The following is a 72,089-nucleotide window of genomic DNA, read 5'->3' on the forward strand; positions in this document are numbered from 1 at the left end:
ACGGCCGAAAAGACACGACGGTGCAGTACACACCAATCTGAGTAGGGCGACACGACGCTCATCGACATCTATCGACATCTATCGACGCCGAAAATCGGCTCTGTGTGTAAGGACCTTAAGTCCGAGGGGGAGGGGGGAGAAGGATGGAGAAGAAGGGGAGGTGTTAAAACATCCTTGGTGTGTAAAAAAGAGAGGACCTTTTAGCGTGATTAAAATGATGATGCTTTATTACTATTCTCTTTAAGTGTGCTGTTAAAGTCCAAAATGGACAAAAAAAGTGGAGTGAAAGAAAGAGAGGAGAAAGGCAGCGCTGATTCTGAACAGACTGTTTAACAACGGAAACTCCACTTAGAGAAAACCCCACAATCTTGTTGTGAAATCCCCTCACATCATGAGAGAAAAGGACAGAGGGAGAAAAAAGCTGCCGAAAACCTTAATATCAAATGTTGAACTCATAGAGAAACGTGACCTAGGTTTATGGTGGCCATCTCCGACACACATAGGCTCCATCTATCATCACGAGACAATGATCTCTTTTCCTGGACTGTCTACACGCTCAAAACCAAACCGCGGCACTAAAAACGGTCCTTGTCATAGTCTATCAGGAATACATGTGCTGTGTCCACAGAGTTGTTTCTCTCTTTCCCATTTCAGCCCCTTTTTCCCTTTCTTTATTGCTCACTGGATTTGGTCCTCTCATCGCCTTGTAGCATTTAGAAGGGTTCAGCTGCTGCCATCAGCCAAACGACTTTTGGATCAACAGATAAAATCAGATCTGTTTTTATAAGGAGCAAGTGAATGTACTCCCTCATCCATCTTCTCCTGCCTGCAGATATCTCCTGTTCCTCCTCCATCTTCTATGCTTCTTGCTCAAAATGCTGTCTCATAAAGTAAAAGGTGTCAAAATAAGTCCAATGGAAAGCATAGTGCCAGTCATTATAGACCAACATTGTCATCAAGATAACACAAAACCAACACGATAAATAGAAAGAAATCCAAAATACTTTAGTTTTCAATGTTTTCCAGTTTCGATGATGGTTGAAAACACACTTCACATCAGGAAGATATGTTCACTAATGTCCTTCTCTGCTGACATGCTGCTGGCTCTAATGACTGGCATAACATTGTGGTATAGATCTTACAGACTTCCCAAATGGCAGCTGGTCCTTTTCCAATGATTGTGTAGGTAAATCTGTTAGTTTTTTGTTTCATTAACACTGGGAGATTGGGCATTTGACCTTAGCAGATGTCTGCGTACTTTGGCTAATATTTCAAGGGTAGAATGTATTAGGACATTATATTATTAGCAAAACACTTTACTTTCTGCAGGTGAACATCACAGACTTTTCTTCAACAACTACACAACAACTTTGACCACTTCATGTTCTGCATGAAATGATGAGAATCGATACTGGAAACCAAATCATCCAGATTGCTACTCTCACTCATCAGCAGCAGTTGTGTTGCAGACAGGGGAAAACATTGTGACTTGTTGCTACGTTTTTAAGCAGAGTGCTTCATAAAGTCAAGGTTTCCACAACATTTTCAAATCAGGACTCGTATATAAAAGGTTTTATGTCGCTTAGCCAAGGCTGATGAAAACATATTAAAACTCAGCAGAAAATAAGCATGACCCATTTAAGATTGTAAACTGCAGTTAAAAATCCAAGCTATAAATCACAGGTCTGACTATGGCCCAGCTTTAAAGGAAAATGTATTACATCAACACAATAAAGCATTTATTTGCCTCGATATTTGTCTGTCTATCTGTGCACTGGTTTCTTCAGACAGGCTTGTGTGGAACATTATATTGACCCAAAAACATGTGGACAGCCACAGAAAACATGTCCTCAACAGTCCTCTTGATTTATGAAATAATTACAGTATCGTGTTTCCTCACTGTAGAGACATAAGCAGCACACTGGCATACATGAATAATGCTGACCCATGGGAAAAGAGGGGACAGATAGAGGGGGGCTACTGAAAGAGAAGGAGGGAGATGGGAGAGAAATAAAAAGACAGAAGATGGTAATAGAGGTAAGGATAGATACTCATTAGGATGTTAGTCACTAATACAAGGGATATTTTAAGGCTGCAACACTTACTTTTTCCCAGGCTAGTGAACATACTGTACATCCCTGTGCAGCCCAAGAGACTGCCTGTTGTAATTACCTGCCCCGCTCAGAGCCCATTATGAAAGGGAAACAAACTGTCACATACACCATTAACTGTTCCTACAACCCCCAGTATTACACGGGTGTTTCTATAAAACCTATAAATGCTGTTTACATAACCATAGAGTCAAAGGACACGGACACTGATACTCCCTGACAGTAAAGCCTGCTGCTAATCTGCTTGTCTAACCAAAGGACTTTTTCTTGGCTCCGAAGCGCTAGGAACCTCTGAAACTGGGCTTTCATAGCACCACACAGTCAGGACAGATTTAGCCAAAAACGTCTGATTCTGAACCCTAATGCTGTGGCTTTATGTAATGTTTAATTTGTAAAAGATGCAATGTGTGTGAATGCATGTGCACTCATTACACGAGCACTGCTTAGCTTCCTTATTCCGTCAAACACAAAGGTCTTTTGCACCTCATTTCGATCCATGCAGCGGAGAATTGATTTGTGAACAATATGCATATGGCACCGAGCAAGATAGACTGGCGTATTCCAACATCATTTAGATCCAGATGAAATTAGCCAGAATAGGATTGTATTGTAGATATCACCAGATGTAATATAGTGACACACTGCACAAATCATTTCATATTTATGAAATGTAGGATTAAAGTTACATTATTTATTATCATTTTTATTTCACGCTAACTTTGAAATGAATTGGGGTGCTTATTTTGGCTGTCGTAAAACAAGCTTGTTTTTAATGCTTTAAACCTAACAACTTAAAGGTCACCTATTGTGCAAAATCTACTTTTTCATGTCTTTTAAACATAACTGTGTGTCCCCTCTGTGTGAAGAGATTCTGAAAGTTTCAGGAAAAAAGATTTGTTCACTTTTTGTCCTGATCCTTTTATATAAAAACCTGTCTGAACATGAGCTGATCAGATTTTGGCCACTTTGTGATGTCATAACGATGTTTTGGCTTGTGTAACCATTAGCCAATCACCAACCAAGGTATCACCCCACCACTTTATCACCTGAATCTCCTCCTAGAGCACCTTTGTGTTCTTTTTAACCAAATATCTCTCAGAGGGGCGTGGGGAGTGGCTCCTTATTTTCATCTAAAGTAACAGACAGCACTTTTGAAACAGGGCCTTATGGGATGTTACAATGCACGATCTGTTTGGTATTTCGAGCCAAACACTTCAGAGACATGTTTTGTATATATCTGAGACCTATAATATATTGGTGAAAAACAGTATAGTAGGGGACCTTTAAAATCACATTGCTTAGAGCAGCGGTTCCCAACCTGTGGGCATTATGATTTGTGTGGAAACATTTCATTATTAAGATTTTATTTTATTTGAACCTCTTTTCCTTTGTCTTTCTTGATCCTCCTTAGCAACGGTCATTACAGTCCTTGACAGCGGTCTGTTCTACTGGATTAACAACGTGTCACATGTTCTGAATTGACCAATCAGAATCGAGTATTCAACTAAACTGTGTAATGCAAATGTCTGTTTGTTACTGATAGCCAGCTCTTTTTCTAATTAAAATAAAAAGTACTTTATTTAGCCCCCCGTATTGTTTATGGTTGAATGTGGGCCGCGAAAAAAATGTAGATTCTTAAGTGGGCCCCGAGTTGAAAAAGGTTGGGAACCGCTGGCTTAGAGAGTCTTTAGATAACTGAATGCTGAACAATTTTCTCATATACTTCTATAAATTTGACTTTTTTTTTCTCAAAGCCCACAAGGTCAATCCCTTCTGGCCATTAGAAAGAATGTCAGTTTAAAGCAATTCCACGTTGGCGTTACTTCTCAGACAAAGTGGTTGCCGCTTGGTTGCTAACTTTTACTGCCTGCTGGTCCGAGCATGTAGCTACTGTGGGTTGAAAAATGGGGTAGAAGACAATGGAGTTTCTTGGCTGAAAAACCAAAATAATATGTATTACTACTTAGGGCTGAGAGAAGCTGCAGAGGTCTGTAACATGTGGGTACACCATTACTCTCTTAAAACAGTCATTTGATCCAGACGGAGGTCAAAGGTCAATAGCCTATCAGGTGCAGGTGCTGCTGGAGCTGGGAGGGGCTAAGAGAATATAAAGAGGGGTTCTCAGACTGAAGGATGATATCTTTAAACTAGCCGCTCTGCTTTAACGTGCTAAAAAAACTTCTTCCAACACAGCTAGACAACATTCAAACAAACAAACATCTTGCACCTTGGTGTGTTGTCGTAATGTCAGCAGGTGTGGTCAGCTCCGTCCAGCTGCACAATCCTCTGAAGGGGTGTGAGCATGATCCTCACAGCCTCATTAACAAATCATAAAATCCTCACATGGGCATACATTTGGGTGTGAGACAATGTTCAGATGGTCAGTCCATGTGAAAGATGAAAGAGTGAAGTTACGCACTCATACACCGCAACACCCCAACTGTGTGAAAATGCGTTTTCTGGAGTAATTAAAGGGGTTTTGAGTGAAGGCCTGCCAGTGTCACAGCTGGTGTGCGGGCAAAATATAGTCAACATCTCTTCAAATTAAACTACATGAATGATGCATGCACAGATGGCCCAATAAAAACAGAAAAGTAATGGAGGGATGGATCGATAAATGATGAAAGGATGGATGGGCAGAAGAAAGGCCAAAAAGCCTCATGAACAATTCTTATTCTCTGCTCAATTGTATAATACTGTATTAGTACGGAATAGAGAAGAAATGTCATAATAATATTCCACTCTATAAACATCCGTCATAACCATAATCCTAGTAAATTCTTCGGCTTTAATACAATTCCTCTGTCTGTACATGTTGACCATTTATTTGCCTCCTTTCTCCCTCCATCTGTTAGAAGCAGTCAACATCTTCCGAGTTTATTTGAAGCCACAATGACACGTGGCAGTTTTGCGAGGGATGAAAAGTATCCCCCAGCCCTTAATATATGGGGAAACCCTATAGTTGTGAATACAGAAACTGTATAAAACGCATATATACGCACACCAACATGGCGTGTACGACTGGGCTATAATATGTTTGGACAGAGCAGGATGCCAGGCAGTGCCCGTTAAAGGCTCTAATGTGGCGGTGGTTTCATGGTGGTTGGCACAGATCAGCAGGAAGAGGGCAAAGAGAAGGGATATAAAAAAAAGAGGGAGTGATGGGAGAAAGAGAGGGGGCTGCAAGCTAAAGAAAGAGGGCTATAGTTACAGAGGCACACCACATGCATCAAACAGTGGTGGATATATGAATTTCTCTCTCTGTGTCCTCACTTCATCCCTCCTTCTCTCTTTCTGGCCCATTCACAGTATGGTCCTGGGGTGATCAGAGTGGACCCTGCCCTCTCTCACTCCACTCTTTTCATCCCGTCTTTTCCTCTTGCCATGGAGGGAGAGAAGGGGGGAATCAAAACAGTCATACTTCCCCTAAACTCATCTTTTATTAATCAGACCTCAGCGGCGTATCTGGGGGGGAAGAGTGACGCATGCTGCTTTGCGAGTTTAAAATGTAGCCTGTAGCGAACACGAAAGAGCACACGGACACACACACACACACACACACACACAACTGACCGCCGACAAATGCCTCGGGGTGTTTCATATTTCCTCCGCTGCATAACAGGCCATCGCGCAAAAACACCAGAGGGCTCAGTTTGTGCCTGAGTATGTGTCAAAGAGAGAGAAGGAGAAAAAGGAATTAGCGAGACAGATGACTCGGCTGCAACACACGACCTCCTCTGTCATTCATAAACCTCTCTTCTTTTTTCCCCTTACTATCTCACTTACACACTTGCGCACACGCACACACACCGGCTCACAGGCGGAGCAGAGCGGATATTCTGGGTGGTGTTATTCCAGGTGTGGAGTCGTTGAGGTCTCCATGCTGTGACCCTGTTATCCTGGGAAGAGGGAGAGTATTAGAGGCATGCCGGGAGAGGAAGAGACTCTATATCAAAAACACATTTCACCCCGAGGCTGTATCACTGCCGCTTATATGGCTACAAATAAAGACATGTGCACATATGTATACACGTGCAAACACATTTGTGCAAACATGTGCATGCAATGTGTATGTACGAAACATACTGAGGGACTTTATATATTTATGTACCTGGCAATAAACGTGATGATGGTTCTGATTCTGGTGAAAAACAATGGTGAAGACAAAGGATTCACAAAAGAGCTACTATTGAATTTAAATATATTAGAATATCAAGAATACTCGGTTTGCACAGCCCATGTTTAGCAGTTATTGTTAAAAAATATCGTTGCTCGTCATGAATGATACATTAACTGAAGCAATATGTAAGATACAGGATAGAGTCGTTTTTGTTTCATAATGCGTTTTATAAGACAGCGTTCTAATTGTTTTAGGGGTGTAAACAAGAAGAATAAAGCTGGCATTGGTGTTTTTAATCACTTGTCAATACTGAATTCCTCTTATTGTGTGTATATAAATAATATATAATCGGGCAGAATACATCCTTGTGTCTGTATGGCATGCGATTAAATATGATTACTCATGTGATCCTCTGAAAAGTCACTGTTACAGTAAAAGCTGCTGGATGATTAATATCATTGATAACAGACAGCAAAGCTAAGTGTAATTCACTCTTGCAATGTATAGGCGCTAATCAAACTTCACTGATGTCTGCATTATGGTGCACACAATGTGTATTGCAGTACTGTGTGCCAATTTAGAAGGGAAAAAAAGGCCTGTTCTGGATGTGAGCGTTTTTGAGAATGTGTAACTTTGATCAATGTTCATGATGCTTTATAAAAGATTTGATGTCATGTTAGAGTTTGTTCTAGATTTCCACAGTTAAGACATTGTAATTACGACCAATTAGATCCTCGGAAAGGCTTAAAAATACTAACCCGCACTGGGGAAAAAACATTGAAACATTATTTTTGGAACCAAGGTACTAAAATGTTGAATATACAAATGTATGTTCTGTGCTTGCTTTAACGCAGACATTTCTTAAATATAGCAATAAAACAGCATTCCATAAGTTTGGCTAAATGCTAGTTAGCTCTGGGCTTGGTACTGAACGCAGGCAAGAAGGCTTAGCGGACGCCTTAGCCGCCAACTCTCAATTTTAAAGACGCCGTTCTTTGATTAAAAAACGCCTAAACGGTTCCAGTCGAGGCAGAAAAGAGAAAGGAATAAAACTCCAACATCTAAGAGATGAAAATAACCGTTGTTCTCCAGTTTTAAGAGGCACGTGTGTTGGGGTCGGCCTGCGACGTCAGTTACGAGCTGCAGATGTTTGTATGGCTTTTTATGATTGTTGTTATTTTCAAATTGCAGCGTTTCCGTGATGAGCTTTGCACTCTTTAGTGTGTGTGTGTGTGTGTGTGTGTGTGTGTGTGTGTGTGTGTGTGTGTGTGTGTGTGTGTGTGTGTGTGTGTGTGTGTGTTCACATGTGTGTGACTGAGAGGGGAACATCCAATGAAAAAAGTCTGGAGTACTTAATTAACCATAGTTTTAATCTGAGTGCTTTTTAGCAGCTCATTATGCAGCCTAATCACAGGAAACTATGGAGGTGATTACACATTATGATAGACTACCCACATATACACACTTGCACATACACACACACAAAAGCCCTCCACACTAGAATGCCTTGGCCGTGAACAATGGGGGTATCAACATCTTTGATGACCAAATGCACACACATGCGCAAACACACACACATGGCCCAGATCGAAGCTTTGTGGTTTCACGGGTTATGAGAGAAAATAATTGTTTTCACCTCTTCTTCCCAGGAATAAAGTCATAAAAACAACACCTGCTTACTTGTTCTCATTCACCCTTACACCCCCTCCACTCTGCCTGTCTTCAAGGCACTGAGGTAATGAGATGAATTGTTTTGTTGCATAAAACAGCATAAAACTTTATTTTTCTCAAAAAGGGATTGAGCTGCTATTGAGTTAGCTGGCAGCAAGAGCAGTAGGTATTGACACAATGGACCTGTTTTGCACTGTGTTCAATGCCAGAAATACATAGTGTACTTCCGCAAATAACGACTCAGCTTTGCAATTAATAGACCTGAGATGGGCCGGGAAAATATGTATAACTTGGTCTCCTGCTGACAGGGTAAATATGAGTGGAGCCAGTCCTGCAGAGCCGTTTTGACCTGAAGTCAATTACATAAAGCTACATTCTACAGATTATCGTCAAGGACAACTTGTGTTATTACCTTCCCTTTTTTATACTACAGTCGTTCACACATTTTGAAAGTATGGCATTCTTGCATAGTGTTTTCTAGAGTTTTAGCACCCCACCACACTTTCGCAGCAAATGCTTAAGACATAAGTTTGCCTGAAATCTCCAAAATGTGCATACTTTGGGCAAATCACCAACAGAATCAGTTTTATGTTTTTATGGCAATAGTGATTCCTGGTACGGCTAAAGGAAAATGGGTTTTCGTAGACATTTTATTTACCAGAATATCAAACTAATCTATTTTTTAAATCATAACAACAAAGCAACCTCTAGATACCTCTTCTCTGTTCTAGTTTTCTCACTTTTTTACTAGCCAATCTCCAGAAGACCGTTTTTTTTAGTACCATAAAATGTGGAACTTTTAAACCAGCAGCAGACTGCTTGTATGATGAGCCAACAAATAACCATGTCAGTTGGATCTCACAATAAGCCTTTAGCTCATTATAACCCTCCATCTCCAATGAAAAACAGAATTCATAACAGCTATCGATGTCAATCAATACCAGAGTCAATCCTGAATTGAAGAGAGGAACACTAATGTTTGATTATCTATAGATATTTAGTGTTTCTCCTAAAACTACAAAACAGCACCAATATGCTACGTGTTTCTAAAGGGTAAATGCCCAGAAAATTGTTTATGTAAATACCTTAAAATGTGATGGATATTACACATAAGGCTGCAAACAGACACATTGCAAAACTCCTTTTCTTTGCTTCCACTCATCGTTCTACTTTAGACTTTCGCCTTCTCTCCCGTACACAAGTCCAAATCACAGAGATTTTTCTTTCCAATGAAAATCTGATCTTTTTATTATACCCTGACTTTTGGCATTGTAGATTGTATTTATGGACAGTGAAAGAATCGTCTTAAATGTATTTCAGTTTGATGTCGTCAAAATAATGATGTGATAGGGTGTGCAGTAACAGACTTGGCGCAGATCAACAATGCATTTTTGATCAGTGAATACGAGGATGAATCCAACGCCAGTGCAGCAGCTTCAGGCTGTTGCACAGACATTTAGTCATCTGTGTCTCTCTTTGTGTGTGTGTGTGTGTGTGTGTGTGTGTGTGTGTGTGTGTGTGTGTGAGAGAGACAGGCATTTGCAGACAGAGCAGGAGTTCAACTTGAATAACATCCGAGGCGCACATAGGCCTGAATAAACGGCGTCAAGACCAGAACTGGCTCGTAAAAAAAATTCAATAAATGTCATAGATCCATCAATTCCTATCAAGCACGTCAGTAAATACCACGTTTTCAATGCAAGGTTAACTTTATGAAAGAGCGCAGGGGTCGCTTCACTTGGATGACGAGGGACTCTGGGCCAGCATAAGCAGGATGTGCTCACAGGGGCCCTGGCGGCCGATTGCTTTGCAGTGTTGGCACAACTGCAGAAAGACATGGAGTTCAGGTTATGACTTCCCCAATGGAGCCATACAGGGGGATCCGGCAGTTCTTGCCTTGGATTTGGCCCCCCAGGGTGGGGCGCTTGGGTGACCTGGGGACCCCTGGATGTGGCAGATGGCTGAGTCTGCATGTTTCTCTTTTGAAATCACTCTGACCGTCAGATGTTTGACTACAGATCCAAAACACTTACTTTTAATTTCCTCATGACAGATCAAAATGACACGTTACTAAAAAATAAGAAAGAGTCTCTCTCTCTCTCTCTCTCTCTCCGAAGAAGAGGAAGCGAGAGAAGAGAGAAGACAAGGAGAGAGATGAGAGAGAGAGAGAGAGGCAGAGAGAGAGAGATAGATGAGAGATATCGAGGAGATCTACAGATCAGAGAGCGCTTTGCGAGGGAGATAGAGACTTCTCTCGAGATCGCTCTCTTCGATTCTATAGATCCTCTGCTCTCTCTATCAGTCTCTCTCTCTCTCTCTCTCTCTGTCTATCTCTCTCTCTCTCTCTCTCTCTCTCCCTCTCTCTCTCTCTCTCTCTCTCTCTCTCTCTCTCTCTCTCTCTCTCCTTCCGCCATAAAAGCCCTGGCAGTGATCCACGTGCCCATTAGCACGCGCTAAATAACTGTTAACAATGTATTACCCAGACTCCCATGCTAAAGCACTTCTCCCCAGCCCGCATCCCTTCAAAGCTCACAGGTAATTATGTCAAAGGATTTTAATAAACAGCCTATTCCGTTCGCAGTAGGTTATGCCTGTACCTTTACACGTGACGAAATGTATTTAAAACGACACTTTGATAAATGGGCTGGGTTTTAACGTACACCCAAAGCGCACCTGCACTTTAGCGTTTAATTACGGCTAGTTGACAAACAAATGCAAGAAATATCTCGCTAGCATAACTTTTGTTCAAGCCTATAATGTTTGTAAGTATTTATTTGAATCAATCAATATGACAAGACAAAGTCATGTGTTAAAAAACTACATTCGTTATGAATTAATACAATTACCTTTCTTAATCATGAATAGTAAGTAATACATCAAAGCAACAGCCCGAGCCAATAACAAAGGTGCAACAGCACACGCGCTCAGTTCGTTGACAGAGGAGGCCACTCGACCTGAGATGTACACTTCTTTGACAAAAAATACTAGACACAGATAATTAACTGCAGCTTAGCTTACAGCCTTCTTATAAAAAGTGTATCTTGCCAATTTCAGGTGCTGACAAATCGAGACAACAGAACTGCACAGATCTACACACACGAAGTTCTAACACACAATACACACCGCGTGAGGGATAGGCTACAAATGAAAAAAAGGAAATAGCTACAATATGGCCCAACCTAATTTTTTTGTCTAATGTGTAAAACGAAGCAACATTCATCCGAAATGATTGCTGCCCGACTGGCTCGGATACAACAGAAAGGGTCTGGGGTAGAGGGTTTCCCACCATTTATTTCTTTTAGAGGCAATTTATTTACACGGCGAATCGTCGCCATGGCCGCAAATAAGGAAAATAATGTTGTATCTTTTAAGAGGCCCGGATACAAAATCCAAATGCCTCGATATGTTTGCTAGTCATCTTGGCTATGGATAGGCCTACGTTATTTTGATTTTAGATCAGCTCATCTCCAAGATATCAAAAAATGCTTCATGTTTTTTTATCGCTCCATTCCTGGAAGGACTTACTTTAGCCCACTCTTTTTAAAATCAATGGGATTATAATAAAGGAGCCTATGAATAATCGTACACCAACGGCACGTTGCAAAACTATGTAAGGACCAGTGCACCTGCTAACGAAAAAAAAGAACAAAAAAGGAAAGACACGTTAGAAACAAACAATGTTATAACATATTACAAAGGTGTGTGTATATCTAAACATTGTTGCAACGAAAATGTGGTTGTTGGTGAGGACTGGTTAAAACTAACAGTATATATTAAAAAATGGAAGATTGAATGGTCGGCCTAATAAGACACAGAGTCCTTAACGAACCATTTATCCAAACGGGCCACGAAAGCTTTATGTTTATAACATTTACAATTATTGTTGGATCTCCTTAAATGTCAATAAAAAGCTACATTGTGAAATTGTAATTATTTTGTTGGGTTTAAGGCCTAGTATATTTGTTTTTTATTATACTTTCTAATATGGCAACATTTATCAAATAAGACTTTGGGCTATTTTTCCCCTTTAGAAAAAAAATTATCAAATTGTATTTTTATATGACAAATGTTTCTAATTATTCTGTGAACGATGATCAATACATTCATTGCCCGTTTTAAAACCGTAATATTGAATGAAAGGCCAGTGAAAAGTCTGGCTTACACGTCAACTTTTGACATTTTTCATTACATTGAAGGAAATAAGCTATCTTCATACATATTATTGAAGTAGGGTATAACTATTTTGTTTGTATGTGCTAATAGACTTAATGTAACTACGAAAATATGAACGTTGTAAAATAGATGATACGTTTGATTATTTTTGATCGTAGGCTACGTTAAAGAGCAAACATGTTCAATCTAAACGTTTAGGGGTATTTATGGCATAACCAAGATAAGTCATGCGGCTTTGTTCAATCGAAACTATAAGCATTTTCAAACGGAGGATAACCGATTTAATTCTCACGGAGTCATTAAGAAATATAGCATTCTTGAATGCTCACGGGAAGTGAAACGCAAGGCTTTTGATCTGATAACCTACACGGATATGAGCACGGAGCTTGCCCTTGACGTCCAATCATTTACTCCGAATGTATGCCAATAAACGATGGCGACGTGTTTATTTTACCAACGAGCCACGAGAGGCCTCGAGCTTTTCAGTGATTTTAGCGAAGGAAACATTGAAGAAATAGGGAAAACATAATTAAATACGGATGCCACTAATGGCATTTAACGTAATCAAATGAAATTATTCTGTCAAGACCTTGGCAAGTAGCTAAAATAGTAATGCTAAGAAATACATTAGTATGTTGAATACAGCACTGACTGCTATAGGTTAAAATGCGAAATGTTGCATAATAAACTGTGATTTGTGGGCAGTGTAGTGTGTAAATTAGAATATCTGTTTTTTAACAGGGTCATCAAGAAATCCATTTGAACCCGCATGCGCGTACAAAGGCACGCACGGCCTCAATGCCCTGTTTATTTATAGCCAGGTTCACCCCCTCCATATGTTATAGCCTCTTCACTCATCCGCACCAAAACGCATTCCCCGCGTGACCACACACTCGTGTACGCGACCATGAAAGTGTTGATGATTATTTCCAAACGTGCAGGAAGAGAATCCAACTAATCTCTCAAATCACTTCAGCTGGTTGTGTCTTCCATCCCGTCTGAACATATTAGGCATGACTTTGGCCTATAATTGAAATACGTTGAAATATTTTACATATATTTTCAAACCAATATGATTAACAGCAAGCAGCCTATAATGAAAAATAATTGTCGTTCATTCAACACGGCCTTTACGTGTTTGTGATAGGCTGTATTGTGGCTACAGTTTTATTCCACAGTATCACAGCTTCTCAGGCGATGATCATTTTTTCAGTTGAACATGTGAAACAAACTCTGGAATTAGTCTGCACATTAAAGTCATGGATGTAATTATAGCCTTCAAATATTTCACAATCCATTCAGCCCATAGCTTGTTATATTTTCGTTGGTGTGTTTTAATATAAAGCTTGTTGGTAATTTCTTAAAGGAGAGCTTTTGTTATGTGATGAGTGTGTGCTCAATGACTTGACATTTTGGATGGTAAACTGAACACTTAACACATATATCATAGACGTATTTAAAAAATAATAATGTTTTTCGTTTTTTGAAAATGCATCAAAGAAGAAAAAACACAATTTGGGTTGGTAGACTTTTTGTCTATATGGCCCATTGACCATCATTTAATAGTAGCTTAATCAAATGAGTTTAGCCTCTGGTGGTTTTAATGATAATCTGAGACATTTCAAATGCATCTAGAAATACATGATTATTTCTAGGATGGATGTGGGCCACAAGTGTCCACCGTGCAGGAGGTAGCCTACTAATGGCCAGATATGCAAAGCATGTCGGGCCGGTGTGTGAAAATGCGCGCAATGCCCCAGAGAGACGCTCCTCGCGCTCCCTGCCTGAAGACATGATTCATTCACCAGCTCTACTTTTACCACATAAGGCGGCACGAGCGGCCCCCACAGCGGGCGGGACCAGGGAAAAGTTCCGGGGGGCTGTGATGACTAGTGATTGGTTGCTCTGCGTTGTGATTGACAGGTCGCTTTCTCCGGCTCTCCTCTAAGCTCCGGTTGTTGACACTCTCCAAAAGTCCGCACGGCTCTCACGGATAACCGAGACATTATTACAGCTCGTGCCGGCCCCCTCTGTTTCCTCTGCTGTCCGGCTCGAGGACAGACAACACGGAAAGCACCGGACTGTCATCGTGGATTGCATTTTTAAGCGACTGTGTGTGTTGAACTTTTCTTGCTCCCTGCAAGCTCGTGACGCCTGATTCCTCCTTTCGTTCCTCTGTCTCGAGACGGAGAGAAATGGCAGAGAAGCGGCGCTCCCCGTGCGCGCTCAGCGTCAAGGCGCACGCCTTCTCCGTAGAGTCGCTGATCGGAGCAGAAAAGAGACGCAGGACGACCGGAGAGGATACCGTGTCCCCCGGCTACGAGGACGGAACCGATGTCTCCGATATAACCGGGAGCCCGGGGCAGCGAGCCGACAGAGCGTGCACCAGCGACCGGGGCAGCGAGGCGGAATGTGCATGTGACGGATCCCGTAAGTAAATACCAACAAAGAAACCCGGTAATCTGAAAAATTGAAGATCATGAGAGAAATAATTCATAACAAGTATTGCATAGATAGGACCTTGAATTGGCAACATTGCCATAAAGTGGACCAAGTAGCCTATACACGGTACACATCTAAAATAATGGCTATGTTGCATTTCTTCAATTGCAGATTATAATTGTGTTTAAGGCCCTTTACTGGTATGCAGCCTTTTTAAAGTCATGCGCATTTGATACCCCCTTTTTTATTTTTTTTAAGAAAACACTAAAACTTAAAGTAGGCCTACACTTGAGAATAAGCTTACTTTTTAATTAAAAGCAGCACAGCTGTTGTTTCTCAGGCTCACAACTGCTGTCTTCTGCCTATTGCAAAGCAACATTTCATTAGTAGCCTAACGAAAAATATGCAGATTATGAATCAAAACACTGATCGGCCTTGGTCAGAGCTCCACAGTGGACATGTGATATCATACCGTGGCCCCGGTCTAGTAAATATGAGTGGTGTGAGTGTGACTAATGTGAGACGCTTTATGAGTTGTGTTGCAATCATAAACACGCCAATTAGCAGCGTATAAAGGCAGGGAAAGGATGCTAAGAGCTCTGCACAAAGCATAAACCGACTGGCCCTGACACATTAGGATTTAAATCCTCTGCAAAATGTAAAATGCACTTGGCTGGAGATTTATGTTTGTGTTAGTTTGGCTTGGCACATGCATGATGTCCATAAATGTGCACCAACTGGCGAGGCCTGTGTGGAATAGTACAAATAACAACAGCAGTGAGACACATAAACACTACTCATCTAAACATGTCCTCAATATTCAAACAGATTTAAACTCAAGCCTACTCAATCATACAAAAACAATATACAGTTCTTACTGAGACTTACATTGGAGTTCAGTTGTGAATGTATAGTAAATGTGCCTAAAATAATAAACTATGTATTTAGCAGTATGGTGCATTTAGTTTGAAGACAGATATAGACTATAATAATCTTCCTTACGAGCTTTCGGTGAGTGAGTTATATGGACATAATCATTAGGCAGCTAATAAGCATGTTTATCTTCATAAAATAACGTGTAGTGTGTAGTAAAATGTGGGACGTTTCGTAGGCTGCTGAATTTTTTTTTCATCCTTACTACAAAAATGTAATGGGACAATTGAAATTATGTATATGTATCCTAATATAATAATGGACTTAATTTAAAAGTAATAATCGCGCTTTATTTTAAATGCATAGCGTGCTACAGTTTAAAGTCTTGATGAATATATCTAATGGAGTTCTTCATGCTGTTTTTGTGCTTCTATGTATTGTATTCAGAGTCCAGTCTTATGACTCGCAGAACAAAATATCCTTGTCAGAGAATAAAGCCTGGCCTGGATGGGAATGTTACCGTTAAAACGTGCTACTCTCTCCTTATTCCGGTGCAGCAGAGAGCGAGGACGCGCTGCTGGAGAGCCCGCAGCCTGCAGCTCTGTGCACGGGGCCGGTGACCGGCAGCGGAGAGGAGACCCGCGTGGACCTGCAGGGAGCAGACCTGTGGAAACGCTTCCACGAGATAGGCACGGAAATGATCATTACCAAGGCTGGACGGTAAGAGAGATCATGAGATAATGTTCTGGATAAAGTACATGGCTGGCTAGTAGCATATAGGCCTATATATTGGGAAAATAAGTCATAATAGCCTAATAATAATAAACTTGCCGAAAAATATAAAAAATGTAAAAGATACAATAATGACATAAGAGTCCTAATAATTGGAAAGCAGCTATTTATACAAGGAAGGATATTCTTAAAAGAGCTGTTCCGGCAGGATTGATAATCCAATAACCACTCAAAGATCTAACAGCCCTAACACAAATAAAAAATAAACAGCTTTTTCTGTTCCAGGCCTATATTATTTTTCAACAATTTTTTTTGTGTGTGCATTATTAGACTTTAATTATGTGGCAATAATGGCCGTGTGTTGTAAATCCATGTATCCTGTCGCTGATCTGAAATCTCCAATGCAGATGATTTATTTGGTTTTCCTGTCAGGCGGATGTTCCCCGCTATGCGTGTGAAGATTACGGGTTTGGACCCTCACCAGCAGTATTACATTGCCATGGATATAATCCCCGTGGACAACAAGCGATATAGGTAAGACACACAAATCAAGCGCGCACACACATAAACACTCGCTAATGCAAGCCAATGATAAAACGTTAATGAAATAGAGTAATCCTTTTATAAATATTACTATGACATTTAATTTATTTCAAAATAAAATAAAGACGAGTGATAGGGATATCGAAGTGATAATATGAAGTAACATAACATAATAGGGGTAGCCTACAGATGTGGCCACACATGTCCAATAGAACCTTAACAGTAATTTTTGTTAGCAGGCCTAGTTTTAATTTAGACTCCATATACACTGTTCCAGGCTAAGAAAACACCCACATCTTTCAATTGTGCAACCCTAGTCCTGTCTCCACAAATGGCACTTGGCACCGCACTGTTGTCACGGCGGTTTTGTCGTCCCTTTTGGAAAAAGCCTTTTGGATGCTTCACCTCTCCACCCTGGAAGGTCAAACCAACAAATGCCGTTATAATGCAGAAGAGAACAGCGTGTTATTGCAACGGCTTTGCATGCTATACACTGTGGGTCTATCATTTCAAACGTCCAAAGTCCGTTTATATGTGAACACGGTTCGGTGGAGTGATGAATGACACGGGACATGTTATTCGGCTAGTCTGCAGGCTACACTGGATTACAGAAATGTGGTGTTCATATGCACGCACAGAGCTGCAGGCAACAACGAGGAGAGGAGAGGAGTGTGCAGCTTTTTATTCCAAACGCTTAACAGCAGGTGATGAACACCTTCAGCCAGATGAGGAAATAATTAGTTCGGTTTGTAGCTGAAGGCTATGAGTCTCACAGCCTACGAGATTTACACCGATCCAAGGCCCTTTTAATTGCAGATACCCAAAATAGTACCGCAGGCCTGCTTTAAATTCACAGTGGAGATTTGACTTGGCAGGCGATTTTTATATAAATGCTGCACACAAGAAACATGTGTTTGATCCGTTGTGTTTTATATAAGAATGTTTATGCCTTTTTCAGGATATCGCACACGTATGAAATATGCAGGCGAGTCGAATGATAAATAACTTTCAAGGAGTTGTGTCCACCTTCATACTGAAAACTCAGATCTCCATATCACTGTCCTTTTTGCTGATTGTTTTTCGTTGCGCATGTGAAACGGGCTGCATTGAAGGATGATAGAAATGAGGACAGCGTGTTCGACAGCGTGTTCATTTACCGGCCTAGTGTGTTTGTTTTGTGAAGATACGTGTACCACAGCTCTAAGTGGATGGTAGCGGGGAATGCGGACTCTCCTGTGCCGCCCAGAGTGTACATCCACCCTGACTCCCCGGCCTCAGGAGAGACGTGGATGCGTCAGGTGGTCAGCTTCGACAAACTCAAGCTGACCAACAACGAGCTGGACGACCAGGGACATGTAAGTGCAACTGTATGTGAAACCTTTTTATACTACATTTCTTTGACAATAATGTGTATTCAAGTGGCCTCTTAATTCTATTTGATCTCATATTTTGATATTTAATTGCAATATTTGTTGTTGTTGTGATACCATTTTCAGGTATCTTTCAAACCCTTAAATATTTCATAAAATTGACAACATTTAAAATCATGCTACTGAAATTGTATTCTGCATTTTGTAATAATAAAACAAATATTCTTTTAAATAATATCCTAATTCTGACCTTTAAAAAAAATACAATTTCCCTTTTAAGGTTGAGTGTCTCTTATATGGCACATTGTGGATGTTTCTTTGTGTGTGCAGGTGCATATGTACAGTATTTTATTCCACTGTACTGAGTTTTGAATTTTTCAAGCATAACTTTTGAATGTCTTTTTCGTTTCATGTCTTAAGTATATTGTACATGTACTGTTGGAGGAGCCTGGGACTTAATATTTTCATTGCCAACAACTATATGCTGTAGCTGTTGTGTGCATGTGACAAAAAAACGTTTGAGTCAATATTAAATGTGTCAATGCATCTGTGGTGTGTTAGTCAAAAAACTTGTTTTATAGCAGTAATTTGAAATTCCTGTTAATTTAATCCTGTAACATTATTTCCCCCTTGCCATTCAGATCATTCTGCACTCAATGCACAAGTACCAGCCGCGGGTCCATGTCATCCGTAAGGAGTGTGGAGAGGAGCTATCCCCAGTGAGAGCCATCCCTGCTGGGGAAGGCACCCGCACCATCGCCTTCCCCGAGACTGTCTTCACCACCGTCACGGCCTATCAGAATCAACAGGTAGCACAGCTGACCTCCACACAAGACACATTCCTCTAAAAAACAAACCTGCAAAAGCCAACATGACCAAGAAGCCTATGTTTCCAGCTTACAAGTGCTACACTGACAGCTATATATATGTTTGTAGTTGTGTAGCCCACATTGCATGATGGCTGAAGGTAGAACATGGTGATAAAAGTCCTTTTAGATATGGGTCACAGAGCTGGGCCTTAAACACCACCCACAGCCTGGGCAGCCCCACATACATTACACACACACACACACACACACACACACACACACACACACACACACACACACACACACACACACACACACACACACACACACACACACACACACACACACACACACACACACACACACACACACACACACACACACACACACACACACACACACACACACACACACACACACACACACACACACACACACACACACAATATTTCATTACTCTGGTTGTCATGGATTTTGTTATAATTTCAGTCTTACTTTGCTTTTCAGATTACAAGGCTGAAAATCGACAGAAACCCATTTGCTAAAGGCTTCAGAGACTCTGGCAGAAATCGGTCAGTTAAATTCCACCACAGAGATTTTCACATTATCTAGTGCATTAAGGGTAGTGTGGGATGCATGACTGCATTATATTCTGGACTGGTTGTGGTTTTTGTCACTGCCATTTCATTCTGATTTTATGGGGAGCAAAGCTTTGTATTTACTTAATTTTTTTCCTTATGGACAATGTGCAACAACTTCCATTTAATCTGTCCTAAATGGCAGAAAAAACAGACAATAATTAACAGACGTGGCACAGGATAACAGTAATGCATTTCTTTTTTTAAATGTGCTGACTTTAAAAGCAAATTAATCCTCACAACTGCATAGTTACGGGCACATACTTCGAGAGGGAAAAATCTAACCTCGGCTGCAAATATAAATGGAGCGTCAGATTCCAGTCGGCCTCGAGAACATAAACATCAACAGCAAAATAATAAAATCAAGAGTGTCCTGAAGAAAATCTGTATAAACACATTTCTAAACATATATAAACACGGCATTAAAACAACACAGCAGTAAAACTCCAACAGTCTCCAAACAGCCACTCCCTGGAGGCCTCACAGAAATCATTAGAGAGGAGGGGAGAGAAAGGGGGAGAGCTGCAGAGTGAGGAGGAGAAGGACCGGTGAGACAGAAACTTTGAGAGGGAAGAAGGTAGAGAACAGCAAACTGGATAACCCTGACAGCTGACCCTATAAAAGTTAAACTCAGGAAGGCCGAAAGAAAACCCTCCCTTTAAATATTACAGGAAGAGTTAAGCAGTTTGCTAAATAAACTTCTGCTCTGATAGGCTGCTTCGGAGCACACACAACCGCTCAGGGCAGCTTGTCTAAATTATCACCGTGGCTACAACCCCGCGGGGGGGGAGGACTTTTATCCTCACGCTAACGAGGGGTAACAGAGCACTCGCATTACCCCGCCACAGCAACCGTCTGCCCCACCTAGAAGAGGAGGGAGTCGCAGATTTGGGGGGGAAGGGGAGTCCCACCTCATAAATCCTTGCTGCGGCTTCCTGCTCCTTCGTCCTGATTCGCCCGTAAAAGCCGTGTGAAAGCAATTACCTCCGAGCACCCGGCTGGCAGCAGCCAATCGCAACGTGGCGTTTATGCCCCTTATTACCTTAGGTCTCCATGGAGATGGCAAGAGAGGCCCCACAGGCGACTAAGATGGCCGCCAGGTGGTTGGCGTAATGTGAGGCAGACTAGTATTTTCTGATGATTTATCAGTGGTGCTGATGTGTGTGTGTTAACGTGTGCTTGTATGTGTGTTCTAAAGGATGGGGCTGGAGGCGCTGGTTGAGTCGTATGCATTCTGGCGTCCGTCTCTGCGAACGCTCACATTTGAGGACATCCCTGGCATTACCAAGCAAGGTACAGTTAACTAAAGGAGGTTTCTGGATACTTGGAATAAGTAATCCAGCCTCAAAGGCACAGTGTTTGTGTCCCACCCAAACCTTCAAAACGTTCTGCTAAAGTGTTCCACAATTGCTTCTGGCAGAAACACACATTTCTCGCCTTGCAAACATGTAATGTAGACAGAATTATTGGTCATTTTCTGGAATGTCACAATCCAATATTTGTGATAGTGATTAAAGTACCTCAACTCCATGTACCAATCTAAGGTCTGTGCAATATTTTAAAGCGGTATGCTTTTTTTTCTAGAACTCAAAGGAGTTATTCAAAGTAAGGTACTTCAAATCAGGGATTTAACCATTCCGGTTCATTGGATTGGTACATCCATTGTTGAATTCGAACCAAACAACACTATCTTTTAAGTTAATTTAGATTGAATTCATAAATGTTTCTGTCCCTATTTCTCTAGTTATCCCAGGAGTTCATGGTGGAATCGGACCATCTTCTCACCTGCTCTCCACGTCCCCCTGCTCCTCACCCTTCCAGGTTTGCCCTCTCAGCCCGCCTGACTACGCCTGCAACCGCCCCATCCACCCTCTCCACCGTTACAGCAACCCCTCGGAGGCCTTCCATGCTCCCAGAGGGCCATCTGCGTATGAAGGCGAAGGATTTTATTCTCTGCCTCACCATGCTTCTCAACTTGGCTATCTATCCAACCCCACACCGCAGGGCTACGCTGGGCTTCGCCTCCACTCGCCGCCCTACGGCCTGTACGGTTACACATTCCCTCCATCACCACGCCTCGCAGCCAGCCCTGACAAAATGGCTTCCGCTGCCAATCATCAGAGTCCCTTCCTTGGCTCGTCTCCCAGTGGGACTCTAACGGACAGTATGGGTGTGCTCAGTGGAGGACAACAGGGCTTCTTGTTTGACTCCCGGACTTTAGGATTGGCAGGTAGCCAGCCGGGAGGAGGGGCCTCACAGGTCACTGCCCACATGAGCTGAATTTGACTCAGGACATCTGGGGTTGTCATGAAAATACAACATGACTCCCTGGAAGTGGTGGAAGTTGCTTTTGGTTCGGGAACGTTCTACGAATAAATCATCTGTGTGCTGAAAAAGCATCAGGCTGAATTGTGGACAAAAGATGAGTGGCAGACCGAGCCATTGCCTGTTTGAGTTTACAGAGCTCGTTAAAACTCCTTAAACTGAAGGGAATATATTATTACAGAGTTCGTATCTTTCAAGTAAGTTCTCTTGGACATGCGTGTGCAGCTGCGGTAGTCAAGGAAAAAACTTAATGCGGCTTTGGATAAGGAGTCCAAACGATGTAGGCCAGTGACTGAACTGGAGCTGCATATGGATTGGGCATAAACTGGGCTGGCCCTGGCACTCAAAGCAAGCACTTCACACCTGGCAGGATGCCCTGAAGCAGAAACTATTATGCTCACACAATAATACATTGCCTCACTGAACTTGCCTACCTTTGATGGAGTTACTGAACACTACTTTTAACTTGTTTTTATGGGTTGCATTGACTCAATTAAGTTCCAACAGTTCTTAAGTCATAGCATGCCTGGTGGTGTTCTCATCAAGTATTTGGAGTGACAATCATGTAGTCCATGTAACACTACGGGCGGGGCCTTTTCACCACTCAGACTTTAACAATTGTATTACACGTAACACCAGGAGACATTAACGTAATGACATCATGGCCTTGAGAACTGTTGGAGATATCCCAATGACAGTTATGGACTGACAAGGTTGAAGCATGGGAGGATAATGGATGACGTACTGATCTACATATTCTAAGTTTTCAGACTGAATTTCAGCTTTCCTTGTGTGACACGGTCGTAACTGCATATGATGACTCTGTACATAGCGAGAGAAAGGAGAAGAGATGTGTATATAAAGGGCTGTGTGACCCTTCGCACTTAAAAAAAACCAATGCACCTGCTTCTGCTCTTTAGACTGGGTCAGGTACGCAACAGCCAACCCTGAACTTGACTGAAGAACTTTTCTTTGAAAAAACACGATATATCAGAACGCCCTTTGGCCGAGGACATTAACATGTTCTGTGACCTTTTTGAGCCGAATAAAATATATCTATTCATGTCACAATGTTTATATGTAATCAATATCTTACTAATTTAACTGATTGCATATTGTTTATTAAGATACTTCTAAACATAAGTGTGTGCGAGCGTTTTCTTTCCACATTTAAACAAAAATTGAAGCCATTACAGAGCTTACAATATAATTTCCCTGGTGAAAAGAATGGAGGAATGTATGCTTATTTGTTCTCACTCATGGAGGGGCTTGTGGTATTGTGAATGTGTGTGATGAAGCTGTCCGAGACTGGGGTTGTTCCAGAGGAAATAAAAATACCAAAGGACAGAGGGGGAAAGAATAAGACACCCACACACCCACACCCACACCCACACCAGCAAGCAACCCATCGCCTTCACTATGGCCATGCAAACTAATACCTCCAGGATTTGGATTCCAGAGGAAATAAAAATACCAAAGGACAGAGGGGGAAAGAATAAGACACACACGCACACGCACACGCGCACACACACACACACACACACACACACACACACACACACACACACACACACACACACACACACACACACACACACACACACACACACACACACACACACACACACACACACACACACACACACACACACACACACACACACACACACACACACACACACACACACACACACACACACACACACACACACACACACACACACACACACACACACACACACACACACACACACACACACACACACACCAGCAAGCAACCCATCGCCTTCACTACGGCCATGCAAACTAATACCTCCAGCTCAGCTGAATTGACTGGTCACACGAGGCAGGGCGTGTGGTGAATGTGGATGTTAGTGTGATGGTGTGGACATATGTGAGTGGGTACATTTGTGTCTGAGGAACAGGTGGTTGAGCTGACAGCGAGGGCTTGACCTCCGGGAATTGCCCCCCCCCCCCCATTCCTCCAAAGTAGTACTACTCTGCTAAAAGCTTACGCCAAGATTTTTCTGAAAGCTGTTTGCTGTGACTAAAGTTTTGTCATTTGAACCTATTGTTTAAGACCTGAACAAGCAGACCAACCTACGAATCCAAGACAAAATGGAGAGAGTGTGTTAGCCTACAAATACCAATATCTGAATACAAACGTCTTCTTGTGCGGTAAAACATAACGCTCTTCTGAAAGGACCCCCACCAGGAATGATTCTGTGGACTTATATCCAATATTTTTGATTTATTTTTGTTGTTTTCCACTGATTTACTCAACCGACTTTTTCACCTTTTCTAAGTATTCATCCTAAAAGTTGCTGACTCTCCTGATGTCACCAGTTTCCTCCTCACCTCCTCTGTCCCCCCCTCAGTTGTCTCCTGTCACTCTGAAGGTGAGAGGAGCTGACGAGAGGAGCACATGTGAGGGGGGAGAGAGGACGGCAGGGGGGAGGAGAGCTTATTTTAGAATCCGGGAATGATTGGCTTGTTGTTTCTGAGTGACAGGGGATGGGCCCCCTGCCTAGTGCATTCGTACCACACACACACGGAAAACACTTACAGAAATATGCATATTTATACAACGTTTTTAGCCAATTTTCTTTCATACTGTACATTTCTTAAAAGAAAATGTGGCATTACAAGTTGCTTTGATATAAGGTGGAAATATAAAATGAGTCTTAATATCTCAGGCACACACACTCGTATATTCATACAGACACACTTCTGCATGGTGTCAGTGGTCCAGTGATTCTCGGCTGAGGTGGGGACATTAACACTTGTGTTCGACCAGGTGCCGACGTGACAGATCTGTCACGCTATCTGCCTAGAGGAGGAGGACAGAGGGGAGGACAGAGGAGGGAGGAGGAGGGGGGGACCAGAAGCAGTGTTTGTGTGTTTAAGATTTGAAGTTAAAGCAAGCCTGTCCACGTCTTTTGTTATTCCAACCTGCCAGCCTCGACTGCTTCTTTCCCACTGACAGCAATAGTAGTTTAGACAATCGCAATATAGCAGCTCTGAGTTTGAAATAATTTACTGTTTATCAGAGAACAGGTTCAAGACTTATTCTGAGCCCGCTAGGAAGCCAGGCCCCTTGCCTCCTTTGCAACTGGTGGCCGCAATGTCCACTCAGGCAAAGCAAGCCTACTCCCATTAAAATGTCAAAGCACTTGTATCACACAAATGTATCTTCTCTGTTATGGCCACAAGACACATTTTATAAATCCCAGCTATGGATATATAAAAATAACTGGATACTGCATTTGAGGCGGGCCTGTTGGTTCAAGTTGCTCAGTGGCATATGCAGACAGAAATGCTATAAGATGGTCCGTGTTTTCTGCATTGCCTACGTATCCATGGGCCTATAGAGCAACCGATTAGCATTTCCTTAAACCCTGCCTCCCCGCTGCTCAATCTCTGCCTCATTCACGTCAACAAAGATAGGAAAATAGCTCTACAAATAAATGTACAACATTTTTTGTACTGGAAATATGATTTACCCCGCCAAAAAAAAGAAGAGACTAAATCCTTTGGAATAAATATTCTGGGGCCCAATGGTTATTTCACAACTAGCCCACAATGAAAATCAGCTTCTCATGCCACTCTTCCCTTCTCAGACAACAAAAGGTGAATAAACATTGTTGAGTTATTTTTATATTTTTTAGCCTTTAGCTCCCACAAATACTAAAAGCTAAACCTAATAAGATTTTACCAGGAATTTGTGATGGTTAAGTTTGACTCAATTCAATACCATTTTAAAAACAAGCATATAAACGCTACTGAATTCTATTACTATTGGATAGACAGACAAGCAACAACATTTCCTGCTACACTATCACCCTTCCATCTCTTTGATAGTTCTTTAAAGCAAAGCATACTTGAAAATAATGAGTAAATACACCTTACCTATAGCTTCCACTAGATGTGGAATCTATAGGTCTATTGTGTGTCATCACAACACATTTCAGAGTAATTCAAATCACGATGTTTAAAGTATCATCTGTACTTGTAATATATATTATTACCCAAGCAGACAACTTTGATTTACTGTTAACATTAGCTGTACATAAATACACAGTTTGCAGTAAGCATCTCATCATGACACTGAATATCCCCAAAGCTCCGAGGCATCAAATCAAAGCTGAGAGACGTGATCAGTCTTCATTTCAGAGTGTGTTTGCATGTGTGGGTATGAATTCATGCCAGCTCAGGCTTACTAATATATACATACACTATAAAAGTGAGGCATGAGTGACGGAGAGTGAGAAAAAAACAAATGTATAAAGTGTATGTTGCGGCTTAACAAGCCAAACATTTAATTCAATGAGGTAAAACTCCAAAGTACAATGTTTCTACAAAGCTATGAGTGCCTGAACTCACTCACTCACTCTCACACAAGTCTTCCATTTTCCACGTGTTGCTTGGTGTTGAAAACTCCAAGCAACTACAAGTGCGTCTGACCTTTCCCGTCACATTGTTTACTGTGTTTACACTGTTGGTAAGTCTCAACTAACCAACACCAGCTCAAGTGCAGTGCAGCCCTCTTTAAAATGACCTTAACCCTTAGATGCATAAGTGGGTCTTTTTTGACCCGGTGAGGTGGTTTTCTTGAAGTATCTTTGTAATTACATTTTTGTTATCATTTCATATTCCAGCTATTCCTCAAAAAACATGTTTTGGATATCATGCCATTCTAATTTAAAATGTACATTTTAAGAAATTGTAGTTTTTGTATTACTATCCCAAGCTTCCATAAGTGGGTCAAAAATGACCCGCATGCATTTTCTATGGGAAAACGTTTTTTTTCAAAATGTAATTTTTTTTTCTAAAATGATAAATAGTGAAAAATTAAATATAAAATATTTCTAGTGTGAACCAAAATATAATACTAAATATTATACAAGTGATTTCTCTTAACCAAAATGAAAAAATGGCATAAAAACACATATTATTCTAATACGGGTCCTTTTTGACCCATTTATGGAAGAGAGTAGGGTCCAGTCACTCGTGCATCTAAGGGTTAAGATAGGAGTCTTTGAGTCAAATGGGATATAGATAGTTTTCAGCAAAACTATTTTGCAGCAAAATGCATTAAATAAGAGTGGATTACATTAAACATTTACCATATCTTTCCTCTCCACCCGCTGCCTTTCTGCCCTCAGGGAATTGGCTAACCTGGAGCACTCAGCACAGAAGTTAGCATTTGCATAGAGGCCGGTTCTGTGGTTTTAGCGTCCTGTGTGATTGAAACAGACATTAACATACGGGCCGCCGGGGTGACCACGTGGTTGAGCGTGCTCAGAGGGGAGTTGTGGGCTGCCGTACGTGACCAAGCATACAAACCGGGGCGTCCACAGGTGAGGTCATGTTGGGCAGCGACAACAAAGTTGCACAGAATTTGGAGGTTTGGCGTAGAAACGGGTTAGGCCAAAAAAAGAGGTCTGTTTGTTTCTGATGAGCAGCATATTAGAATTACAAATGGCGGTGAACGAACAGCTTCAAGTTTCTTAAAGAGAAAATAACTCTCAAACAGGAATGTTGTAATGACCTTAAAATATGTGTCAACACTATGAGTCAGTATGATTTCAGTGAAAGATGTCCGTTGAGAATTGAGGATCGTCGCAGTGTTTCTCAATTTAAGGAGCACATGATTTATGGAGGGGGGAGAGGAGAGGAGTGTGTGTTGAAGCAAAGAGGCTCTCCTGCCCCTGCTGCTCTTCCAGGAAGTGCACCTGTGCTCTTTGGGGGGGTTGAGGGATTTAGCTGGTGACAGGAGGAGGGTGGGCGTGCTGATGATGTTGCAGGCTCAGCTCAGCTACTCCTGCGTGACCTGTTAATGGCCGTGCGGGTATTTGATGACAGTTGCAAGAATCTGAGGCTCAGGGTGTCCTTTACAAGCGTTAATCTTTGTCATCAAATATCCCCCCGCGAAGCTGATTTATGGTCAGCTCCGCGGGGCACGATTCTCAGTACCCCCCCATTAGACACCAAATGAACTCTGATCTATGATGTTGGTGTAAATAAATAATTATGACAATATGTTCCTGTAATCTCTCTGTTATTAAAAGGTCCTATGCACGTCCTCCAACAAATCTCTTGTAAATGCTACAAAAAGGCACAGAAACTCACACACTCATCTAAATACACTTAGTAGTTGGTGTATTACACTGCATTCTTATGTGAGACAAGCAGAACGTCAGATAGACTGAGTGTCGAGCCAAAATGAAAGGACAGGCTCTGCAATGTCTTGTAAATGTCTACCAGTTTTTAACCATGTGATCTGTGGCTTCGTCCCTTATGAGTTCTCCGGCCAGCACATGCAGGACAGCTATTCACAGCTGCCTTAAGCATACTGTTCTAAGGCTGAGGAACTCAGATTTACACTTGACCTGACTTAAGCACCTGCTAAACAGTGCCACCCAGGAAAAGATGGGAAACGCCCAAACTAAAATGAAAAGACAGTATGTTAACCGTTTACAGTTCTAATTAGGGAATAGCCACAAAATGAAGTCAAGACATCTGTAAATGAGACCAAAGTCATAGTGACATTGGTAATAATGAAAACAATATTAAGTCCAGCCCTGTAATACAAGCTTGTTCTCAAGCATGCTACGTAGTTCAGATCATTTGACTTAAAAAGGGAGTTTTTTGTAAAAACGATGTTATGTCTTTATATAGTGTATAAGTCTGTTTCTAGCGACCTTTAACAAACTATTGCCCCAACAAGCTCTCTGCTCAGACCCTTGAATCACATACATAATGCTGATCTGCTCATCACAATTTACACCCAGCTTGGAAGTAAATTTGACCGAGTGGCCAAACTTTGTTAAAGGTCCCATGTCATGGCCATTTCTACTGATCATAATTCCATTGTTGAGGTATACTAGAATAGATTTATATTGTGCAATTTCCCAAAATCACATTGGTTTCTCATACAGCATTTCTGTATAGTATGTGTATTCACTCTCTGTCCTAAACGGCTTGTTGGAGCTCCTGCCCCCCCCTCCCTATGAGCCCAGTGGCCGTCTGCGAGACAGCGAGACACAGCGAAACCATCCCGAACACACACCCGCAGCCTGGCTGGGAGTTTGTGTGTGTGCCCACACACCGACTCACAGCCTCGCCGCGTCCCGCCGTCTCAGGGAGGAGAAATCAGCGGAGCTGCAGCTGAGAAAAGATTGAGTGTGTGTGTGGGTGAGGAAGTCCGGGAATTGGTCAATTTGGACCAATCCACGGACTTAACGTAACGGCTCCGCGGACGTAACGTAACGGCTCCACGGACTGGTCCATTTTGACCAATCCACGGAGGGGTTGTCGTTACGTCACTTGGTTCCAGGAAGAAAAAAATTGAAAAAGAAATTCTCCAACGAGGCGTTCTGGGGCAGCATAGACAGGTATTTTCTGTGTTAGAGTTTTACTCGCTACAGGGTGTACTTTGAGGGTTTGGGACTTTGCAGACCGTTTACATGCATAAAAACCTTCATAACACACAAGGGGACGGGTAACAACCGGAAAAGCATGACATGGGAGCTTTAATACAACATCCTGGTCTGTCACATGATGCCATTTGGCCCAAAAAGTATTTTATTTTCAAAATTACAAGAACTGCTTACTACAAAGATCCTTGTAGCTTTATACCTAGGAACTTTTTTGCTTCATTCGACACTTAGTGACTTTCATAGTACTGAACAAGGTCCTACATCCAACGCTTTATCCAGTTCTCTTTATACATCAATGGCCATATGTAGCAGAAAAAGGTAGGTGTGTGTAGGTGGTGTCATGTTTATCTTTTGCCCCACCCTTATAGACCTGCACAATAGTTTATTTGCCAAAACAACATTCTTTCTCTAACTATAGCCATTTAAACGTATAAATAGCCACGTAAAACAAATGACGAAATATGAATTTCAATGGACCCTCTGAATATGTGAAGAAGTGTCAAGTGTTTTTTTATTTATTGGATTGTACCTTTATAGCCTAGTGGAACTATATGCACACTTGTGTATTGTGTGTAATGGTGGGATTGAATCCTCTTGCACACATAAGGGTTAGCACTTGCTGCTAGTTAGCAACATTACATTATCAAAACAAATGTTGACAGTATATTATTAAAGAAAAATGTGGTTGAAATATTGTCTCCTTTTTAGGAGGTCAATAAAATACTTTACTACTGGTCAGCATTGTGTTGGTGAGTGATCCACAGCAGACGCTGCTGGAGGTGACTGACAGGGTCATGCCTGCGTGTGTGAGGGTGTGTTTGTATGTGTATATCTTCTGTATGTGTATGCTTCCATGTAACAAAAATAGTGCCCCTTCCTGGGCCTCTGCTCTGACATTCTGCTGCTAATAGGGAAGGTGCGTGTGAGTGTCCATATGCATGTAGCCCTGAGGTAGCCTTTGCCTGACCGTGGCCCTGTGCAAGTCTTAGCATGCTCATTTATAGCCAAGCAGCCCATCAATCTTAATAGAGGAGAGGAGTGCAAAGAGCCGATGAAATGCCAGACATGATCACTATTCACTCAATGGGAGCGAGGAGAGAGATAGAGGGGAGCAAGAGGAAAGATGAGAGGAGGGGAGATGTAGGAGGAAGGGTGAGGGAGCGCAGAGGGAGTGAAAGTGAGTAGGGAGGGAAGAAGGATGGGGTGAGAAAGAGAGAGGTCTCAAGTTGTTTATCCCTGTAGGTGATAATAATGATCTGATCCTGTCTCTCCTTTGACCGTGTCTTCGTGTAAGAGGGATGTCTTAAGCACATGAAAACTGCTGAGAAGGCAGAGGTGAGAGCCACAGGACAACGTGGTGTGTATTTAGGTCTCACACACACACTCTGATACTTTGGCTTCTTATTTTGTATGTTTTCTCATAATGAATGTCCTAGAAGTTTGGAACAATTTGTGTTTGATAAGCACATACTGTATAACCGATGGTGTTGGTCACATGCTGCTCTGTAAACGGGATGTGGCCATACTGAGATGTGGCCTGGAATGGTGTGTGTGGGTGTGTGTGTGTGTGTGTCAGTGGGGTTAGAAGGTCTGCTGAGAGGTGGGGAATGGCGAGGGGATATTTGGCAGCGTGCTGCGATACAGTGCTGACACAGGACACTGCGTCTTCATGCAACTCGAGGTGCAAGAGGGATTCTGGGAGCCAATATTTACAGGGTGACACCGGCCATGTTTACCCATCAACATCATAATGTGATTAGGTGAAAAAATACAATATTTTCACCAAATACAAGGCGGATCATATTAAATATGCATCCGGGTCAAAATAAGGAACACCTTTTTTTGACAGCAGTGGTTTGTGGCATTCTCGCCCATATTGATCATACGCATGACATCTCTATACTTTTCCTGTTTTTACTATAAAAATGAAATCCGATGTTGGTAACCTTACTAGCAATTTCCCCAGTAACCAGATTATGCGGCGTTTAACTAGCAAAAGTCGAGTGCGATTGATCCTTGCATTTTTGACAATGATCTATGGATAATTTATATAGGACCCATCGTGTTTCATTTCATTCATATTCTGTGGTTGTTGATTTTGTAAATGCAGTCAATTATTGTTTTGGATTTGATTTGTATTATGAATAAAAGGGGGATTATCAGAGGAAATTCTTCTAAAACTTTGGCTCAAAATCTCCAGGGGGTTTAAAATAAATTAATTCATGTATCTTTTGCAGAAGCAATGATGACTGCGTAAAGATCTCTTTGAACCAAAGCTCTAAGAATAATGTGTTCTAACCTCAAACCAAAGCTAATGAGGCTACAGGAGTCCTACTTTGAAAAATAATTTATCTTACAAAACTACAGTCTTCAGTACATATTTCTCTTTTCACCAACTTTGTTTATTTGTCCGTTCAAACTGACAAATCAATTTCATTATTTCACCCTTTATTTAGTATTATAAAATGTCTTATATGTGTTATAAAAGTAACAAAAAAGAAGATCTGATATATCTTATTATTGCATGAGATGTGTCCACTACTCAGATAGATAAATCAAGCACACATCAAAGCAGTTCAAATATTTAAAACCCTATTCATGTTCTGTATATTTTGCCTGCCGGTGTGGGAGCCAGGACCACAGAGGGCAGTGCGGTGAGGTGAACCTGGGAAAGCCTGCAACAGCTGTGAGAAACCATCAGATCTGCCATTCCTCACACTTCAACAGCCAACAAGAAAGCGATTTACGACGGCCGGAGAGGGAGAGAACGAGACGGAGGGAAAGAAGGACGGGGGGAAAATGGACGGACAGGGGGAGAAGGAGACATAAACAGAGAGAAAGAATGAAATAAACAGAGAGAGGAGTAAAGACAGAGGAGCTGAAAGGAGATGTGATAAAGCAATCAAAATGAAAGAGAGAAAAAAGATAAATAAACAGAGAAAAGGGAGAAAGAATGGGACAGACAGGAGACACGAGAGAAAACAAGATGGCTGACTGGGATAGAGTAAAGGCGAGAGGTGGTGATGTTTGGAGATAGAGAGCAAGATGACATATCCTACCATTTAAATATGTAAAGTGCTTAAGATGCATGTGTATGACTCGGTTTTCTAATTTTCCACAAAACACACAAAGGGATAGACTGCTTGATCAACACTGTGGCATTCATTGAGAGACACAAAAACTCAAGACTCTGAAACACACATCAGCTGCGAGGTCATTGAACAGGAACAGCTGAGTGAATTGCGGGTTCAAAACGAGGGGCAGGTAGCCTAATGAGATATTATGATATAAGATAATACTTCCACGTGCTTTGTCTTAAAGTGGACCTATCATGCTATATTTAAATGATATATTGTAGTAGTGCCATACCTATATAAGGTATATTTATACGTTTCTGTTTTCAAAATACCAAACAGATCATGCATTTTAGCCATGCCTCATTTCGCTCTATTTGCTGTTCTCCAGCACTGTTTTTGCAGGGGGCTGATTCTGTGAGCTGCAGCTGACCACGCCCCCCTGCAGGAGAGGGCAGCTGTGCTCTGATCAAGTCAGAAGAGGGGGAGAAAAAGAGATCTCCGTCCTACGTGTTTTATTCTTATATGATTATATAGAGTCATTATTCATTTGTTTTAAAGCTCAATAAATAACAAAGAAGACCTTTGACCGGCACTTTTCTAATTTTGTCCGGAAGATTTAAACTTTAACGGACATGTTAACCGGCGGAAAAAAATCTAACTGAAACTCTGCCGCACGGTCCCCTCATTCCTTGGAAGAGGCGGAGAGGTGGGTGTTTGTCATCTGCTGGTGGACTAACCGGAGAGAATTACAGTGCTTGCCTCGACGGGGAGGGATTGCATTGAATTAAAGCAGTGGGAGCAAACGCTTGCCTCGGGGAGGGAGAAAAAAAGCCACAGCGGAGAATAAACAGAAGGGTAACCATGGTAACTATGGGCGGGAAGTCTTCTACGCTGCTTTTGTGGCAGACTACAGCGCCACTTACAGGCCTGGCATATGTACTACAGCGTCTCCAGCGCTTTCGAGCGGCAATGGCCGGCCGTGGCCCAACCCCACATTCCCCTGATAGGTGGAGAGTTGGCCCAATAGCCGTAGCGCCACTTTCCTGACGTCAGTAAAGTGTTCAAATCTGGATCAGTTTTTATCAGATCCGTTGCAGCCCCTTTTTTAGAGATTTGGGTATTGAGGAAAATAGAGAGGGTTGTGTTTTCTGACACTTGGTGAGTTCCCTGGAACACCGGGGACACATATTCATGTATAAAAGACGTACAAAAGTGCATTTTGCATGATAGGTCCCCTTTAAGATATCACTTTGGCAAACTACTGTCCTTACGTATTGTTGTAGTCAATCCCGTAAGTTAGCATTTCTCTGATCCCTTTGGAAACAGTGGACAAACCAACTTCCAGAAGTAAAAAGATAATGGTATAAACGCTTAAAACAAACTACGCCATGGTTGCAAGATATCAACGTCACCAAAACTGAGTAGATGAGTTTACGTGTTTACCGGAATGACAATTATTGTCCACTTCCACCATATCTAGTCTCATTTAGCCAGTTTTTGGCATCTGCCTTTTTTTAGAGACGTTAAGCTGCATTCATATGACAAGCGGTAAAACGGCTCTGTGCTGACTTTGTCATTGCGTTCCAATGGAGAGAGCGGTGTCGCCGTTTATCGCTCGGAATTGTTGCAGAGCACTGCGCTCAAAGTTTAAATTGCATCAACTTTGACCTACCGCTGACCTTTCGACGCAAAACTAATCAGATGACAGCTGTATGTAGCGCTGCAAGCTAGCAGGGCAGGTAACCGTAGAAACTGACTTTTTTCACAACATGGCTCTGCGTCTAACCTCGCAGTAAGCAAATGGATAATCCTGTATCATGTGAATGCAGTTTTTCGAAAAATACTGAATAATGCTCCAAGCCTTCACCCTTGCAGGTGTGGTTGACCCCGTGTCCTCCAGGTGAGGAACAGACTCCCTACACACTGATCCAACCTGCTGCTCCAACAAATGAAAGATATTTCCTTCTACACCTCCGCACATACACACTTCCTGCTGTCACGTTCTCGATTTCTGTCTGCTTGTCTTGACTGCGGTGGGTTGGTGGTGTGGAAAGCTTAGTTTATTTGGACTTTTAATACAAGCTGACCCCTGTCCCCTGGTGTGTGTGGGTGTGTGTGTGTGTAGGTCCAGAGAGCACTCTCCCATGAAAACTACGCCAACGACCCAGAGACGGTGTCGACAGAGGACCACACCACACGGGGAGATCACACACATTAACCCATGACACATACACACAAATACACTCTAACACATATACACACATATATCTCACAGAAAAGTATAGCACATAGGAGAATATATGTGTGTGTGTTTATGTGTGTTTTGGCCTTGAGGAAATCTTCAGCATGTGTTAGATGAATCCCCGGGGCTCTAACTCAACTCTGATTGGCTGGCCATCTTGCTTTGTTTGTTTCCACAGCGACAGAGCTGTCACTGCCTCCTACCACCCAGGTGGAGCTGTCAATCACTCTGGCTGCGAGCCAACCACACATAGGCCTTGTTGCGACCAATCACAACTCAGACCCTTTTGGCGATTTCAACCAAGTTACTAATCGTCTGATAATCATAGTTAGGAATTCAAATGAAATCATCATTAGAATTTAAATTACTTTCAAAACAAATAAATACAACATGTACTGCTTCATGTTGGAAACACCAATGGTTTCAAGGATGAATTATTCTAGAACTAAAAATAAAAAAAGCTGTCAATTTGGCCTCTGCTGGAAAAAAACTGGGCAAGTCAAGTTCTTTAAACACAACCTTTCATTTGGTTCAATCTGTGTTTCGTCATACCGTAATCACTGTAATTATACGTCATGCCACTTTTATTTATTACATTAATAGTACAGAGGTTAAAATCATAATCCATCTTTAAAAGCTGACTTCATGTTTTGCCTAAAAATAAAGAATCTCAAATCAAAGGGCGGTTCATTGTGAGAAGTATGGGGACTTTTTCATACAGTAAATATAAAAAAATTGAAAGTATAGTGTAAGGGGTGGAAATCACATTGAAGATAATGTGTTCAATAAGTATTTCTAAGTAAATAATTGTATTCCAAAAGGCATAATTAAATAAACATCTATCCTTTGATAATCAGTTTACACCGTCAGCACTGTGCATTTCTCATCTCAAAGCATCTGCTATGATACAGTAAAGAACATCAAGGATAGGACACCAATAACCAATAATAAACAAGTGTATGAAGGATAAACTTATGTATTATAGTGTGAAAAAGAGGTGTAGTCATTAACACCAATTATGACCTTATTGCAGATGTGATAGTGCCAGGTTGTTCTCATGTATATTGTGCATGATTGCTATTTGGCATGGTTCACTAAAGCACTTGAATGGAGCACAGCTATTGTTAATATTATTAAATAGACCTGTGCTGTGTTTACTTTAAAAAAGGTTAATGCCCAAGTTTTATCTTCAGCCTGTCCTCCTCCAAAAAACGACCAAATAGGTTGATTGTTCAGCAGCTTATTACGACCTATAGTCACGTTTTAAAGTTTAGCACCTCTAGTGGTCGTGTATATGGGCTAATGCTCCCGTTGATTGCAAATGCTCCGGAGGGTCGTATATTCACAAATAACCCTCTCCGGAAAATCCTAAATTGGAGAATAGTTTGGCCATTCAAATGCTTTTTGATTTGATTTCTAGCAAGAAGTGTATATTGTACTTTTAGAATCCACGTCCATTGGATGTGTAGGATCTATAGTTTGATAGATATTACGAAGATTATTTGAGGTCTCGCCAGGAGAACGTGTATATACTACGTCTTTCCCCCTATTCATTTCTATTGACGGCAGTGTAAAGTTGGCGTCAACCCTCACGGGGTGAAAACAGTATTTCCGGTCTCAGAATTTTCATAATAAAACCGGAAGTATTCCCCTCACTGTCAAATGATTTTACAGTGAAATCTGCAGTACTCATCCACTGAAAAACATCAGTTTATCCTTGTTAATTACACGACATTGATTGGTTTAAATTGTGTGCAATGCTTTTGTGTTTTTAACCTTCGATTCGGAAAAACAAATAGTTTTTTCTGAGTTTAGGATGGCCGAAGACACTACACTACCCATAATCCTCAGCAATCGTTTGGGACTACAACATCCGCTTTGCTTGACAAACCCTGTGATTAGTCGTCAAGCTCTGTGATTGGATGTTGGAGTGGCAGTGCGCCAAGGTTACGCCGAGCGTCAAACAGCTCTTTGAAATGGAATGAAACCACGGCAGACTATCCAAAACTGGATTCGAACGGGTCCACCCCCGGTCTTATGTCTGTGACCCCTCCTGTTGTTAATTGATAAGCCTGAAACATGCACTTGTCAAGGTTCAGAGGCACATTTTGCAAATATGGCAGTAGCCATCGATCATCTTAAGATAAGATGTACTTTATTGATCCCAACTTGGGAAATGTTTTTGTTACAGCAGCATGATTGTCAAGTGCCAAAATAAACTATGCAATATATTGGACGTTAAGTACTTTGTCAGACTTAATATTTATCTGTTGATACCCCCAACGTTTTTTTCTTATTCAAAAGAAGACCTTAACTTAAAGTATTCTTTAATGTTTGAATAAAGCCTTATTAGTTTGTCTGTTTTGCACATCCTCCTGTTCATATCTTTGGACGTCCTGCACTAAACTGTTTTATTGTAGAGATCACTACAGTATCTTCTTGATATTTTCTATTCTATATTTCTATCATGGACCTTCTACTTTTCCCCTATTTTGTATGTAGGCTACTCTTAATATATATATTTTTTAATCAAATATAACATATTCAACAAAAAATAGCAATAACGTGCTTTAACCACTATGCGATGCGGGTTAAAAAACTGTCAAGTTTACAGTGTTAACACAATGATACTTTCCAGTTTATGACGGATTTATTTTGTTATCCACACATATATTGTTTTGATATTTGTAACACCAAACATGACCCAGTGGTCTAGTTAATAAAACATAATAATATCAAACATAATATTACTATTGTAGTGACCACTATTTAACTAGGGTACATAATTCACGCATGGAACTACAGGTTGGGGGTATTGTTTCGCACGGGCACATATCTTGACGGTACCTCCGGGGTACCTACTGTTGTGTGTCCCTTTCACTTGGTCTTGTGTTCTCGTGCTGCGACACGACAGATGTGCATTCTGCTCCTCAATAAAGTACCGATTTGCACCTTCAATGCACCGCCTCCGACTCCCTTCTCTCGGCACTACACTATTAACTTTATTGTGAAATTAAAACAGAACGGTAAAGAAAAATACAGTTTCAGTCTCTCGATTTGAAGCTTATGCATTGTACCATGAACCTGTATAGACCTGTAACAGTCAACTGGTGAGGAGTTGGAACGGTAGTTTCTGAAGATGTTACAAATAACACACAGCATACAATGCCATAATAACTTTGTATTATTAGTGTAGGACACTTATGTATGTATAACATCTGAAGATGTGTAGTCTTATTCATGTTTTCACATAATTTTACAGGATATTGCTATATTATTTCACATATTGTAGTTCTACACATTAATATCTGATTTGTAAAACATCATAGACAGAAAGGTATGTCTGACATTAAATGGTAAGCCAGGGTTTCCCACACATAGACTTTACTTGGGCGGGCCGCCCAGGTATATTAACTACATTTGTATCCGTCCGTGAGCACGACGCCATCCGCGATCGATTAACTAGTGGACAACGTCCCCTCCTTTACCTGTTTGCTCTGCTATCGAAGGGTCAGCTTCATGCGACAATTCATGAGCGTGCTCCACTAGCACTTAATGTCGTGTAATTAACAAGGATAAACTGATGTTTTTTAGTGGATGAGTACTGCAGATATCACTGTAAAATCATTTGACAGTGAGGGGAATACGGTTTTATTATGAACACTTCGAGACCGGAAATACTGTTTTCACCCCGTGAGGGTTGACGCTAACTTTACATGGACGCTGCCGTCAATAGAAATGAATAGGGGGAAAGACGTAGTATATACACGTTCTCCTGGCGAGACCTCAAATAATCTTCGTAATATCTATCAAACTATAGATCCTACACATCCACTGGACGTAGATTATAAAAGTACAATATACACTTCTCGCTAGAAATCTAATCAAAAAGCATTTTGATGGCCAAACTATTCTCCAATTTAGGATTTTCCAGAGAGGGTTATTTGTGAATATACGACCCACCGGAGCGTTTGCAGTCAACGGGAGCACTAGAGGTCGAAAACTTTAAGACGTGATTATAGGTCGTAATAAGCGCTTGAACAATCGACCTATTTGGTCGTATGAGTTGGAGGACTTGTTGTTTATCTTGCTGTATGTTACTCTAAAACTGCAGTACGGCCATTGTGTTGGGTAATTACGTTTTCATCTTAGAAGTTACAGTTACATTTTCATTTAATTAGTTGTCCATCCATCTTTTAAGGCTAGTCTCCTAGACAAAACACAGGTTTTTGACAAAGGCAAATGACACAAATATTGAGAAGGGTGATAAAATCTAAGAATAGAGCCTTTTCTATTTTGGTGTTGAGACCATAGACTGTAGGTTGAGACACATCTGAAGGCGATGAAAAGCAAACGTAACACAATATGTTAGACAGGGTCTTACTGAGCAATGTCACAGAACCACGACTGTCACATGTTCATAAAAATAGACAAACATAAACAAGTGATTCAGAGAAGGAAGCAGAGAGAGAGAGAGAGAGAGAGAGAGGAGAGAGAGAGAGAGAGAGAGAGAGAGAGAGAGAGAGAGAGAGAGAGAGAGAGAGAGAGAGAGAAAGAGAAAGAGAGAGAGGCACATGTCACCATGACAAAAAGCCTTTCCAAGTCTTAAGAGGGGATTATTTATTCATTTTTAATTACTGATATATCCTCATGCATGTGTGTTTGTGTCACCTAGATAACTTTATGCAACTTTAAAATACATTCTTTAAAATTATGGAAAGTATTTTTTTGTAGCCAAACCATTTACTTTTACATTTTGTTAAGTGGGACAGTATCTGGAAAATCAGATACAAAGCAGAAATGGTAATGCCATTCCCTCTGTGTGTGTCATATTATATATGAATAACTGTGACTGGGAAATGTGTAGATATGTGTGAGGAGAAAGAGGTTTTATGAATAAATAAGCGGATAAATGAATAATAATAATAATAATAATAATAATGTTTATAAGTAGCTGAAAAGTGTTTTTCCATGCTGGTACATAAGAGGCAGATCTAGGTCAACACGTGGAACCATCAGACACACTTCAGGCTTCACAGTCTTCCTCAGAGACAATTTGACATGTGGACAGAAAAGACTGGAGGTCGAACAACCAAACCTCAGAAACTGGCCACCTGCTGAGCCACAGTCATCCCAGAATGCCACAGCAATCCCAAACTGTCTCCTCCTTAAAGCCAGATTTAGTTGTTGGTCAGTGAATGAGATAATGTGATTGTCTGTCTGTGAGCTTGCTTGTGTGTGTATGTAAACAGATGTTTTGTGTTAATCCTTGTCCTTGCCTAGCTGTCACACACACTGCTTTACACACACAGAGCTGTTTGTCCCCTGTGGGCTACAGTATCTCAATCAGTGTGTTTGTGCCTTGCGTCGCTGAATACAGTAAAGCCTTTACACTGTAACCGCTGATCAATAATAGTGATCAGGAGCCGTTCATCAATACTGTTCCATCTGCTACCGTTTGGCCTGAGCTAATGAGCACACACACTTCAGCTGGGGACACACACCATGAGGGAATAGCTGCTAAAATGTGGCTCTGTGGATACAATTATTCTTTAAGATGTAAGCAGAATTAACATAAATGATCATCAGAACACACTCACATAGGCTTAAACACAAATAAACAATCCCATCCCTTCCTATAACCCCCCAACCCCCCCCCCCCCCCACACACACACACAGCTCTACAGTATGAAGCCATCATTAATGCGTTGAGCCGGATGTTGCTGTGACCTTTCTCTTTTTAGGCCTGACCCCAGCAGATGACCCTGGAGAGGGATTAGTCTCTGATTCGCCCAATTAACCCGCAGCACACTGCGAGGCACACACACACACTACAACACGCTGTCCCTGCTTTATTTATACTTTCTTTATATATGTTTCATTTGGTTGGGGTACGGGAGCCTCCTTTAGTTTTTACATTTCATTTCATTAAGCTGCTGCTTACAACTTACAATGAAGCGTGAGGATACAAATTCAAAACAGCAAGAATGAGCCAAACCATTTTGCGTTTTCAAATGTCTTATAAAAAGGAACATGTCTAAGAAAGAGAGGACATGTCTCTAAGGTACAAGGTTTTTCTCCAACACTTATTAAATTAATAAAAATTCCTAAAACCACCTAAGCTAAAATCCTCTTCTTCACGCCCTTTCCCAAAGTTTCCAGACACCCGTCCACCTTGACCCATCCACTAATACTTCTCTGGCCCCAGCTAACCCCTGTGTAATCCCTATGAAGCCTAAACAAGTGTATTTAGACTGGGGGGGGGTTTGCGAAAAGGAAGCAGATCGGATTTCCACAGGAGTTTAAAAACTAGGAAAAACATCCACGTTGAAATCTGCGGAAATACGGCTGTTAACATAATACACATGCAGACTGCATTGAAGTTAAAAAGGGTGGTTACCAATCAGTATCCACTGCATACCAATGGGCAGAGAAATATCCAATATTCTCCATAATTTATATTTAAATATAAAAAAACTCAATGATAAACTGCTATAACTAAGCCAATGCAGTTTGTAAAAGCACTTGTTTCCTGTAGGCCTAACAAAGTGTCCTAAAGTGCTTCTTTTAAAGCATAGATTAAATAGGAGGATCAAACGCAAGAGCAGTATTTGTGGCGTTGTTATGCAACAGCTTTGGAATGGGTGGACAGAGACTGAAACCACGAACCTTTCCAACAACGGAAATAAGGCTGTGTTTGCCAATTGTAGTAAATGTATAAATCTGACACTCAAGCCTACTAAACGCAATAATCGGTCAGGTGTGGAAATGTGAAAATGTAGGCAGGGTTTCTTAAAAAATATTAAAAGTGCATGAGAGTTTATTTCTTCCCTGTTTTTAATGGCTGTACAGAACGGCTATGAGCTCTTTCGCCCTATGATGTGGTCGGACAAAATCTCGTACAAATAAGTTTGTTAAGGGCAGTCTTTTCACTTAAAGTGGACCTATCATGCTATATTTGAATAATATAGTGTAGGACCATACCTATATAAGGCATATTTATACTTTTTTTTTTTTCAAAATACCAAACAGATCATGCATTTTAGCCATGCCTCATTTCGCTCAATTTGCACTTTTTTTAGCCCTGTTTTTGCAAGGGTTGATTCTGTGAGAACAGCACCACCTACAGGCCTGGCATATGTACTACAGCGTCTCCAGCGCTTTCGAACGGCAATGGCCGTGGCTGTCTCCTCCTGATTGGTGGAGTTGGCCCAATAGCCGGAGCGCCACTTTCCTGACGTCAGTAAAGTGTTCAAATCTGGATCAGTTTTTATCAGATCCGTTGCAGCCCCTTTTTTAGAGATTTGGGTATGGAGGAAAATAGAGAGGGTTGTGTTTTCTGACACTTGGTGAATTCCCTGGAACACCGGGGACACATATTCATGTATAAAAGACGTACAAAACTGCATTTTGCATGATAGGTCCCCTTTAAGAATGTTTTTCATGCAGCTCATGTTTATTGAAAATTAAGTTTGTATGGTCCACATACGCCTTATTTTGAAACTACCATTTTATGATTAAGACGTCAGGTAAACATATATTTGTTTGTGTTTTAGGAGAATTCTTTGGACATAGACAATCACATTCCAAATGCACATCTCAACTTGGTTTTTGCAACGCGCGTCTTCTAGCTTGTTTAAACCCAGTTCTGTGCGTTGGACACAAAGAGAGACACGTCTACTGAACCTCTTCAAGAATTGAAATAGATGGATATGTGCAAATATTGCAACGCCAACCTTTTCAAGAAAATGGTTTAAGGAAGGAAAGAAGGAGGCTGGTTTGGCGCAGTAAACCACTATGGCCACCGGGGAAAACACAGAAAAATCAAATTTTAACGACAGCATGTAAACACCAATATTACTGGAATACAGATTTTTATTAGCAGACATTGTCTTTTTCCAATACAGGCTAAAATACTATATTGTGAGCCTGTAATTGTAGTTATTGGTATAACACAACATAGAAGAAATCTATTAGTCTACGTAATGATGCATTATAAAAAGCTTGATTTATTCCTTACTTCCACTTCGGACGAACATACACATACATATGTAAAGTTGCAAACAGCTGTGCTCATAATTACATTCACACACACAGATAAAGTATAGTATGTTAAGTATCCTAGGTTGGGTTGGGGCGACGCAATTTGACACCAAACTACTAAACAGATGCACAAAACCGGACACTGTATTTAGAAAGCTACCAAGCAACACCTCTCCAAGCTACAATTTTTAATTGGTTGTAGTAAATAGCACCAATACTCTTTTATTGAGTTGGATTAAGTTACTACGTTTATCTATAGATTTATGGCACATGCTGACTCCCATCCTGTTTACACCTCCTTTGCTCCAGCATGTGTATGATTTAGAGTTGGTGTATGCACAAAATACATTTCATTTTTTGAACGAGTGATAGGTAGTTTTTTCCCAGTTATGTACAGTGTTGGGCAAGTTACTTCCAAAATGTAATACAGTACATATTACTTATTACTGTCTTTTTTAAGTAATAAGTTACATTACAATATTACTGTCTCTGAAATGTAATGAGTTACACTACTTTTATATTACTTTTGAGTTACTTTACCAAATTAACCGCAAAAGAATGGCTAGGTATTTTAAATGCTAAAATGTAGTTTAGTGCAGCTCATTATACATCCAGTGAAGGGCAATGTGGTATAGCGTAACAACTGTATAGGCCATTAAGGCTACTAACAACTTTTATTACATGACTTAGTTGAATACTCGATCCTGATTGTAAATTCTTAACATGTGACACGTTGTTAATCCAGTACAGACCACTGTCAAGGACTATAATGAAGGTTGCTAAGGAGGATCAAGAAAGAGAAAGGAAAAGAGGTTAAAAGACGGAGCGCTGGACGTCAGATAAATAACCAGAAGAGAGGAAGTAAACAATAACAGGAACACGGAATGGGCTCTGTAGTTTGTTTAGTACAGTATATGGCCGTGTAATAAGCGGGATAATGTGCAGCGAGGCGGTCATTATGGGGAAAAGAACACCCGACAGGCTGATCAGGGAACCCGACGCGAAGCGGAGGGATCTTGATGAGCCTGAAGGGTAAACACCAGGCTTACTAATCTACCCCGCACAATTTCTCTCTGGTGTCGGAATGTCTTGCGATGTTAGTGAATTCTTAAAAAACAAAACACCATTTAATTCCGGGTCAAAATGTGTTGTAACTGCGTTACTGAGAATTGTAACGGGTAGTATATTACCCACATTTCATTAGTAATGCGTTACATTACTTCGTTACAGCAAAAATAATACATTACTGTAACTACTTTTGAAATGCGTTACACCCAAGACTGGTTAGGTATAATGTAAAATGTAGTGCAGTCTAAAATAGGTTTAACCATCAACAAAAACACACACACACAACATTTAGCAAACCAACACAGTTTTATCTCTTCACAGGGACGTATGGGTTCCTCCCTACAGCTGCGACTTTTCCCATTTTGATAACTCGATGGTTGTGAATGCATGTCTTTGTCTCCATCACTGTATAGAAAGCACATGTTTGTGTAAACCATCTACTGTACCAAGGCCAGTGTCTGCATTGCAGGTGTGAAGGAAATGAAATAAACCTCCTCTGACGCTTAGGCTTGCGTGTGTGACCTTGTGTGCCTGTAGTAGTGTGTGTGAGAAATAATATACACTATTTGTGAGTGTCTGATATTGGACATCGCACGTTATCAAGTTACATCTGATATATGTTCCACAGTGCTGTCGTTTTTTTTGCGTGTATGCTCTCTTTATTTATAATTTCTGCGACATCTGCTGCAGCGTTTCATACTTTAATGACATCACTTGTCAATCACAAGTCATGATAAAGTTTGAGATTCTTTTTTTGAGGGGGGTCACTCATGTGAGTACAGTAGAAAGGGTCCGAGGCGGGGGGAGGGCCGAGAGGCAGAGGGCTTGCTGGTTATGACAGGCATCCAGAGAGCAGGACAGATGGTTAGACACTGGTCAGAGTTACATAGCAAAAGGCTGTAAAAGGGCTATGGGAAAACCATGTGTGTGTCACATACACATTCTCACACAGATGCACACATATGTACACCCTTACACCCGCGCAGTCATGTGCACATTTGCCAGGGGTGATGAGAGGAAAGTGTTTGAAGCAAAAGGAGAAACAGACATTCGGAAAAAGAAAAAAGGTAGAGTTTGGCATCGTGCACATTCTCCTGCATGCATTCACCTTATGTCGCAGCAGCTATGTTACACTTCGGTCAGTTCCCTTTTCTAATTCACAGGTAAATTCCAGGCAGCTACACAATAGATTCCTTAGGGGAAATCATGTATACTCGTCCTCAACCCAAATGTTTCAAAAATTGCTTTAAAAACATGAACCCTTTCCTCTAGTGTGTTATGTGCATGTAAATGGTCCGCAAATGCTAAAATCCCAAAGTCCCCTCCATTGGGAGTTTCTCTCTCTCCCACTCCTGCCCCCCCCGCCTGAAACTCCTCCATTGGACTTCTTTGTTTACTTCAGCGACAGCACTATGTAACACTAACGCTTCTATTGGCTAGCGTTCAAACACATTGTACGTGATAAGCTAAGGGGCTGGACATCTCTATGCGGTTAACCAATCACAACAGAGCCGGCCAGCTAACCAATCAGAGCAGACTGGGCTCTGGATTCAGACAGAGGGTGAAAAGAGGTGCTGCAGCACAGGCAGTATGAGAAAAATAAAGAGCGTTTTGAACATTAAAGCATGGAGACATGTCACAGTAGAAGCACAAAATACAAATGAACCTGGAAATTAGCATAATAGGGCCCCTTGAAAGGGCTAAAATGTATATAATGCTATAGCAGAACAAACAGCAGAGACACTCGTGTTGTCCCCTGTAAGTTTTAAAATCAAGATCCTAACTAAAAACCAAATGGTTGTATGTGTGCCATTTTTTCTTCTTTTACTTTATGGTCAAAACAGACACGTAACTTCCCAGATCATATAAAAAAATCTAAATATCTCCAAGCAGCGCCAACAAGCTCTTTTCCCCAGCTCTGCTGTCAGCACCCTCAGGATCCGGGTGACACATCAGTTCACTGGAACCACAGACAGGCGCCAAGGACGAGCCTAATCTACTCACACATCTCTCTCTCTCTTTCTGCTTTGGTCTGTCCCACTCTCTGTGTTTTCCTCTCTCTGGATGCTCTCCACTCACACCCGCTTACACTTTACACCTGCAGTGAGGCGAGACTATCCCAGCCGGGATCTTCACGGAGGCAGGAGGATAGAGGAGACCGACTGAGAGAAAAAAAAACTTCATCCGTTTCATCTGTAACCTGTTGCTGTTTGATGGTCACAGTTTTCTTTGGATTCTGTTCTGTTTAGACATGTTTGTGACCTGTCTTTTTTGTGGGAGGGTTTGTTTGCAGTTGTGTTAGCATCAGGGCATACTAAACTGCACTGTACAGCTAACAACAACTTACCTCTCTGACATTATATGGGTTGTATCTATAATCTGAGCGACAGAGGTTACTCTAAGGTCAGGATGAGGGATGTCATATGAACCAATTCTTGGTAACAAGTTGATGCCAAAATATTTCAGTACTGCAGACTACAAACTCAGATTAACATCCCGGGGACAATATTTTCAACTGCCCCATCGTTTTTCCTTCACCATAATGCTATTGTATTTCCTGCATTATGTTACCTGATGGCTAGCCTGGCTTGGCTTGGCTAGGCTAGGCAAGGCAAGGCAAGGCAAGGCAAGGCAAGGCAAGGCAAGGCAAGGCAAGGCAAGGCAAGGCAAGGCAAGGCTATTTATATAGCACCTTTCAACACAAGGCAATTCAAAGTGCTAGTCAACCACAGTAGTGTTAATCATTAATATATCCTGTTGCTATTGCCAATGGCGGTATTCTCACAACTAGGATGACTTTCAACATCTGTCCAGGGACAACAGATGAAAAATAGCCTGTTGGCTAACTCTGGCGCATTTACAGACATGTCAATCAATGTGCACTGTCCCTGTCAAATAAATAAATAAATAAACGCAAAGCACATTGTACTTCCATTTGAAGGTAGAAAGTATGTGCCATGTGTTGCTTTTTCAAAATATATAATAATAATAATATAAATATTAGAATAGTAAAAGACATGCGGAAAAAGGCTTTTTGGTTCATGCATGAAGTCTGAAAACCAAAGCATCTAAGATTCCCTAATAAAAGACAGCAAGTTTCACAGTGTGAACTCGCACTAGGGTAACACTGTAGTAAATGTCGAATCATCAACTTTTCTTTTCGAAACAGACGCCTGCTTGTCAGCTGCCTCATTTGCGCGATCTCCATTCCCACGACCGACCCTCTGCAGGAGACGATGCTGGGAAGGACACGGCATTGGGACGCCAATGTAGCATGAGCTGCTACCCCTGTCAGACCACACTACTGACACTCGCACATGAATACTACTGTATGTGTCTATGTGGGTGTGTGTTCATGATATCATCTCCCAGCGCTGCTATTACCCACACCTTTCTATCCGGTTTAAGCCCATGACAAAATAAACACCATTCACGTGTCAGTCCACACACACACACACACACACACACACACACACACACACACACACACACACACACACACACACACACACACACACACACACACACACACACACACACACACACACACACACACACACACACCACACACACACACACACACACACACACACACACACACACACACACACACACACACACACACACACACACACACACACACACACACACACACACACACACACACACACACACACACACACACACACACACACACACACACAGAGATACAAGGCCTTGTGTCTGTAATTGAAATAAAACGGAGGGTGAGCAGAGGTTATGACCTGGTGTTTCTGGTGATGCGCTATTAACCAGAAGAGTTACGGCCTCTCTCATTCTCACCATCTTTTGTACGTCTATCCACATCTTTGACTTGTCATCAATGTATATTTAGCTTTTATGAAAATATGTCTCTTTCCATCTGTGGTTTTTAGGTTGATTTCTTATAAACCATTTAACTCAGCTTTTTTTGCACCGCAGGGTGGCGCGGTGTGATATCAGTGTGCAGGGTTCAAAATAATAGAAATACTCAGAGAAAGGCTTTCACATCTCTTTCTGATGTACAGAAGGGAAATGATTGTTATGATTCAAGTTGACAACTGTGCAATGGAAACATTTATCATGCTAGTGCATTCACAAGGCAATATCTCCAGGCTATATGTCCATAAATGTACCCAGGGATGTGGTGGAACCATAATACAAATCTTAAAGTTGTTGATGCATGATGCAAGATTTTAACTAGATATTTGGAACAAAAGTTACATTTTGAAGTACAGTTTAGTAATAATAATACTCCTTCAACTGACTCGAATAAATATATGTTTCTGCAGAAATATTTGGCCTTTCAACTTGCTAAACAAACATTGCTAACAAGTTCAATATTGCACTTAGAGATGTTATGCTTCAGTTTAAAAATATCAGTATAAGACTGAACTTTAAAAATGTAACTTTCATTCTTTCAATTCAATAGGTGCCATTTGTTTTCAGTTCAATATGTTTAAGAAAATAATCTTGGAAAAAAGTCTGTTAAATGTTGTTTTATTCAGCAAGCAATTTATTGTATTTAAGCAGTATAATAAAGCAGCACACTTACACTCACATTTATTCATCACAAGTATTGCCATATAAATCGCACTATGCTTATCTTTCTAATTTCGCACAACCCTGCAGTTAAACAAAAATAACTAAACACATTTGTTTGAGAATATGTTGATGAGTTTAGCACCTGCACATATTCAGGAACAACAACAAAGACTTTAAAGTCATCATTTCAAAAAGTAGAGGATGCTCATCAACAAGATATGGGAATAAATTGTTGTCTTGATTGATAGACGCTGTTGAACTACGTTCCTGTTTGAGCCTCTCATAACCACAGATAAATGACGAAGTTCGTGGAACAGAACTGATGTTCCCAGGTCACCCTCCACTCCCCCGTTCTCACCTCTCATTTGTTTTCCCTCAGTGCTAATCTAAATTCCTCTTGAACACCTTCCATCATACGCCTGATGATGCGTGCACAGACGGGACCATTTTATCAGTCCTCCAATACGCACTGTAGAGTATTCCTGGCCTTGACCTTTGACCTCATCTCCCATAATTCCAGTGTGGTTGTATCCCACACGCACTGCCCTCTGAGGGCCAACAGATAAATCCGGCAGACCTTCACGAACGCAAACAAGAGAGCCACACATATTCATGCAAACTGTTTTTATATGTTTTCATGTCCCTATCTGACTGTGTGTGTTTGTCTGCAGCGATGTCAGCACGTTGTCAGTGTGTGTGTGGTCATGAGCGTTCTTCCCTCTGAGAGTTGTATTTAATTTAGGAGCATGGCTACGACTCCCTTGACTGCTGGAGGCGTCACGCTCTGTAACACAGCGGGGACCCGCAGAGTGTCCAGAGGAGGGAAGAGGAGACCCTGAAGAAGCTGCTTTTGTAACAGGAACATGCACAACATGTTTTGGCTCTATTGAATATTTCACCCTTTTGTTGATATAACTCTGTTTAGGATCTCTTATTTCGAATATCAGCTGTGGTATTTAATACATATTTGTGATTATTCTGCCAACTATGTCTAAATCTAAAATAAATATGAATAATTATACTACATGTTGCTATTCTTATTCTTCACTGCTTCACTAACTGCAAACACCAAAGTTGCTGTGTAGAGAAAGTCAGCCATGGCAAAGGGAGAATGCGCCACAGCCAGATGCTGTGTAAAATGCCAAAATAACTAACATATATGTATCCTAAAATAAAATAGTTTGGTTATGAGCAAAAGTAAGTTGGCTACATATTTTATGTCAATGTGACACATTTAATCAACATCTTTTAGTTGAGTGCCACTTGTTGGTCGTTCCAGGTATCGAAATATATACTTAATCTTTTATGAAGTATTAAATGACAGTAGCTAAAAATATAAAATCCTAAACCTAAATTAAGGCAATAGGGAATTTCAATTTGATTTAAATTATTTTAAACTTAAATGTAACCTCACTTTTCTCTTCCTACAGGTTTTGGCCTTTAACCTCTCATGTGACTCCTTACATGGAAAGAGGAGAGACAACAAGCAGAACAAGCTACTTTTCATCCTGATGACACAGCAGCTTGTCAAGATCCAATTATGCTCTTTGTACTGCGGTGACACACATTATCCAAGCTTGTGGAGAATTTAAGTTATAAATCTAAAATTACGCTCCAGTTTATTCCAAAGAGTAAGCATCCAGCCACAAGTGTCTGTGTTAACCTCACACTGCAGTCTGAGGACAGGCACTGTCTTACCTCAAATCCAATTACAACAACAGACAGCAGTGGTTAGTGTGTGTTGCGTGCATGCATGTGAATGAAGACATTCGCTACGAGTTGCCGAAATGTTGTGTCCCTTCCAATATGAGCACAGCGTGTCTAAACAGGGCCGCGCTTAAGCCTTGTAAACACTAAACATAGTGGGCTGCGACCCGCATGCTGCCACGCTGCTTGTGATTAGCAGGTTACAGCAGAGTGATCAGAGAGAAGCAGGCGAGCGGAAACCAGAGAGGGTGTTTTATGTGGACCTTATTTTAGCATTTATTTCCCAGAATTAGCTCAACTCGGGGCTGGTCTAACTTTGGATACAGGGATGTAAATGTTAAATATAAAAAAGCCAACATCCTACAGATGCGAAGACAGAAACTAATAAAATACAAAATGCTTTTTGCCAAGTTAGCACATAAATGTGAATTGCAGTGCAGGCTTACATACAGTATCCACCCAGGAGCAGATGCTGTGTGGGCAGAATGGCTGGCCACTATGCGTTGCCTGTAAACATTTCCTCAAAAATAAAGTTCTAAAACATGTGAGCACAGACAATGTGCCTGAAATGGAAGCATGTTTTTCTATTTGTGTCTGTGGAACGATTTTGGGCTTAAAATTAATTAAGCTAAAAGGTCTAAGGTGTCTCATTATCAAGTTCAGAGAGCAGATGTCTTTGTACACAACACTTCCTACACCGAGGTGCTAACTGAGGTGGCGTGGAGGGATCAAAAGAGGTCTAGTCCGAGCAGCCCATTACCGCCATAAACAACCACAGACACACACACACACACACTCATGTTACCCCTGGGTAAACCCTTTTTGTGCTCTTGTTGCCCTGTTTGTCCATGTCTGTCAGCAGCCTCCCCTACACACATACACCAGCACCACTGGCACAGGGGCACAGAAGCAGTCAAAATAAAGTTATCTCCAAGTAAACATCCACATAGCATTATCGCAAAGACAAGAGAATGAGGGAGGAGGGGGGGGATGTAAGAGGGAAAAGACAGATTGAGGCAGAGGGAGGTTTTATCTGCGGCCATCAGTTAGAGAAAGAAGGTGTTGAAAGGAGAAAGCCCCAGATCTTAGACATCTGTATCTGGAGGAGAAGGAAACGCACATTGACACAAGTGAAAACTAACACCCCGTAACCAAAGCGCCACCATCGGGGCATATTAGGGCACAAAAACACTCTCCAGGTAAACACAAGTTGGGGCAGATGGGGTGTGTATGTTGTCAGTGAGGCGTAGAGGTGACGCTGTACAATCTGGATCACTGATCTAAAGCAAACAATCCTGCACTCTCAAGACAGATATTACTAAGGCTTGTTATTAGGGAATTTGTGTGTGGGTGTGTGTGTCTCTAACCACGGAGCAACAGTCTTGTATAAAGCCATCAGAGGCTGCGGCAGGAAAGGCCAAATCACTTACATATTTTAAAGACAGCGGGGGGAAGGAAAGAAAGGAGGAAATGAGCGGTAGGGTCTAAAAAGAACTGTGTGTCGGTACGTGAGTGTGTTGGAGGGGTGACAGCATGTTGGCAACACCTCCAGAATTAACACCTTATTATTCACACATACATCACTGTGTGTTGTGTGTGTGTGTGTGTGTGTGCGTGCGTGCGTGCGTGCGTCTTTGTCTTCTTTAGAGGCAGGATTATGAGTAACAGGAGTAAAAAGTATATTAATACTAATCTTCCACCAATTTAAGATTTTTGAAACATAAATGCAATAGCCAGAAGTAAAAAGCTATGAAATGACATCACACAAACGGATGCACATCACCTACGCTACGCTAAAGGCGGCTAATGTTTGGCGTGATGCCGTTAAGTGCTCTCATTTAGTCACTTTTAGCAGCCGCTGTTTTATGAAACATAAGCTTTGGACATTCATGATGGGGGTTATTACTGATGTATTTTATGTCTTAGAACGCAACATTAACATCTCTTAAGCTTATCTTAACCACAGACCATACCTTTTCAGGCCAGGGAACCAAAAGTGTTCAAAAGTGATATGGTTTTAATTACTCATTCCTGCGCCACTACATTATGCATTACTATTACCATAGTATTAGTGGTTCAGTTTGAAACACAGTAAATAACAAAGACACCCTGACCCCATATGTCTTAATACTGCATGATTTAGAAGCATCTTGGAAACCCTTGCATAAGCTGTAATCATGTAATACTTTTCGACATTGTGATGGTGTCACAATCATGCCAGCAGAGGTCCCATTTATCACTGAAACACACTCCTATCTGCTGTTGCGCTTCTGTAAAGGCTGAAAATAATAAATATGTCGTGATGAATGGGTGTTGAGTACTTTTTTTTCCTTAAGGAAGCAATGGACTACTTTTCAACTCTTCCCCTCCAGGGTTTTAAAGTAGCACCAAGACAACAGGATCATTTTTCTTAGAAATTTAGCAACTTATTCAGACCATCAGGAAATGAGAAATGTATTCAAATATATGTTTCCAAATGCTGCCAACAGCATGAGTTATCTCCCTCTCAAGCGCCTTTCACAGGCAATCTCTGCCTCGCCGCAACCGACTCATCCAATATGCTTTATGCAAATGAGTGCTGTTACCGTTTTGCAATGAGCATACGAGACATTTAGCAACCCTTGGAGCTATTGCTAGCTACTTCCACTGGGAAATCATTTGTAATACACCACTTGATAGATTTTGTTTCCGCACTAACTCCATGGTTGATTCACTGCTGCCATCCTCACTACATTTCCAGCGTAATAATAAGTTGAATGCATGAATCTACTCATGGTCAAGAGGTTTGGGCTCGTAAAACAATAAAAGTATACTCTTTATTTACGCTGAAATGTTAGCTAGCTCTGGAGAGCATCTCGTCAATGAGTAGATTCATGATTTCTTTGGTGCGGTAGAAAGTAAATAGTTACAAACAGAAAATAGATTTTGGGGTTTACTGACCTTCTAAGTTATCTATTCAACACATGTGCAAGGTTCAACCTTACGCAATGCTTTGTTTGCATCAGATCATCCATGTCGTACATGCATAACCTTCCACAAGGTGTTACCATTTACAGTCAGCTTTACGACGCGTGGTAACACAAACACAGGAATCATACATAATTTAATAAAAAGCTTTCCTGTTAGGCATGCAGGGGCACATGAGGAAGAGCTAATGCATTCTTTATGGGGCTCAGCGACTCTGCACGGTCACTGAAGACCTCAGGAAACAGGAGATGGACTGTGGGCTCACCCTGCACGGTAAAAACTTCCTCTTCAGGTTGACCTCATCGTCACCCGGCCCCTTGTTTGGATGTTCTACCCACCACAGGCAATTACACACACATTTCTCTGTGTCGTGTGCAGCGTTAGCTTGCTAGCAGACTAAACAGGAGAGTTTGGTTTAGTGAACAGTTGCTGGAAAAATATCTAAGTTGATGTATTAAATCTTTAATATTCGCGCTGATGTCAGTATAGTCTTAAAGTTGGGATCATAGGTTATGATATTGACCTCCTGTCACTTCCTCTCACCCTGAAAGTCATTCATAACAGGAACTCAACAGTTCCCTCACTCTGGCTCTCCGAGACTCCCCCCTTCCCTCCTATCTATCTACCTCCACCCTCCCCCAGGTCCCTATCACCCGCCTGTGTTCCTCCCCATCCTACAAGACTTATATCACTTCAACCTTCATACGCAGAGGAGATAAGTGATAAGTGTGTGTGTGTGTTTATGCTTGTAATTAATGAGCTTGCGTGGGTGAGGACATTCCGTCAGACGGCTGTCTCCATGCACAATCAGGCGTTACCTTAGAAACCCTGATTTTCACAAAAACATACAAACTTTGACAGAGGCATATAGGCCCTCCTTATTCCAACATTTATCCTATCTCTGACCTTTTAATTACCCACATTACAGAGACAAATACACACATTCATCTTCTTCACAGCCCTCCTCTGTCTGATATCACAGAGTGTATCCTGAGTCCTTGCTACCCACAGTTATTACAACTAACTTCTGGGATTGCTCTCTTTCTCTTTGTAGTCAGTTAGCCCTGTCCCGTCGCTGTCCGGTTGGTGAGGCTGCCGTTATTTATCACCCGGCGGTAAAATGGAGGGGGGCTTGCCGGACGCCCGAGCCTTATTAGTGAGATTTACAGTGTGCCGGAAAGGCTCTTAAGGGGGAAACTCCTATAAGCACCATCAGCTGTTCATCAGATAACACCCATATGACTGGACCGGTACATGCTCTATGCATGAGAACTCAAACAAACACACAGAGGGAAAGGTGGAGCGGAAACATGCCAATTTCCCATCGGGTTTAAAACATGGACCAGGGCGACCTTACACTGTCTGTAGTGGTACGACGTATCTGACTATTCCTCCTACAACATTGAACTTATAATTAAAAAAATACTTTTGCAAGTATACATTTTTTTTAAATATTGTATTGCAACATTTATTTTTTAATCTTATGCATTACAACTTAATTAAACAGGTATTACTTTGAGAGACCAATGCCTCTTTCCCACTGCATGGGACAGCTTTCTTCGACTCAACGAAGACAAACGTTGTCTACAGTACCTGGTAACTGTTGCTAATTTTGGTAACTCCTCCTTTAAGGTTCCAAGCGAGCTGAGTGGATACCAGAAGATAGAGTTAAAACATTTCAGACCACTGATTGGTATAAGAGTCGTCACTTGCATGACATGGGGTCACGTACAATTTTCAGATAGCAAAGCTATAATCAATGAGCGCATATTCATTATTCAATGGACCAAGATTTCTAAAAATTGCAGACTGTGAAAACTCTTCCGTTTTTCACAAAGTACAACAGGTGGACCGAGAACTCTGGATTAATAGAAACAAAATCAAGCAATGTACCAAATAAGAAGTTGGGCCTTTCCATTAATTGGAAATGTGGCATAAAGGTTATTAATGCTTTCTAATAGCTGAAACCCTTAACCTTATAAACAGATCCTATCTGCTGTTTCTGCGTGCTACAATACTACATTAGATGTACTGTAGTATTATAATTTTGACTACTTCTCCGTTGATATCAAGTAGAAGACTGTAGGAGGTTGAAAAATGCTTAAGGTTGAAAAACTGTTTAATTGGCATTCGTGCTAAGACTTGACGGTTCGTCAAACACAACTGGTGGTGGGAAGACAGTGAGGGATTGGTCCAGTTGCTGCATTATTGACTCAAGAATGTTTGTGCAAACTACCAAATTCACTAGTGGGGGTTGGTGCGGTCACACCTTTGCAAATTTAGAGGAATAGGTATAAACTAAACCTTAGATACAAACAAACACACAGTAAACTAACACTGAACATTGTCTGATGTGAAAGTTCCATTGTTCTATTTCTACTTCGGTCACTTCTTATCACAGGCCTGTTTCTCACAGTGCATCTCACCTCACCTCCAGACACACAAATAGCCTTTACAGTCCCACGCTGATGTGCTGGTGTTAGCGACATTAGCCACTGTCCCTACTGATGATCCCTTCTATCCAACCTTACACATTGTGAGTGTTAAAGTTAAATGTGTGCTTGTCATATCTCATGTCGCTGAGCAGTAGGCCTGCACGCCCTTATCGGGGCTCTAAGTGCTGGAGAGGGTGAGAAAAGACGAACAGAGTCTCTGTCATGCGTCTCCGTCACAGTCTCCGGGTTCAGGCTCTGCTCTGATAGCAGCCAACAGCATCATTTGTCACTTACTACATGCGTAAGTGTTGTTTGACACACAGATAGTCACACATTTATGTGTTTACGACTAAACCACAGACATAAGATATCCTAGCCACTGTCGGGAAATATTCATGCCGTCCTGCCCAAGCATATAACAGGTTTCAAAACTAAAAAAGCAACATTTTATGATTTTGATTGCCTTTTATTGTTACCCAATGTGTTTCAATCTCTTTGTATTTCCTTGGCAAAATTCGTTTATTGGAATTCTTTAAAAACGGTGTAGCAGTGTGGTTTCACTGGCATCAGACTGAGCAGGCACAAAGCCCTCAAGTTTTGACATTCATTCAAGCCTTTCGCTGTGATGTTATATGTATGAGTCCACTAAACAGATCTAGTGGAGCACTCATGCTATCATCCATATGCAGGAGCTTCTTCCTTCCTCGCAGCTAGCGGCGGCGGTTGTGGGCTGGACGACAAACGCCCTTCCTCAGAAGCCAAAAGAGATTGGACTGATTTCTAAATGTGTTTTCTTGGCCCTTGCTACGGGTACAACAAAAGTGTTTCTATGCGTGTCAGCGGGGGCTTATGCGTCTTTGTATTTTAATTTGTGCGTCTGTGTGTGTGTGTGTATAAACGATAACTATGAGGATGGTTATTTTAGAATGAGTCCCTCTGCTCCTCTGAAGCTGTCAAAGAGACAGAAAGGCAGGATGAAAGACCTCAGAGAGAAAACCACAGAGGAAGAGTGAGTGTGTGAGGGTTGTGTGAATATAAGCGGCCGTATTTACATGGCAAAAGTTCATTTCTTCTCTTTGAAGTACGGGAGTATCAGTGTCTTGAGAAAACACACTGAGGAAAGGGCAGTTGACAGTGTGTAAGCATGTGTGTGTGTGTTTTAGAGAGAAAAACAGCAAGAGAAAGAGATGAAACCATTAATAACTTCTTTATCACAGAGGTCCCCCTCTGCCTTCATCTCCCTCTCGTCCTCCCTTCATCCGTCAGCTATTCTCTCAGTACTTGTCTCGTAGCAGCAGAGTGATGGGGCTTGGTGGCTCCAGTCCTCATACATTTGATTAAAAAGTCTCTTCATTAATGTGGTTCTAACTTCTCCCGTCTCCTGGTGCATGTGTGTGTGTTTCCCCTGTCTTTACTCTTATCTCCTACAGAGACAAAAAGGGCAACCTCCTCAGAAAGGGAAAATATTACATACAAAGAAAACAGTTGGAGGGAAAAATAAGGCAGACAATTAATGAGAGAATGATAAAAGACGAGTTGATGATAGCTAGAGTAAGAAAGGGAAGTCTTACAAAGGAGACAAGAGAGTATCAGGGAATTCTTCACGATATACAAGCAACGACTGAACTAAGGACCACTGGGAGTACTGGATGTTGACTTTTCTTTTTTTAGATTATTTTGTTGGCCTTCATTTGATGGAGGACAGTGTCGAAATACAGAAGAGAGATAGTAAGACTTGCAATAAATGACCCAAGGCCAGAATCTAACAAGCTGTAACCCCGGGCTATCAAGACACTCCATTGTGCCAGAGAGAACAGAGCTTAAAAAACACTGTCCCGCTCCAAGCTTTTACAAATACTACATATATTATTTTGATAACAAAAAAATATCATGCTATTTTAAGGCATATATTATGGGTCTCAGATATATAAATATATAAAAACATGTCTATGATGTGTTTTGCTCAAAATACAAACAGATCATTCATTTTAGACATCCCTCATACCCCTCTATTCCAGCCCTGTTAGAGAAACGCAGATTTTGGGTCCTTAGCTTGAAAGAAAAAAAAGAGTAGGCGGAGCTAATGCCTGATCAGAATTCTACCGGAGATAAAGTTAAATTCTGCTGTGATAAAACGCCATCCTGTTCTAAACCACATCAAGGATTATTTCTGAAACAGTATGGAGCTCAAATGCTTTTTCTCTTGCAGGTTTATCACAAGGTGAGTTCCTTTTTTTATTTCCTGCTTTTTAAACACATGTGCTCTACAGTACAGGTTAGCTCTGAGTGTTAGCGAGGCTTGCTAATGTAAACATAGACGAGATTATATTTATGTATAAAAGACATCAAAAAGTGCATTTTGCATGATAGGTCGCCTTTAAGAGACTTCAGACACAAACTATCTTGTTCCATTTCTTAAAGGGGACCTATCATGCAAAATGCACTTTTGTACGTCTTTTATACATGAATATGTGTCCCCGGTGTTCCAGGGAACTCACCAAGTGTCAGAAAACACAACCCTCTCTATTTTCCTCCATACCCAAATCTCTAAAAAAGGGGCTGCAACGGATCTGATAAAAACTGATCCAGATTTGAACACTGTCCTGACGTCAGGACAGTGGCGCTACGGCTATTGGGCCAACTCCACCAATCAGGAGGAGACAGCCACGGCCATTTCCGTTCGAAAGCGCTGGAGACGCTGTAGTACATATGCCAGGCCTGTAGGTGGTGCTGTTCTCACTGAATCAGCCCTTACAAAAACAGGGATAAAAAAGTGTAAACTGAGCGAAATGAGGCATGGCTAAAATGCATGATCTGTTTGGTATTTTGAAAAAAAAAAAGTATAAATATGCCTTATATGAAGATTGAAGAAGAAGAAGATTCAACTTATTGTCATTAAGTAGTACAGGCACTATGTAACGAAAGGGTTTCTCTGCATTTGACCCATCCTAGTGTTAGGAGCAGTGGGCTGCCATCATGTCCGGCACCCGGGGAGCAGTGTAGGGAATGGTGCCTTGCTCAGGGACACCTCGGTAGCACTTGGTCTTTCTGGAACTTGAACTGGTGACCTTCCAGTTGCCAAGCCAAGTCCCTATGGACTTCGCCACCACCGCCCCTATATATATATATATATATATATATATATATATATATATATATATATATATATATATATATATATATAGATATGGTCCTACACTATATTATTAAAATATAGCATGATAGGTCCACTTTAAGCAATATTTAGCTAATTCCACACACAGTTACTTCATGGAGGTAAATTATTTTCAAAGTTTTTGTAATTTTCATATTATCCTGTGACATTGAAGCATTAGGTAGGTAGATGTTGTTTTAAAGAGGCTATCTTCCTTGAGTAAGTCCACTGCTGTACTCCAGATGGATACATCTGAATTGCTCATGTAATGTCAACAGCTATTAAGAAACATTGCCATGAAATTCTGAATGGGCATTCATGGTCCCCAGAGGATACATCCTACCAACTTCGACGTTCCCCTAACTGTTCCTGTCTGTATTTAATCATATCATTTGAATTGGCAAGCTTATAATAAGCAAAAGGCTAACAGCAGATAAGGACAACAATATTTGATAACCATGCAAGCATAAAGTTAAAATAGGCCATTACAACAAAACCTAACAATATTTTTGATTTATTTTCCAACACCGTGATCGATAGCCAACCTCAGTTACTCAATGAAAACCAAACAACATGTTTTGAAAACAGTTTTGTTGTCAACATCTGTGCTACTTATAGCATACATCTGTATTTGGTTGTTTTTTCTCTATTTGCAGTTTAGGATTTTATAATTGGAACTGTGAATTCTTAATTTGCTTGTGTTTTGTCTATTCACATAATATTTTTAATTCGCAGTAATGCATCGATGAGCTCTGAGGGCCACGGTACAAATAATGACCTTTCTTTCACACCTTAAACCCTTCACCCCGCGTCATCCAAAAAGACTGCCAGTAAAACTTTTGACAGGCCCTCAGATGATGATACCATAAGATTTTCTTACCTTCAACCATTTATAGACACAAAGACACACTCCTGTGCAACTACACACAAACCAGTACGCATGCAGGTTTTACTAACGTTAAAACATCTCGTAATAATTTTTACTGAAGTGAAAAAAGGGGGAAAAACTGAGAGTGAGATAGAGCCAGAGTGAGACAGACAGCCATATGGAGACGGAGAAGTGGGGGGCTCGCTCCATCGCCACCATGTCTAAAGGAGCTGGTATCTCCAGATAAAATAATCTGGTTATTCTCAGCAACACTGGGAGGAGACATGCCTTTTACATGGCGTGGCCCTGTGTGTGATTGCAGGGGTGTGTTAATTACATCCACAGGGAGAAGATACAGTAGATTAAGACATTACTCTGCAAACCTGGATTAAAGAAAACTCTACATAGAGCAAGAGACGTTGATAAACTACCAAGAGGTGCTGCAATAAAGTGTCAGACCTGGGCATACACACACAAAAATTAACTCTCTCTCACATTCAAACCATTGACGTCAATCTATGACCGTTGTCATGCACAGTAGGATTGGATCATGTGGTTAATTTTTCATGCCTCCGGTCTTTATTTCTACATTTTAAAAAGGACAGTTCCTTACTGTGCACTGGAACAGTATAATGCGGTGAAATAAGTCTTGGACTCACATGTTCTTGGACTGCTGGTTAAACCCGCCAAAAGGGGTTTTGGATAAAAGCAGAGTATGATTTATGATATTATCAAATACAATATACGTGACGACTTCTAATTTCCTCTGTATGTATGTAATAATCTAGAAACTAAACTCATTCCATTTATATTCTCTTTGTATAGGGGCCCAACTTTGGTGAACCTCCTGTGGGCCCAGGAAGAGACTGCTGTTTCTCAAATGTTTGTAAGGAAAATAAGACCCTTTTACTGTAACTGTTACACTGCTGAACAGGAAGTTGGGTACAGCTTGCTCTTCATTTAATGCTAGTTTATTCAAGAACAGAAGAATAAAGACACACATGAGACGTTAAAAGGGTTGGAAAAATGTTAGATCAAAACATCTATAATGCTATACTCTTTATTCTCCACACCATATTGTTTTATGCCTATATTGGTTAAATAATGAAGCATTCTATTTTTATAAAGAAACACTTAGAATTGATCAAAACATTTTTGAACCTGTAATTGTATAAAGGGACATGAAATGCTCTATTTTATTTTGAAAAATGCGAGAAGTAAGCTGTTATGCTGTGTTCACACCGGACGCGATGCGCTGTTTGGGGGCGGCGCGATTACATCTAAAGTCAATGCAGAGACGTGGACAGACGCGAATTCGCTCCGACGGCGCGCATGAAGCGGTGGACGCGGCGCGAATCACACGATTGAGGCGATTGAACGGTGCCGCGAGAGTTCAATTTGTTCAACTCGAGCGTCAAATTCACGTGACGCGTTCTCGCGGAAGCCAATCAGCGGTGAGAATCTCAGCCGCCGTCACTGACGTTCAACCACACAACATCAGCCGTTAGCTGTTAGCAGTTAGCACACAGAGCTCACAGCTCCTCATATCTGTTCAGAAACTGGACAAAAGTTAAACAAGTACAAACCATAGACTGTCTGTGTCATGGTGAATACAGTCGCTGCTTTATTTATGTCTGTAGGCCGTTGTTATGAGTGTGGAATGAGCATAGACAACGTTAGCTTAGCCTGGTTGACCCGATCTTCATTCAGAAAACAAGCATTTTAAAAGGTGTTTTGCCTGCCGTCTTGTCTGCAGACTTGTCAAAGCCTTAATTCATGGTTGTTACTAACCGGTATCAGTATGTTGTTACTTCGGCATCATTTAGAAACGTGTATTACAATTTAATCACGGTAAAATATGTTCATTTGTTGTAGTTGTAGCTCCCAAGCCAGCGCGTCTTGTTTGAAGGATGCGAGTAAACACAGCTGGCAGCCGCGGTGAACCTCCAGCATTTAGAGCGATGCGATAGGAGCGAAGCGAATAGTCGCATCGCGTCCGGTGTGAACGCAGCATTACTAAGCTGTGTCATAAAGATCTAAGTACATTAAGCTTGCCCTTTATTACTTATATACATGTACAGGCCTATAATGATCAGAATGAAAAAAAGGCCTGATAATAGAACCAATAATAGTGTGCACATCCATTACTTCCATCAAAGATGAAAAAAAGAACTGTGGTGTGTCACTGCTGGCTGATTTTACCGACAGTAAAACCATGGTGTTCATCTGGCTACCAAGACACTCGAGATGTGACGACTCACACATGTTCATTAACTGACTGTTTTGAATGTAATTCAGATGACATAGAGACCAATTGTGTAATGTTTCTCAGGGCCAAAATGAGTCCATTGCTGTGATGATTTCGTGTAGACCAACTAGCAACAAAAAAAGGGCCTGTGACATATTTTGCTAAATCATAGCATAAGTAACAACTGTAATTGAAAGCATTCAATGTGTCAATTTCCAACTGATTTAGTGGCTCCATTTTCCCTGGTCCATTGCAAACAGATTTTGGGTCAAGGTCATCAGTAGTCACATCCAACAGTTCAGTGCACACATTTTGATCAAGTGGGTCAAACTCTTTAATGTTCCACATTTGTTGACATAAATAAAAAAAAAATGCTGTTACTGTTTTAGTTACACGTGGCTGCACTAAGATGTCAAAAATGGATGTCTTATCAATCATTAGAAACACATTTTGTATTATAAATTATGAATAATGTCCAAATATGTTGTTTTGCTACGACTCAAACATAAGCACATGTCACTAAGTTGTGTGTAACTCTGGACCAAGGAAGGAATTCATACTTTTTGGAACAGTTTTGCTGGCCCTCAAAGCTGTGGGCAGGGCTTTGATCACAGAAGATGTGATATCTGCTGAATGCGTTATACTATTGCGACCACATTGGTTGACATGTGTAGATCTCATGTTTAAGTGACCATTAAAAACTTGATGCCATTTGAGCAATGAGCAGTCAAGCAATCCACCCACTCCAAAGAATAGGAAAAATTACAAGGATGTATTGGAGATAAATATGAGTTTTGCGTCTTCGCTTTGAAAACCAATCAGACTAGCTCAATAAGCGAAGACCCTATGAGACTGTGGGAGGTGTGTGGGGGTTTTCTCCTCTCTCAATTTGTCTGAATCTAAGAAAGTGTGTACGTGTCTGCAAATGTGTGTGGGTGAAAGCATGACTGGTTTTATCATCAGCTGCTTTAATGCTCCACTCTGTATGTGATGTCATAGCTCAACCACTAACCTCCACCAAGCCAATCATCATATGGCCAATCACAACTCACCACTAGCTATCACTAACATCATCATCTCAGGTTATGGGTATCCTCTTGGACCCCACATTCACCGAATACAGAAGCTTTGATGAATCCGATCTGAGGTTACGGTCTCTTGTGCTACATAATGCTCAAGTACACCTATGGGAGTTAAAGAGTTTTTTAACCCCAGTGTTGTCGATGTCAGGATGCACTCAGTCAGTTGAAACACAGCAGAGGCATATTTTTAAAAGGCAGGGCTGCTTAGTAGCTAGATAACGGAGCACTATCATTAAATTCCTTACAAAAGCAACGTCATTACTCGGGTCGGGTATGACTGAATCTGAATCTGTTCCACCAGTCTGATAGGTGACGAGCAACATAACAGGCAGAATGCATTACGCCTGCTAACTCCCTGTAAGTCACTGTTGATCAAATGTTATACCAATTGCGCAAAGGGACAGTTCCCCCCAAAATCAGACATGTATTTTTCTTACTCCTACCTGTAGTGCTATTTATCAATTCAGATTGTTTCAGTGTGAGTTGCCGAGAGTGGACATAGCGATGTTTACCCTTTGATATAATGAACATGATGGTACTTAGCTTGCGATACTTAAAGTGCCAAACTAATACAAACTCCCGATCGTTCACAGACCTTGTTACGAGCAGTTTCATGTACTTTTTTTTCTACCAAACTACACTTGCCAAAAGTATCACAACGCAGTAGAGAGTGTGTATAGTGAAGGGGGATATATATGAAATTGATTTTGTGGCAAACTGTCAATTTTAATTTTAATTTTACAAAGTAGGCCAAACATAAGCAATTAAGATCAAATTCATAATTTCATAATTATGCAAGAAAATAAGTTAGGAAGAACTGGGGGGGTGTGTGTGTGTGTATGTGTGTCTCAACAGGTTATTCTTACTTGGACAAGAATTGAGGCACGTTGAAAGCAAATAAAACTAAAGGTGAATATTCGTTTTTTTCGACCTGAGTGTGTTCTGGTTTTTCCATTCTGAAGGTGATCAGAAGTGACACACGCAAATATGACACACCCTTTCTCTTATTCCCCCTCATACACACACAAACTATCACAGACCTAAAAGTGGATGTCTATAAGCTTTAAAACACACAGAGGCCCAGAAGACAGGCAGAGGGAGAAAGAGACTAGGTGACTGTGGCTCAGGAGCCTCTACCAATGAGAAGGTCAGTGGTTCATCCCAAGCCCCTGCAGTTAACATGTCAAAGTGTCCTGAACCCCAAATTGTGCCCGTAGGCATGACAAAAAGACAGCTAAATGACATGTAATGTAATAACGATCCTCTCAGATCCCAAAGACAATAAGCTGGACGTAAAGCCCAAATCGTGTTAGTGCTGCCTTTTATTTACTGAACATACTTTATTGCAGTCATATTGATCATAATAACGACCATTCACAGGCATCCTGCAACATTTGCATCCTAGCGGCATTCTCAAAGAATTCATTAATTTCTCTTTAATTAAATATTTTAAACTGGATTAAAGAAATAGTTAAACATTTGAGAAATCAGCTGTCAAGACGGGGCTAGCTTAACTTAGCATATCAACAGAAATCAGAGGGAATAATGGGCAGATGGATAACTTGTTTGTGTCAGCATGTTACACCAACTAACTAAAGCTTGATTGCAAATGGGCAAAAGAAAGAAACAGTAAGGGCCTCCAGGGGCCACAATTGGGGGTGGTTTCCAGATATTATAGAAGCACACGAGTGCTGGAGGGTTGGTGTAGTATTAGTCTTTTCATCATACTTTAAAAAAAAGCAATAGCAGATTTATTTATGTTTTCCATTCTTCTATTCCTTTAACTGCAGTGAGTGACAGCATGTTGTATGTCTGTGTTCAAGGTGTTGATGCATGCAGAGGAATGCACACAGATTTTGTTGAATTCTTGGGAAATTAAGTCCAAAAAATAAACAGATTCAACAACTACAAAGTAGAAATCATCACATTGGCTGCACCACATGAAACAATAACTATTAAGTCATTCGCCTGCCCTTTTAAAATCCATAATATGTCGAGTCTGTTAATCGTTTCCTCGCTGGGTAGGGACATGCTGAAATGCGCTGACAATGAAAATAGCATTTGGTTTATTTTATCTCCTCTTGGTTACCCAGTATACATGGACATAAAACATGAAATGCAACTCGTGGAACTGGCCTCGGTTCCCTGCCAAGCAAGGACTGTGCGTGTGCGTGTGTGCGTGTGTGCGTGTGTGTGTGTGTGTGTGTGTGTGTGTGTGTGTGTGTGTGTGTGTGTGTGTGTGTGTGTGTGCTTTTACCCTGTTGGGTTTCAGATTTATCCTGATTGTTTCCTTCCACGTCTCTTCAAAAAGTTTTCATGTTACTCGAGGGTGAAACTTTATGTCGACTGTGGTCTCTGGGTTTGGTTATTTTTGAAAGCAAACGCTGAGGAATTATCCCAAACATTTTAACGGCCTTTCTTCAAAGAAAGTTGACTCTTGAATTTAATTAACAGACAGAAATGAGATTGGCCTTAAATAGCAGGGCTTTTTACTGTGCTTTTTGGAACTTTAACATATAAACCACATTTAGCAGTCATCAAGTCTACGATCACCACCCTGGTTTATTTAAGTACAAAATTAGGATAAAATGGGAGAAATCTTTATAAACATAGCGGCACATTTCTGGGACAAGCTTAACATGGCGGTAGGCATTCACACCCCAAATAATGCGTTCAGGTTTTTAACAGTTTACATTGCAAAGATAAATATGGAAATTAGACAATTACATATACATTGTCTCATGTAATGTTCTTTTAAAACCCTTGTGTTGTGTTCAAAAGCTGTTACCGGTCATGGTGTTCGCGGGACAATTTTGACCCATGATTTATTTCAGTCCAAAACACAAAACAAAATTTGACCGTAGTCACCCACAACAATTCTGCTGGGTCTCCCCAGACCCGAACACCAAATTATACACTTTTTTTTTTTAGAGACCGTCAGACTTGGCTAAAATTGTCAAAATCAGTTTTGTAGTGTTTATATAGCTGTTGTGGAGGATATCATGAAGCCTTGTTCCGATAAAAAAAACTTGAGCGTAGTTATTATATAGTTTTAACTTGAAACGGGTCACAGGAGACCCGAACACAACATAAGGGTTAAGCAAAATATAAACCACTTTTAGTTAGAGTACTGAGGGCAGCTGAGTCTTTGCAATTCTATAAGCTAACTTAATGGACAGTTTATGTCTGCTGATGTAAAAACAATAAAATGTAATGTATTCTAATAAAAAACGATTTGTTTGTGTTTGTTTGAATCCCCCAAAAACGTTTAGAAGCTGTAAAAACAGCACAGTTAAACTTTATATTGTTAGATAATGTTTTCAATAATAAAAACTGAACTATTTTGGACAAATCGTTTTAATTGTTAATCCCGCACACAACTATTTATTTAGCACATTTGCATATGAAGCTACCTCTTTTTATATCTGCACAGCTTTCCAATCTAAATCCCAATACTGCACATATTTATTTTATCTTTCCAATATTTCTGTCATACTATACTGTAGCTGTTTTTTTGTATTTTGTGTAAATATTTCTCTATGTTGTAATGGTTTGATTTGAATTGCTCTATTTCCTTTTTTGTCCTATTTCTTACAATTGATTTTCTCTAAGTGTGTTCATATATGCACCATACACACCAAAGCTAATTCCTTGTACAGTATGTGTAACCCGTCTTGGCAATAAACCCGTTTCTGAAAAAATAAAAACACTTAGAAACTAATGCTTCATTCTGAGATACATGGCTGATTTTACACTGTACACTCCTAAGGACAAGATTGAGCAGCAGAACATGAGAAAGAGACCCCCCCTGAGGCCAGTCTCAGTACTGCACAGCTTCCTCAAAAGAAACCTCTGATATACAGTGAGGAAAGAGGAAAGGGAGGATGGAAGAAAGGAAATAAGGAGTGGTCCAGATGTGGAAGAGTTTGGTGCCCTTAGAAAGTAAGAGGTGTAAGGGCAAGGGCAGGTAAAGTGACAGCATTTGTACATGTGTGTGATGACTTCATTGGTCCACTGCAGCAAAGAGCAGGAAAGTTGTGTGTGTGTGTGCGTGTGTGTGTGATGTCTTTATGCTGGTCCCAGTGGGCTGTGGATTTTAACAGAGCATGGATCACAATTACTGTTCCTCAGAGGGAGAGCGGCAGACAGAGAACTGAAAGCTCTCGCTCATACCCGCACACACACATACATCTGCTTTGTTCCTTTAGAGGAGCAGCTGAAATTCCCATCAGAACTCTACATCGTAAAGCCCCATCATCATCATCGCTGCCTCTCTTTGGTTTTCTCCTTTGTTCTCGTGTCTCCATTCTTTATTCCATAGGTCACACACTATACCCTTACAATATTTATAAAACAGAAAAGAACTGTGTTTACTTTCTTTACAAAAAATTGTCCGGCTAACTTCCCCATTCGTGCCACTGGAATTTCTTCAGCCGATTTGTAAGAGTCAGCTGGCCTCTGCAGTGAAACCATCAGCGAGTTTTGAAGTTTGTCCCCTCAGGGCTCCATCCGAGAAGAAAGACGGTAAAAGTTTTAAACTTCAACACTCAGAGCTCACTCAAAATACTATAATCTAGATTCTAGGCATATGTGTTATGGGAATACACACTTTACGACATACCATCTTTTCAAAGCCTCAGTGGATGTTTTGCACATGATGGTTCAGGGCACAACAGTGTCACAGACAAGATGACTAAAGCAGAAGTCCCATCAGTTGGCGACACAAAGACACACAAACGCATGAAACCGGGCCACCTCGGAGGCAACATCTTGCCAACTCGTTGCATTCACTTGGACTGTGGCCTTTAACACCTAGAGAGCAGAAAAGCCCCCCCACACTGCCACAACATCCCACAGAGAGCAGATAAGTGGCACAAAAGCCTCTGGTTAAAGTATCCACATCTTAAAAGTAAGAAGAAAACAAGAGCTAATTGTAGCAATTTGGTTTCAGACATGTGATTGGAAGCAAATCATACCACAAAATGTGAAGCTCATCAAGCAGTTGAGGTGCATTTCCATTCTAAACGGTTTGGATTGAAAGACTTTAGGAATCAAGTTAGATGAAGATTTTGGGTTCAATTTACGTTTCAAATGTGTTTCATGATGATTGATGTTTTTGTAAATATGATGAGAGGCTCGAACAGGTTGAGGTTGTTCCAACTCCAACAGTTTATTGCCTACAACTAAAATAAAACTGGTATTTGAGGGTCTTGTGTAGAACATGGTTATCCCCACAACATACCACTGTCCTGAGTCAAAAGGTCACGGGTCAGGGTCCACTGACATGCTGCTGACTGCTCCTTCAGCCAATCATCAATCAGCTTCAATCGTCAGACTGCGTAACTGCAGCGATCAGCTCTGTCAGCAGCTGGTCAGAGGGCAAGAGAGGGCAGTATGCGTGTGTGTGTGCGTGTGTGTGTGCGTGTGTGCGTGCGTGTGCGTGTGCGTGTGCGTGTGTGTGTGTGTGTAAATTCCAAGTCCTGAAGTGGCATGAGGGTCAGAGGTGAGCTGTATGCAGCCCCTCATCAGCCCTCCTGGGGGGGCTGGTCTCAGGGACATACACTTGTTGACCACTTACTCTATTTAAGTGACACGGGTGAGGGCAGGACACAGTGATGGCAACACACAAAGAATCTGCAGAACAATCGCACATCAAAACCATATCAGATAATAAACTACTACATTGAAGAAAATGTGTATTTACATAAATCATTACATAGAAAAAGAGGAGATATGTTGTACACACAGACGCAGCAAAACGGCATAAAGGAGACCAATTGCACATACTGCAGTATTTAATTCTACTCCATGGAAAATAATCTCAGGTCAGTAAATACTACAGACCTATACTCCTTCACGTCTTTGTATTTTTGTAATTATTTGTACCCTAATGCTTTAAACCAATCCTATACTATTGTGAGTACACCCAACTCTCCATGTACTTTTTTTAGGGAAAAAAAAATATATATATATTTTATTTATTATAATTAATAATTAGTTTTAGTGTTGCTGAATAGAGAAACTAGCTCTTTTAACTCTCCAGTTAATTTTGAGTGTGCTTTAGGTAAAAACAGTATTGCCATAAAGAAGCTGTGAAGTGAAAATCCTATCTGTACTTTTTTCACTCTCTCTTCCTATTCATCAACTAACTCTTTCTCCCTTTTCCTCTTTCATCCTGTATCGGGCTGAGTACAAACACATTTGCAGCCTCACACACACTCTGGCTCTCCCCACACACACTCACAGAACACACCCACATTTAGTCGGCTCCCCTCCGCTCTGCTTTAAAGCGTTGCCTATCCAAACAGGAAAGTGGCCTCTGCCCCGGCAGCAGTGGAGGGCACAGCAGTGGAGATTTCATTAGTCGCAGCTAACAGGCTAATTATTCGCTTCAGCGCACCTGTAAAACTTAACTGTGTGTCAATCTCACACAATCACAGACACTGCGTATAGGTGTGTGTGGGTGGGTTTGTGGACATGTGGGTGGGTGTGAACTGGTGGGCGTGTAACAAACCCTGTCTGTTTCTGTGTTAATATGTGAACTGTGTGTCAATCCGGCCTCTGTGGGCATGTGAGCATTTTACGTGCAACACAATGACTGGCAATCAAAGAAACTCAAAATCGTGACTTGGAGGAAAAAATTACTTTGTGGTCTTCAATGTCATCAACCACTGTTGATTAATCCCATGTTGACTTTTCTTTTTTGTGCTATGAAACGTTTTACAACAATTGTGTGACGAGTTGTCACACAAAGGAGACGTTTCAACGAGGGCCAGAGACCGACTTCCTCAAAAAATCATTGATCGTTGATGTTTAGACATTTAAGCCAAACAAATATGCCGCTCCCATCAGTGCTTAAAGATCATTAGCATGTGCCAGATTTACCTCCCTCTCGCTCCCACTGATCCTCATACATCCATTGCCTTTCCACATCATGGCTAGAATAGGGTTTTTTGTCCCAGTCCTAGCAACTTTGTTCGATTCCCATTTAACAGTGCTGTGTATAATGTTTTTTCAGAGCACACACAGAATGGATGTCCAGCGAATCATGAGGAAATACAAATATATATTTTGCCCTTGTGGTTTAAGGACCTGCACAATAAAAAAAATAAAAATAAGCAATTCCAAGCGACGAAGATAAAGCATAGTAATTGTTTTCATTCTCAGTCTGTTTGCATAGTCTAATATATATTGTGACATGTTTCTGATTGCAATTGCAACTTTTGTTACATGTAAGTTGTGTTACCAGTGTTAACATGAATATGTACATTCCCGCGCCCCACCATTGTATTGCTTTTTATTTAAGAATTTAAAAAAAAGAGGCCCTGCATCAAACCTCGGTCAAAGAGGCCAAGCACACAACCGTCCAGTGTTAAAGACAACAGTTAGCACTCTACTGGTATTGAGCTTCATCATCAACAAATATATTTTATCGGAAAAAGATTGTCAACACAATTGTAAATGGAATTTTAGTAAGTTATTGAAAAGTGAATTAGGAAACAGCAAGAAATAAACACTTTTATGGTCTGGCAATGCCCTGTAAAAAGAGTGGGGAAAAAGGCCATGATTGCTACGACAAAATGTCCCTTTCCCCAGTTTAAGGGTTTGGGGAGTCTGTGTTTAAAATAGCCCTAAATAGAGAGATGAAGGAGAGCAGGGGCTACTGATGTGTACTAGAGTCTTTGAGGTTGAGGGAATTTCTCACCATTTTACTGCAAGCCCCAAAAACCCGCATCCTGCCCCATGAATAGAGCTGAAGATACACACACAGACACCGGTACCCCCTGCCTGGTAGCCTCTTTGTAGCCATGTTGTGATTGTATCAGATGTAGAAGTGATAGAGGTTAGGGGTATGGGGGTGTTGGTAGGGGGATGTGTGAATTTGTAATGTGCTTATGCTGGAACCGCAAAGACAGGAGATAGGGCACCTAAAGCTGTGTCTGACACACACACACACACACACACACACACACACACACACACACACACACACACACACACACACACACACACACACACACACACACACACACACACACACACACACACACACACACACACACACACACACACACACACACACACACACACACACACACACACACACACACACACACACACACACACACACACACACACACACACACACACACACACACACACACACACACACACACACACACACACACACACACACACACACACACACACACACACACACACACACACACACACACACACACACACAGTTGGGAGTGGAACTCTAGCTCCCTGAACTCCTTTCATCCTACTGAAGGTGGAAGTGAGTGCAGGGTTTCCTGGAGTCACAGTGAGATTCAGCACTCTCTATATCCTCTGCAAAACTGCTGCCTGCTGACAGCGAGTGTGTGTGTGTGTGTGTGTGTGTGTGTGTGTGTGTGTGTGTGTGTGTGTGTGTGTGTGTGTGTTCATGCGGTTCAAAGGCTCAGAGCGCACTAAGTTGAGGTGAGCTATCAGTGTGTGATCTGAGGCTGTAACACATCACAGTTTGAATTATTGCATTAGCCTATAAAGCACCTTTATCGGGGCATGGATTTAAGATCAACTTTGCTATATGTGCCTTGCTGATTTTCTGGATATTGACAAGAGTAAAAACTGCAAGGCCTTCTAAGATCCTAACGTTGAGCCTCCCTGTGTGGTGGTGGTCTAGGTCCTGGAAGGTCACTAGAGGCTAAAGAACAAGCAGCAAATGGTGTCACTTCTCTTTATGCCAGGGTTGAGGTCAAAGGGGAGCCACACTGGCCTGTTGGGCTTAGACTACATACCTACAGCACACTGCAATGGCACATAAATGCCATGGTCAGTTGTCACTGTTTTTCTTTTATAATCCTGAACAAAACTGCTGATTATCTTCTCTCATTTTATTGCCTTTTTATAAATCCTTTTGTCATTTTATTAAAAAAAAAAAAAGATATTAATATACCACATTCATGAAGAAATAACATGTTTTCCTAAATTAAAAACACATAAGGTTGTAACGGAGGTCAATAATCTAATTCGATGGGTTATCGACTTTCACTGGAATCATATCATACTCAGTTCAATGCAGTTATCAAACTAGACCCCAGCAGAAGGCAGTAAACTGAAAATACTCAGTACTTTGAATTTTTCTAGATATTATATCACACAGGAGAACAAGAACATAGGCTTTATCGTATGGCTTAGTATAGCCAACGAATTACCTATATTGGGAAAGATTTTACCCATGTCACCAAGCTCTAAAAGACTGAAAATGTATGTAATACATTTATCTATTTTTGGACCACCTTAATTCAACCCAACCAAACCCTAACCCAGGTATTTGCCCCGAGCTTCACTCAAGTTCAATCAAATCAGATGAATACCGG

General features: G+C 41.1%; 1 protein-coding gene across 3 annotated transcripts; it reads left to right on the forward strand.

Moving 5' to 3' along the window:
* The first annotated feature begins 13,976 nt into the window (after nucleotides 1–13,976).
* On the forward strand, nucleotides 13,977–22,870 carry tbx18 (T-box transcription factor 18). Of its 3 annotated transcripts, none has more exons than XM_034150360.1 (8): nucleotides 13,977–14,505; nucleotides 15,948–16,110; nucleotides 16,555–16,656; nucleotides 17,849–18,032; nucleotides 18,677–18,844; nucleotides 19,352–19,416; nucleotides 20,681–20,775; nucleotides 21,227–22,870. In XM_034150360.1, the coding sequence occupies exons 1-8, from the start codon at nucleotides 14,271–14,273 to the stop codon at nucleotides 21,760–21,762; spliced, it is 1,548 nt and encodes a 515-aa protein (XP_034006251.1). In that variant the 5' UTR covers nucleotides 13,977–14,270; the 3' UTR covers nucleotides 21,763–22,870. The 3 variants fall into 3 exon arrangements, with proteins under 3 accessions (XP_034006251.1, XP_034006253.1, XP_034006252.1); XM_034150362.1 differs by having other exon boundaries at nucleotides 17,849–18,020; XM_034150361.1 differs by having other exon boundaries at nucleotides 15,951–16,110.
* Nucleotides 22,871–72,089: the final 49,219 nt, after the last annotated feature.

Source organism: Trematomus bernacchii, unplaced genomic scaffold (assembly GCF_902827165.1).
Source record: "Trematomus bernacchii unplaced genomic scaffold, fTreBer1.1, whole genome shotgun sequence".
Lineage (NCBI taxonomy): Eukaryota > Metazoa > Chordata > Actinopteri > Perciformes > Nototheniidae > Trematomus > Trematomus bernacchii.

Excerpts from the sequence above, each read along its gene's own strand:
- tbx18 (XM_034150360.1), top strand. The coding sequence starts at position 14,271 with ATGGCAGAGAAGCGGCGCTCCCCGTGCGCGCTCAGCGTCAAGGCGCAC. Across the intron at positions 14,506-15,947 it reads ATGTGCATGTGACGGATCCC|CAGAGAGCGAGGACGCGCTG; the intron begins GTAAGTAAATAC and ends ATTCCGGTGCAG. Across the intron at positions 20,776-21,226 it reads CCCTGGCATTACCAAGCAAG|TTATCCCAGGAGTTCATGGT; the intron begins GTACAGTTAACT and ends CTATTTCTCTAG.